Raw genomic sequence first — 65,577 nt, 5'->3', positions numbered from 1 at the left:
GGGGAATCAGTTATTTATTGCATTTTTGGAGCTTTGCAATTATCTATTAATTATTACCTATTATCTAATAGATAATGGTTGCGATTTATATATAATTGTTGCTCACGCTAGTAATGGAGCACTATTACTTTACTGCCTGCGCTTTTCTGCTTCGTGTGCACAAAGGTACCTGCATTTCGCTGCTACTTTACTTCTGTCTTTCCAGGGCTCACCCTCTACCTCACTGTCTACTGCACCAGTCATGATGGCTTGGTTGTGATTCTGTAATGAGCCTAGCTTTTGAATACACTTTTTCTGGGCGTCACTTTGTGATAGCAAGTTAATTTGTGAGGGCTTATCACCTATGACCTGCTTCTCAGTAGGTACACGTTTGGCCTCTGTTAAGCAGAGAGTCAATCACAGCTTAAGATTTTGTCCAAGATGCCATTCACGAAACTGAGTTTAACCTTGACAGAACTGAGTTTAACCTTTAAACCTGAAGCTCCGTTAAAGAATAAAGCAGCACCCAAGCCAGGAAATAGAAGTTAATCGTCACTTTACCCTGAAACGCACGTAAAGCCGGTGAGCTATTCTGTGCTGGCAGGATTGCTGCCGGGATGGCCGACGAGGCGGCGGGCACAGGGGGCCACAGGACCTGCTCCCCGGGGCCACAGGTCCTGTCACAGGGGGCTGCCGGGGGTCTCCAGGCGCCGGGAACAGCGGCAACAGCGGGGACAGAGGGGACAGCAGCGACAGCAGCCGCCACCTCAGCCGAGGCCGTCTCCACAACTGCCACAACGGCCTCGGAACGCCGCCCAACTCGGAGCTCCAGCGTGACGCCTTTTCAACCTGGCCGCGGTGCTCACGGCTAAAAGCAGAGCGTTTCCTCCGGCGTGTCTTTACTGTCGGTGCCGGACCGGCCCTCACCCCGAGCTCTCCCTGCCGGGAGGGCTTTGCGGTTGGGGTTTCCCTCCCGCCGCCGCCGCGGGCAGGCCCCGCGCGCAAGCTGTCCGCGCTGGGGAGCGGCATGTCGCCCGCGGCGAGAGCCCGAGGGCGCGACACGAAAAAGCCCCGACACGAAAAAGCCCCGACGTGCGGGCGAGGCGGCGGGGAGACGGCTCTGAGGGAGCGGCCGCTTCGCCCCGCCGTCCTCCTCCCCTCCCGGGCCGCCCCGCCGAGCCCCGTGCGCCTCAGGTGCTGCCCTGAGAGGGCGCTCGGGCACTGGGACAGCTGCCCAGGGCAGTGGTCGTGGCACCGAGCCTGACGGGGGTCCAGAAGTGTTTGAACAATGCTCTCAGACATAGGCTCTGCTTTTGGGGTGGTCCTGTGTGGAGCCAGGAGTTGGACTCGCTCATTATTGTGAGCCCTTTCCACCTTGGGATGTTCTCTGATTCTAGGTCAGCAATCCATTATCTGATGAGAGGTGTGGAGTCATTCGAAGGGAAGAGAGACCAAAACACTTCTGGTTTCCAGAAGCGGGTATTTGGTAACCAAACCGATGATTCCTTTTCTTCTAGAGCGAGTAGCAGCAGGGATCCGCTTTACAATATGCTGGCAACAAGGAAACGAAGAATTGCAAACAAGACGTAGGACTTGAGCAGCAGCTTGTATACATGCATCAGCTTATAAATGAGCACACAGCTGAGCGATAATGCAAAAATTGGACAAACTAAGTGAAGACGTTAACTGTAAATTTTATAGGTATACACTTTACTATGACGTAAGAACTGGGCAAGACCTTTCAGGGAAAAGAGCTGTTGGCATGTAATTTGAAGTAAGCTTCAAATCCCAGAGGATGATTTTGTTGGAACTTTATTCAGCTGAAAACGTGGAAGCCTTGTTTCTGCTTGTGTTAGTTACAGCTCCAGTTTACTTTGGTTGGGAGGGAAGGCATTCCAGGCTAATGTGCTGTACCTGTTCCTTCAGCTCGTTGTCCATAAACGGAGGAGCAAATGAAATTCTTTGAATCTCCATTAAATGCAGCACTACAAAGCGGAGTAGAGGGCGATTTGGCACTTAATTTTTCTGTAAGCAGAAAACCCAACAGAATCTCCACAACAGTTTTCAAATCTTGTCCTGCAGTAAATGACCAGCTGAGTGAAGCTTGCATTTAGAGTATGTGCTCCTACGTTAGAGGGAAATAGCTTTTCCTCTTCAGAAGTGCAACTGAGTGGTGAACTGGCAGCTACGTAGGGAACTAGTTGTACCAAAGGGTTTGTGTTGAAGGCACAGAAAAATATGCAGGTCCCAACAGTAAAGGATTGTCTGTAGGCATCACACTGAGTACAGATGTTGTCCGCGAGTTCGTGCCCAGTGCACCGCGCCAATAAGCACCCAGAGTCGGAATGCACACCAAGGTCTTTTAATTACATAATTAATTACAGAACTCTGCAGAGTCAGGTACTTGGCTATCTTTCGCAAAGCAAGCACACCTCTGACTCGAATCACCGTCATTCATACACAGGAAACTTGTGAAAACTCTCTCTTTGGCTCCTTTTGATTGGTTATTACAGCTCACCTAACTTTTCTCTACTGAGCTTGCGCATTACAGAGGAACACCGGGGGGGGGGGGGGGGGGGGGGGGTACAGGAGGAGGGGGACACACACCGAATCCCACATTAGCAAGGATTATCATTTTGACAGGTGTGATTTCTAATGTGTTAATGACCCTTAATGAGCAAAAGGTTACTACAGGCCAGTCTGGAGCTGGTTTTCTCCTTCTTGTTTTTTCCCTTTTATCCCTTCTCTTCCTTGCTTCTGCTAGCTCAAGGCTACCTGTCTCTCTCCTTCCTTATTTTCTCAGCTAAAAGACTACACAAGCTACAGGCCTCCCTATTTTCTTCAAGGTTTCCTTGCTTTTCTCCCAGCTTTGGGACTACACAGGTGTGCTTTGATATTTGCCAGTATAGCTAAAACTCATGCCAGTCTGCTCACGCACAATAAGCAGTAAGAGTTAAGGACTGGTTTCATCTGCTTTTTACATAGTAACATCCTCCTTATGTTTTAGATACGCTGTAGTTAAAGCTTAAAGTAGTTCAAGTAGTTAAGTTAAAGGAGTAAAGTTACTCCTTGTGGAGTAATTGCCTTAAGTGACTAGGCATTATAAGCACCCCTCCATCCCAAAAGCTACCCGCCTCCAAGGGGCAACCACCCCTCACTGAGCACATCCTCTGAATTTCTCGGAGCCTGTACCTTTAAACGCAAGCGAGGTAATTTCTACCAATCACAACCAAGATACGCATGACTGGAGTCACTCAAGCTCCACCTAAAAGATAGAAAATAATATAAATTGGCTTAAGAGAAAGGGAATGTTGGGGAAGATACTGTCACGAAGAATACCTTCTGACATCAGTCGACAGGCTGAGCCTCTCACCCCTCCCCCCCCCCGCCCACTGGGATGCTGCGAGGTAAGATCTGAACGCTTGGTTATACCAGGCGTCTCCACGGAAACTTAGAAATCTCTAGCGTCTTTATGCTTTTTAACATCTTAATACCTAGGCCGTGTACCTGTGCATTTCATGCATGCTAGCTTGCTTTTGCAGACAGTGAATTTATCACTGGCAATCCAAAGGACCTGTGTATCTGTTGCCGTAATAAACTGCACTTAATTGCATTGTTCCTGGCCGTGACAGTTCTCCTTGAACGCGACTAGAGCGAGGGCGTGCTGCGTTGTTGGTGGATCCGTGGCCGTGATAGTTCAGTACCCTGAAGCCGACCGGACCCGTAACGGTCAATCGGCTACACCCCTTAATGCGACACTACTAAAGGAAGAAGACGACAGGGCTTGCATTAGGCACGAGTTGCATTAGGCTTTGCATGTGAAAACATCCCCAAATAATTTCACATGGATTTAACGTTTTTAAAGGGAAAAAAACAGGAAGGTGTAGTCTTTCTGTAAGCTACAGCCCTAGATAGTTAAGGCATCAGCATTCATTCCTTTGCTTGACAACAAACTATGAACATACAGAAGAGTTAAATATTTTCATTGCATTCTTAAAGGCGATTTTTCAGACTTGTGCTTCAGTTGTTGGAGTTGAAGAAATCGGTAGACGCCCTTACTTTTACGTTAAGACCAAAATCTTTATCTAAGATTGTGTTATCTAACACAACTAAACTCCCACCCCCACATGTCTTTTTGGAACTTCTGAAAGATCTTTCTGCAGTCCCACTCTGATGGTCTTTCAGTTGTTGAACCTGAGCTGTGCCTACCGCACCAACGAATGCTTTCATGACACAGTATTTTGTCAAAGCAGTTTTGCTTCTTGGAGCTACAGAAGCAGCTCTGGCTACATGATAGGGAACTGTGCTGCACTGGCAAAAGCAGACTTACTTACAGACTTAACACCACTTGCTAACTTGATCTATTTCAAATCTCATTTTAACTTTAAAGAGCAATCAGTTTTGCGGTTCCTGTCTTACTAAGTTGCCTTGTTTTGCATGGAAGGTCAGCCTGTGAATGTTTTGCTTTATTGCATGCTTCAAAAAAAGGCTGAGAGGAAGAGACTGGAGGAACCTTTTCTATTCTATAGACTTTCCCCCACGAATGTGGAATTGCAGGCTACTTGGATGAATGTTCGAATGTAAGGGAGCAAGCCTCAGCCAAAGGAGGTAGAATCCTTGCTTAAGAGGAAGTAGCAGTGTGGGGACATCTTTGCTTAATGGGAGCCGTTTAAACTCTTCATAGAAACTCAATAAGCTCTACATCTTATGTTTGGAAAGCAGTATGGTTACGCAGCTGCTAACCTAATGACTTGAGTCTTCTGCTCTGCAACCACGTTTTGTTTTCAAGCAGTGCATACATCAGTTTAGGCTTTGGACAAGGAGATTTGTAATGCAAATAGTGATAAACCAGAATCAGTGCTACTGACGAGTGTAATGGTGAAATGCAGCAAATCAAGTGTTCCTGGAGAACTGTGAGATTACAAAACCAATAAGCCATGAAGCACTTTTTTTTTTTTTTTTTAATCAATTCTTATATGCTGAAATAACACCTTCAAGAAAATCTGTTTATCCAGCCAGGCGACGGTGTCTACCTGTAAGCACAAAGGAAACGCCTTGAGAGTTCGTTTGCTGTATTTGAAGTTCTTATACCCTGCAGAAATAATTATTTAGAGTAACATGTAACTGAGGAGATCGTAGCAGGAAGTATATTATTTCTAGCATTAAATTGCTGCCCCGTTGCCAGTGCAATCTAGGGAGAGAACTGTATATAATAGTTAAACTCCCCTGGACTGACTTAAATTTTAAAATATTCTGACAAAGTAAGCTCTAAATCACTTGACATTTTGAACAGTTTTAAACGGGTACAAAACCGAAGCTTTATAAACCAAGCAGCATTTATAATGCTTCATATACAAAAACAATGCCTATTTTTAAGATTTGTTACATATCTATGTAGATACGCTTGCTGGAAAAGCCAGGTCTGTTGTAGACCAAATGCTGCAGATTAAGACTTGTGGCTTACCAGTTCCATTTCTGTATTTTCTTGGAAAATGTTTCGAGTTAGAGTTTAAATATAAAATGTAAATACTGTACAGATATATATTGAAATAAGTATTTCTTGGTGTACACAGGTGATTTGCATGACAAATACTCTGTATCGATCATTGTTAAAAACGCAATGTTCTGTGTAAATCCGCTGCGTATTAATCTTTTCATTTATCATCAAGAGCTGTTACTTAAGCCTGGACATTCTCAAAAATAAAGTGTGAAACTATATACCATTGTGTAGCTCCTCCTTTATCAAGAGTACATGCAAGATAATTGCTCCTTTTTTTTTTCTTTCTAGAGGATGATTCAATTTTATAGCATGGATTATAACCGCTCTTGCAAGTGACCTTCTTTTAAGCACAACAGTTTAAATGATCAGGTTACAGAGAAAACCCTTTCACTGCAAAATAGATTCAATAAAGACTTGTGGCTTACCAGTTTCATTTCAAAACCCAAGGTGTTGGGTTTGATGGAAAAATGGTTGGTTTGGATGGTAAAAAGGTCGTCCGTTTTGATGGTAGGTTTAGTCTGAGTATTGAAGGCTTCCATCAGTAAGCTCTGCATCTGAAAGACAAAGGGAAGAAATGTCATTCCCTGTTGTGATACTCAACATGGAACTGTCTGGCTCAGTGGTTTTCTTTCTAAAGAGAGAAGTCACAAGCCTGCACACAGCTTGATCTGCTCTCTGACTACAGGGCTGAACTGACTGGAGAAGGCAGCTTCCAAAGCCCTCCCATTAAACTGACTGCATTTCAGTTCCATGCTAAAATTGGTCAACTGTACAGAATATTAGGACAAAGCTACCTGTTTTGATAGCAAACGGTAGACCTTAGGTAAGTTGCATTCATTTGAAGGTTTGACTGGACGGCATCCTTGTTTTACTAGTGATCTTGTGGTCAAGCTGACCAAATCCTAGCCACAGAACAGAAGCGTTCAGAAACTGGCTAGAGAGAGCACTTATTAGAGAGAGCAGGAATTTAACTGCTTTAACGCTGCTCTTTCTCTCACGTATCTGGAATTTCCTTAAATCACAAATTATCACTAGCTATCCTTGTTAATTTATTCAAAGTAACATGAGTCCAGGTGAAAAGGCACACTCTAACAAGTCCTCAGTTGTTCCTAGTCTGCTCCTAGCTTACTTGAGAGGTTCAATACAGTAAGAAATAAATAAATAAATAAATAACCTGCTGAAGTGGCCTTTTTTCAGATTAGATTCCACCATTCAGAAAATCCTGCTTAAGAGATGTTTTTTCTTTTCTTTGAAAGACTGACCTTCCCCCACATGAAACTAATTAGTATCTTTAGGCTTGATGAAATACATGAATTCCTCAATTTACCAAAATTGCTTTGCACAGCCCTCCCATCCTGCTTATGTTGCAAGCAGCGTATCTAAGTGGGGTACTGTTGGGGTACATCTCTTTCACTCATGTAGCCCAGTGATCCCAATGCCCTGGACTTGTGTAATGCGTGCAAGACATTTACTTTCTCCCTATACTTTTGACTGGTTTAGAATAAGCGAGTTCGCCATCTGCTGGCCAGAGAATTCACCGAAGCCCAAAGAGCATTAGAGCAGACGCATTTTCTTCTGTGCTATTCCTGATTTATCAGCTAGAAGAGACACAGTTTAGTACAATCAGGATTCTTTTGACATTAGTAGCATAAAAAGTCTATTTTTGCAACACTGGTATTTGAAAGACCTCCGTTCAGTCCCTAATTTTGTTCTTGATAATGGGACAGATTGTATTAATGTTTGCAAGAATGTGTGAACAACCAGCCTCCCCTCCATGTCGTATTTTAAGATTAAAACTTGTGGTCGTCCCTGTCTCAAAACACAGTCATGCTTTGCAACAATCGCACTCCCTCTTTAGCTTGAAGGAACTTGTCAGTGCCAGAATCTACTGACTATGGCAATTTACTTCATCATCCAAACCGGGCAGAATTTTTGAAAACCTCTTGCAAGATTTCACTTCTCCAAACATTATGTAGAAGACATTCAGCTGTAAAGCAAGAAGATGAAGTCCTTTGTTTCCTATGCCAGAATGACATTTTCAACACTGAACAGGATTGTCACCGACCGTTAACTGGTTGTTAAGTTGTGGCTAGGTATAAAATGTAGAAAATGTTTAAAAATAAAACTTGCCTTTGGATAGTGAACTGTCTTCTTCGGGGATTACTTCAGTTACCTGTAAGAGGAAAACAGATGATTTGGGGGGGTTGTTTGTTTTTAAGAACGGGTGCAGTCTTGCCAGTAATTTAGCTGGTATTTTTCAAAGTGACCTCTTAGAAACTTTACAGCACTGTTGAATCAACATGTCTCTAACCCTACAATTAAATAATGCTAAAAGATGCAGCAATTTATCTTCCTGCAAGTGCTTATTAAGATATCTGAGTAACTGCGACCGTGGCTTCATCACAGATATATATATATATATATTTAATACTACACACTTCTGCTCAGAAAGAAAATCACGGAAAATGTAAAATTTCATTTGAGATGCTGAATTTGTTGCAGTGTGAGATCTTCTTCATCACATGATTCTATTCGTAATTAAACCATATTATCTACTGAGAGACCAAGATTACGACAAGAACAGCACAGAGTTCAGCATGAAGCCGATCAGGAGCTCAAGTTTGTACTTATTTTTTTGTAAGGAGATGTACCAAGCTGGCTTTTTTATTGTTTCATCAGCACATTTCTAAGCCTATACGAGCAGGGGAAAAAAAAAAAAAAACAAAAAAAACCCAAGTAGAACAATTGCAGGGCTCCTCAGTTTACAGCATGAGGTCGCTTTTTCCAGGTGAAAAGCGGAGCCATAAGTGGCAGTACACTAAAGCCCTGGCACGTGGAGATCCGAGAGGAGAGCTGTTTGGCCCTCCTTTTCACTCCTGGGAACCACATACCTCAAAACCCACAGACTATGGGATATATCTCAGAGAAATCTTGGGAAAGGAGAGCATGAAGAGCATGTTTGTAAATTTATTTCTCCCTGGGCTTCTTCTGCTTCTCCAAGAAATACTTGTTTGAATATAACTTTGGCAGCAGTACTTATGCTGTTTTGCACCTACCACATTTAAAACTCCTACAAAAAACTGAAAAGTTAGACTGAAAAGCATCTCTTTCCGTTCTACTTTGTAAAGCTGCATGTTTTCCTCATGCAAAACAACAGGGGAATGGAAGCTAGAAAAGGAAATGCTGAATGTAAAACAAAACAAAACAAACCTCAGCCCTCCAGGACAAAAGCCGATAACTAAGTGCTTTCTAACATGCTGATTAGGTTTCAAGAGGATACCGCTTTAAATAAGTGTAATTGTCTGTCCATAGGCAGAAGCTGAATAATGGCAGGATGAATATCTATACTTAATTTTTTGTTACTGTCTTCCTGTAGCACACAGGGACTTGTTACGTTTAGGGAAAATGCTAACCTAATGGAGGGTTTAAACCATAAGCTTGTTTGTTATACCAAAATGACTGAGAGAACAAAGCATAAAGTGTTTTCAGATTTCTAGTACACCTTGATTGCTATCCATTAAACTTAAGACAGGTTAAACAAAGCACAGGAAATAAGAGAACTCCTAGTCCCACAACTGGCAAATTGTGCGCACACTTTCCATTCCTGAGAAAATAATACACAAACCTGAAAAATGCATTTAACTGAGAAAACGAAGACATCCTTGTCCTATTGGAAGACTAAGGTGACAGCTCTTGGGCTCAGTGATTTTCAGATAAGCTCCAGTCTTCAACTTGCAGACACCAGTGACAGCTCCTTTTTTTGCATTGAAAGGGAAAATGTTTCAACAACACATTGAAAACATACTTAAGGGACAAGAAACAAAATCAAGACTGCAGTGAGAAGGAAAACAGAAAAACAATACTGGGAAAAAAAAAAAAAAAGAGAAAAGAGAAAAGACCTTGGTCTTTGTATCGACCAACGAGATAAGCCTTACACATTTTTAAGTTTATTTTTGACGATTGATTGATGCGTTACCAGATATTAAGTACTAATCAAGAGCAAATATTAACACTAGTAAGAATAAATCCGATCCACCAGCCCTTATTCAAAATACATCAATTTCTAATTTGGAGACAACGTCTCTCTGACAAGGAAGTAGAAAAGCTGTAAATACCGATATAGTTTCCTCTCCCGATGTTCCATATACATACCGACGCTGTTCCTACACCTACACTCTGAGCATAAATTTATGTTGACATGAGTATCGGGTGTTATTTCTCTCTCTGTTTGCCTTGAGAGACTCTCCTCCTGTCCACTGAAAAGTAAACTCAAGATTCCAGATCAGTTAAGACAGTTGCTAGCCCCCCATTCAGAGTTCTGCAGCAGCACTGTTCAGATTTTTCAGCAGTCTCTTTACAAAATGACCACTTATAAGTGTACAAAAACACTTATCACCTAGCTTCTCAGTAGGTACACGTTTGGCCTCTCTTAAGCAGAGAGTCAATCACAGCTTAAGATTTTATACAAGATCCCATTTTCAAGTTTGGGGTTATTTCAGAAAATCTTTTTGCCTAGAAACAGTACTACTAGTAACACTTGAACTGGTTTGCCAGCACAACCTTTTACCCTGTTAGAAATGATGTTGACTTCTACCTTCATGTAGCATACATAGTGTCCTGTGCGACAGTTGATTCCATGATGCACCAGCACCGCATATAAGGCGTAGAGGAGTGGTTCTCCACTTGACTGAGACATGTAGGCTCAGAGGTCCAAATACTCAGGATATTTTACCTCCTAAAGAGAGACCAAGAAGATAGAAAAATTATATCAGAGTACTTCGCGGACTAGCCAGAGAAAAACACTTCCAAAAAACAGAGACTGGAATTATATGAATATATTTCTTGATTCACTAAAAATAAGTCTTCCCATAAGCAATGTTTAATACTAGAAGTTGCAGACAACTGTTTCCTGATGAATTAGCCTTCTCAGAGGAAAGTATATGCTTCTTGTCAAGCAGGGACTTTACTGATATTAAGAGAAAAATGAAAAAAAGAGAAAATGAAAATAAAAGCAGACCATTTCTCTATATTCTTAAGGTATATTCTTAATATACCTTGTTGATCTTTCCACCTGTGAAATCTGCAAATCTTTTCAGTGATATTGTGAGAACGTTGGAAGAACGGTGTATGGTAAATCTCTTGGATGCAGGAACCATCTTTTTACACCTTAAAAACAAGCAGAGACAAGTGTTTGAAAGCATCTTCTTTTTCGCCCCCAAAACAAACTCCTTTTAATGTCTCACGCATGCTTATGCTATTTGAATGATATTTACTTGCATCATGTGTTTGGTTTTTTCTTTTCATAAACCCATGCACTGCATGTCACGTTTGTTAATACAGAGAAGAAGGTAAGTTTTACCAACAACTCAGAGCACAGCGGGAACAGGAATCTCTCACGAAAGCATATTACCAGGGAGTTATAAAATATAAACAAAAAATAGTAAAAATGAGTTATATATAAGACTAATAACAGTTATCAGCAATGGAAAAAGTACCGTACATGTGCAAGGCCTTTCCTTTTAAGCTCACAAAAAGACAGAAAATTCTGGCTTTAAGTGTGACTGAACCGATCACACCTCAAAGAGCACGTTAAGGAAGGACCATGCAATTCAGATGTGAGGTGCTATTACAGTTCTTTCTCTTCCTCAGACATCACTTATGAGAATCCTGAATACGCTGCATGTTGCTTTCTAGGATCCGCAGGCTAAGACGAACCTGGGATTAAATTGCTTTAATAACCTATTGGACGCTCTTGATTCGACACCTTAATTTCCTTAGTATCCAACAACAAGAAGTGGATACTGCATTTTTCATTTAGAGGGGTCAGGCATGAATCCTACAGAACTGAGCCGGGCACTCTGTGCTTTTCTGAGGGGATGTTTGACTAACAGCTTGTTTTGCCAAACCATCTTATGCAAATGTTCAATTGTTTCTCACATACGTAGAAACATCTTACATATTGATCAGCACAGAGAGCGCCTGGACTCAACAGGCTTTCCCTGTGCACGGGTTAGGCTTAAGGGAGCTCATTTCGGACATTAGTCCACATCGACAGGTTTCACAGTTCAAGAGCTGTGCAAGACGCTGTTTAGTGAGCCAGCACAGGCTGCTAACATTCATTACCACAGAGCCAGCTCACATTCCCTGACACTCAATCTAACTTTGTTTCACAGTGAACGCTAGGACCTGCAGCAACCTGCTGCTGCCTTCCACTCCAAATCATTCTCCACAGCTCCTTGCTTCAGCTCACCACTACTTACTGGGCATGTCTTTTCACTTCTGCCAATATGAATATTTCAGCATGCAGCTACACGCCTAGGAAGCTTGACAAGCCATGGTGCAGACAATGCTACGAGAAAAGTCCAATATCAGCTAATAGCCACTCTTCTTAGATTTCCAAAACAGATGTAACGTTTTCAAGTTTGGGATTATTTCCGTGCACCAGTTGCTTAAACAAAATGAAGCAACAACAACAACAACGAAGCTGCGTCTCCTTATTTCTAAATGAAGTTAAAGGATAACTTATGCTCTAAGTCATGCAATACATAAAACTAATATCTAGCATTAAGACATAATTAGTTAATAATCTCACTCGCTACATTTGTAGCAATTCTCTCCATCCAGCTCTTCAGGTTTCACAAATAGTTCTAGAGCTCTGGTAACAGATGAAACCGCCTAGAGGAGCGAGAGAGAAGAGCGTAAAGTCACTGTAAATTCAAAATTCCAGAGACGCACTAGGAGTTTATAAGAGAACCTGACTAATACATACTTAAGCGATCTACTATGAGCACTGTCAAGAAGGAGGCAGAAAGAGCATGCTCAGCGTTTACCTCACCTGGAAGTCATTTTACTTTGAAACAAATCATTTTCCAGTAACGCAGACAGCATCTATAGTGTGCTTTGTCATCAATACTGGCAACAAATCCAGCAGTCTAACAATTAGATGTATATTGAGGTAGAACAACAAAGAAGTTTTGACAGTATCATAATTTGTGCAGACATAAAATTCTTTCCGCTTAAACCCAATGCAAATTTGGAGACTCTTTACATGGCTTCCATCAGCGCATTCCTCTATATTCTTAAACCTATAATAGCAGGGAAAAAAAGAAAAAGACAAAAAAAAAAAAACAAAAAGGAGAAAAAAAGCAGGATTTTTACATAGTACATATTTTTACATATTACATAGTTTACATATCCCTCCACATGCTGTTCTGAATAATAGCCAAAATATTCATAGCCACTGTATTTGTTCTCCCCACACAGCTGAAAAAACAACATTTGAAACATATTTTTCAAAACATATTTTAATATCCAGCAGACTGTTCAGTCATCAAGCATTTAAAGACTGTTTTAGATAATCTCTAGATTAATCTAAAAGGAATCCCATAAACATGCTGCAGCCGCTTACCTTTAATATACTCGCTGGATGCGATGTTTCTTCCTTTCACCTGCACTGGAAGGCTTCCCTTCCTTGTGAGGTTGTTTACTGCCCTCACTTCTGCATTGCTCTCATAAAGAGCCATCTGGAGGATGGGATTCTTCCTTCTTCTCCCGGGTTTTCTTCTGGAAACGAGGATCTAAGTGTTCCAAGAAGCCTTTCACTTTCCTGATGTTTCTCCTTTTTCTTCTTTTTGTTACGCTTGCGATTGGCATTGTCAAAGTGGAGCGCAGAGAAATACAAATCATAAAGTCTGAAAGAAACATGCAAGTTAAAAAGAGAAAAAAAGATGTGGCACTTGTTGCATACAGGAAACTTTATTTATTTTACCACAGGCGATGATTTGCCGCATGTCAGCTATTTTGTGGTACTTTGTGCACATGTAACTTCCTTTAGATGCAGCAAACTTAAGCCCTCAGATTGAAGGACCATAGGTCCTGGTTGGTACACAGATCATTAACAATGGTTAGCTCTGGAATATGTGCAAGTAAAAAAAAAAAAATATTTTAACCTAATCCAGAATGGTGTGCAGATGTGATTCGAACTACGTGGTCCAAAGCTAGTGCTCTGACACAATTCAGCAATACCTTTCCTGTCTTCACTGATCAACCTAATGATCCCCAGTCATGATCCCCAGCCAGATTATGCTATCTAAATAACTCAGAAACTATGAAAAAAAAAAAACAAAACATGAGAAGCACCCAGAAAAGAATTAGGAAAAAAAATGCTGATTAGGCTGGAATCCCTGCTTACTTGGAATCCTTCTCTCCCTGTTTATCTTCAGACTTCTTTTTCTTCTAGAACTTCTTATATTTTTTCATGTTTTCACCACCTAAAACCTCCTTTTCTACCTTTCTGCGTTGCCTTTCTATTTCACTTTCACTACCTTCTGCACGAGTATATTGTCTTTTTCTGTTTCCTTCTTTTGCCTTTTTCTGGCGACAGTTCTCCAAATGAGCTGACACAGGTGGAAGTGCATGTCTCTCACGCGAATGTTTTCCAGAATGTTGCTGAGCTACTGAGCAACGATGTGAGTCTGCTCTGGGTGTGCTAAAGTGATGTACATCTTCCTCTCGCAAGAGGGAACCTTGAGGCCATCTGCTTTTGTAATGATAACGCTTATGTGACCTGCTGGAGTAAGTCTGAGTCAATTTGTCAAAGTCTTTATCACCGTGAGAGAACTTTCTCTCTCTACTGTCTCCTGCTGCATGAGGTGAATAGTAATCCTTGTAATAGCTACATTTTTCCCATTTCCGTGGTTCATCTTGATAGTATCTTTCTCTGCTCCAACTTCTTTCCCCTTTGGAATGGTAATATCTAGCGCTATCTTGTTCTGATCTTCCTCTGCTTCGAGATCTGTACTTTGAATATTTTACTGGTCTTCTGCCATTATCAGGGCTGTTCCTTTCACTATGGGAAGATCTGTACCTGCTTCCCTCCCAATACTCCTGCTTGTGACGCTTTTGCTTAACAACTTCCACACTCCGAGAGCACCTTCTCTTGCTGGAATGACCATCTTTTTGACTCTCCTTCTCTTCAGTAGGAGAATGTTCCCTCTTTCTCTGGTAACGCTCTTTGTCAGATTTTTTAGTCTCGTCCTTTGTATCTTGGCATCTATCTGTAACAGCTAAGGAGGAAAGGTTTTTAGAACTACATTCACTGTCAGACTTTAGAGGGGAAGTTTGCCGCAATTTCTCACCAGTCTCAGAAGACTCTTTGATGTAGAAAACATTTTCTTCTGAAATCAGTTCATGTTCTTTTGATCTTCTTGGTTTCTCCTTGTCTCCACGGTCATCACATTGGTACTGTTCAAGGTATTCATCATTCTCAGTAGATTTCGGAGGTCCCGGGACACTGCACAAAATAAAAACACGTTTCCGTCTCCCTCCACCTGCTGCTCTGAGAAAAAAGGGGTGGGGGCGACGGGGGAACAGCCAATGTTTCTCCAGATAATGGAGAAAAATGGAAAAACATTCTATGAAGAAACACAAGTTCTCCGCGAGGCACCAGCCTGCATCAGAGTGCTATGCACAGTGTCGATCATTAGTTCTGTTCGCAACACTGGCCATACAGTACGGAATTCTACTGATTTAAATCCTTCCATTAAATAGTATTAGTAGACAGATAAAACCGCAATGAACTTCCATAAAATCTTGTCTTAATCAGACTGTGCTCATTTTACCTTCTTTCCTCTGACAAGCTGTTCAGCTGGCTGGCCGTGAGGGATTCCATGATGACTTCTCGAGGGACTGGAGGCATAGCTCCAGGCATCTGCAACTAAAACGCACAAGTCAGCAGACAGAAAAAATACCATTTGTGCTGAGGACTAGTCTTCTCAGAATTTCTACATTAAATGCTAAGCAAGATCGCTTTGTGTTGTATGCATTATCTACACTTCAAAGATAACGCCAACTCACCTCCCAAAATCTACTTTATGAAACTTAAGAATTTTTATCTCAGCTCAGCTTAAGCTGACAAGTTCTAATGTCAGCTCAGCTCTGCAAATTCTAATGGCATAATATCACAAAGGGTTACGATCAAATTTGTGCTGTGTTTTCTCAGCATTTCGCCTGAATTAGGAACATGATAAACACTCCCGAATACATCGTGGGTGAGAAATTCTCGATGGAGCAAACTACTATGTTTCAAGCAATCCGTTTGTTTTAGAAAAGAACATCTCACAAGGTTTAACAGGTTCAACTTGGCAAGTGGAATCATCAAGTTTCAGTCCGTTTTCTTTAGATTCATGAACTAAACTAATAGCACCATTCAGTGAATCAGTGTTTGGCAGCTCATGCTGGGATCTTCCTTCATCAGCATTCTGACAGGAAGAATGGGAATTCTGCGATGTACGGACTACCTTTCCAACCAAAATTCCACATTGCATTGCAATTCCTTTTAAATAAGCCCTTTGACTCCTCCTCAGATTTTCCTGAAGATTCTGCACCGTAAGGGACTGTGTTATCAGAGCTGAGTTTAGGATTTCCATTCACCTTTGGCTCCACAAAAATTTCAGCAGAAACTCTTTTTTTTTTTTTTTGTATTTGTATTTGCTTCATTTGCTTTACCGAATTTGTGATTGTGGATGAAGGAACAGCCTTGTAGAGATCTTCATCCTCCACAGCACTGCTAAGACAGTCAGGCTGTGACACAGTCTGACGAGCAGGCAATTTATTGTGAATACTGATGGTGATCTTCTGGTTTTTTGACGTATCAGTAATTGAAGGCCTGGTAATCGCCTGTTCTTGAACACAGGCCATTGGTGGTGCTGAAGATGGCCTTTTTAGGGTGACACCAGTGGTATTTGCATCCTCTTTTATGGATCCATTTCCATTTAAACGACTTGAATTCTGTATTTAAAAAGAAGAAATTGCAAGACGGGTTAATGCAAACACTCCATTTAACATTTTTAAACATGTCATTCTCCTACTAAGTATTTCTACAAATGGTCTTAACACCTAAAAAGCAAAAAACACTGCCCTTAAAAGATAAATGCAAGTCCCATAAGTGTATTTAATTCCTGCTTTTGGTTTACTGCATATTGATATCAAATTAACATCATTTTTGAAAACCATCCAAACAACTTAACATTGCCTAAAGCTATTCCCAAATATATTTAGTTTCCCCTTTAAACATACCCCAAAAAGCCTGGAATAATTGTTCTGGTGCTCAGGAATAAGACAATTTGGTTTCCCTGTCTTAGCTAAAGTGACGTCGATAGGAAAAACAAGTCCTCTTTTAAATGATTCGAGGATTAGTACACTCTACTTAAATTGTCAAAGAGCGTAGCTCTCTGTGCTTTACAAAGCTGTCTAGGAGGTATAAACAATGGAGTCGCATGGCTGCGCAATTCAGCAGTAACCACTGTTTGAATGACTCTGGCTGTAGCATGAGGGCTGTGAAGACAGCTGCAGCGTGGGAAGGAAAACAAAACAAAGATGCCAAAAACCAAACAAAAAACCCCACACCAAACCCCAAACCCACTGTCCGTTTGGTGCCATTATCTGCCCTCCCGCTTCCCTAAATTACCTTAATCATATGAGGAGGAAGTCGTGGTCCCAGAAATCCAGCCTGCTTACTGTTAGCCCCCCGCTGACCAGGGGGGAATGAACAGGGATAAGACGGTGCTGCTAAGTAAAAAGCACGTTCTCCGAGCATCAAATCATAGCGCCTTCAGAAAAGAGCAGTGATCTCAGTTTAGTTTTTCTTTCGGCCTACTCTTGGATTAAATCCCATCCTATAATTTTATAGGAACAGTTCATACGATATGGAAGCCTTCTCTACAGAAGACTTAGCCAAGACTACAAACTGAAAAGTAGGTAACAGTCTTCCTACTATGACTATCACTTTCAGAGCAATAATTCATTCTTACACCACAGATGGCCTTCATTTCTCTCCTTCTCTAAATTAGCCAGCTACAGATAACACATATACAGCAATTTACACAAGTGCTGCAGTTTAAGGCCAAGCAACAAAAGATAATAAATGACAGAGAATTTCAGGTTAGACAGAACTGAATTAGAGAAATAATCATCTTTTCCTGGGAGAGAAAGAAAAACACTTGCAAAAAGAAAAGTATCAATAACAGGAGAGTAAATCTCTTCTGAACACATTTGAATACTTGTTATTACCTGATATAAAAAAGTAAGTAAGCTTGCTGACCAAGAACTCTTTTAATGTCAGTACGGACTACTTTTGCATCATTCATCTGATACCAAAGTCCATTACCAGCCTGCAAATAAAGACAACGATATCTTTAGATGAATTGCATGTTTTCCAAATGAAATCACAGATAGCAATAAAATACACACGTGTCAAATAAACATATAATGAAATCTTTTTCCCTAGAAACAGTACTACTAGTAACACTTGAACTGGTTTGCCAGCACAACCTTTACCCTGTTAGAAATGATGTCGACTTCTACCTTTATGTAGCATACATAGTGTCCTGAGCGACAGTTGATACCATGATGCACCAGCACCGCATATAAGGCATAGATGAGTGGTTCTCCACTTGATTGAGACATGTAGGCTCGGAGGTCCAAATACTCAGGATATTTTACTTCCTAAAGAGAGACCAAGAAGATAGAAAAATTATATCAGAGTACTTCGCGGACTAGCCAGAGAAAAACACTTCCAAAAAACAGAGACTGGAATTATATGAATATATCTCTTGATTCACTAAAAATAAGTCTTCCCATAAGCAACGTTTAATACTAGAAGTTGCAGACAACTGTTTTCTGATGAATTAGCCTTCTCAGAGGAAAGTATATGCTTCTTGTCAAGCAGGAACTTTACTGATATTAAGAGAAAGAATAAGCCGTAGTCGTTAGTCTACAATTATTGTCTGAAAATATTAACAACTTTCAGCTTTGGGGGATGTCCCATTACATGATGACAAAGTTGCATTACAGCGGGAAATATACCTTGTTGATCTTTCCACCTGTGAAATCTGCAAATCTTTTCAGTGATATTGTGAGAACGTTGGAAGAACGGTGTATGGTAAATCTCTTGGATGCAGGAACCATCTTTTTACACCTTAAAAACAAGCAGAGACAAGTGTTTGAAAGCATCATCTTTTTTGCCCCCAAAACAAACTCGTTTTAATGTCTCATGCATGCTTATGCTATTTGAATGATATTTACTTGCATCATATGTTTGGTTTTTTCTTTTCATAAACCCATGCACTGCATGTCACGTTTGTTAATACAGAGAAGAAGGTAAGTTTTACCAACAACTCAGAGCATAGCGGGAACAGGAATCTCTCACGAAAGCGTATTACCAGGGAGTTATAAAATATAAACAAAAAATAGTAAAAATGAGTTATATATAAGACTAATAACAGTTATCAGCAATGGAAAAAGTACTGTACATGTGCAAGGCCTTTCCTTTTAAGCTCACAAAAAGACGGAAAATTCTGGCTTTAAGTGTGACTGAACCGATCACACCTCAAAGAGCACATTAAGGAAGGACCATGCAATTCAGATGTGAGGTGCTATTACAGTTCTTTCTCTTCCTCAGACATCACTTATGAGAATCCTGAATACGCTGCATGTTGCTTTCTAGGATCCGCAGGCCAAGACGAACCTGGGATTAAATTGCTTTAATAACCTATTGGACGCTCTTGATTCGACACCCTAATTTCCTTAGTATCCAACAACAAGAAGTGGATACTGCATTTTTCATTTAGAGGGGTCAGGCATGAATTCTACAGAACTGAGCCGGGCACTCTGTGCTTTTCTGAGGGGATGTTTGACTAACAGCTTGTTTTGCCAAACCATCTTATGCAAATGTTCAATTGTTTCTCACATACGTAGAAACATCTTACATATTGATCAGCACAGAGAGCGCCTGAACTCAACAGGCTTTCCCTGTGCACGGGTTAGGCTTAAGGGAGCTCATTTCGGACATTAGTCCACATCGACAGGTTTCACAGTTCAAGAGCTGTGCAAGACGCTGTTTAGTGAGCCAGCACAGGCTGCTAACATTCATTACCACAGAGCCAGCTCACATGCCCTGACACTCAATCTAACTTTGTTTCACAGTGAACGCTAGGACCTGTAGGAACCTGCTGCTGCCTTCCACTCCAAATCATTCTCCATAGCTCCTTGCTTCAGCTCACCACTACTAGAAAATGAAGCAACAACAACAACAACAACAAAGCTGCGTCTCCTTATTTCTAAATGAAGTTAAAGGATAACTTACGCTCTAAGTCATGTAATATATAAAACTAATATCTAGTATTAAGACATAATTAGTAATAATCTTACTCGCTACATTTATAGCAATTCTCTCCATACAGCTCTTCAGGTTTCACAAATAGTTCTAGAGCTCTGGTAACAGATGAAACCGCCTAGAGGAGCGAGAGAGAAGAGCGTAAAGTCACTGTAAATTCAAAATTCCAGAGACGCACTAGGAGTTTATAAGAGAACCTGACTAACACATACTTAAGCGATCTACTATGAGCACTGTCAAGAAGGAGGCAGAAAGAGCATGCTCAGCGTTTACCTCACCTGGAAGTCATTCTACTTTGAAACAAATCATTTTCCAGTAACGCAGACAGCATCTATAGTGTGCTTTGTCATCAATACTGGCAACAAATCCAACAGTCTAACAATTAGACGTATATTGAGGTAGAACAACAAAGAAGTGTGACAGTATTATACTTTGCGCAGCAATAAAATTCTTTCCCCTTAAACCCAATGCAGACGTGGAGACTATTTACAGGGGTTCCACAGAAGGACAAAGTCCAATCCACTTTCTAACCACCACCAAGCTCTTATATTTTAACATTGTACGTGGTTTGGTTTTTTAAGTTAAACAAGTTTAATTTAGAAAGTTATACATGTACTTAAACATCATGAATTATATTTACAAAACCTCCTACCTTTACATCCAAAGTGATATCAAGAAATGCCTCATACGTATCCGAAACTGCTTTGCAATTCAAGCACTTCACTGGAAGCAAAATATAAATGCTTAACAACACGTGAAGGAGACTAACTGTCCACATTCAAGTTGTCGATAGATACTACTTCAGACAAACTACAGACTGCTTTACTACCGACAAAAGACACAGATCAGTTCTAAGGACAGGAATATTTTTAAAAGTACCTCTTGATCTTAGAAATCCTCCAAATATTTGATGAATGATGGTGGTAGCTTGAGAAGATCTGTCCAATCTGGAAATAAATTATAATCAGACCTCAGAAGATTTAAGGCACACAGTTAACTCTTCAAAGAGTTTTATGAAAACCAAGGATGACCTAGACTTTCAGTTTTGATAGTAAATAAAGGCCTAAAAGGTGCTAGAGAACGTATAAAAGTGAATTTGTTTATGCTTACTTGGTGCTTCCATTCAAGCACGCTTCCTGCATAGCATCAACAGTATAGCGCAAGAACTCGTGTGCGTCTTCTTGACTGCCAAAACGGAAATGTTGTCCTATTCCTAAATAAGAAGATGATAGTATTCACCTCATTTAAAAATGAAGTAATTCTCCTGTTTCTAAAATCTCTCTTCTTTACAGTGTTAAAACCATTTATACACATCAAATAATTATTTGAAGATTACAAGATGCTGAAAAAGAAACACATCTGAAGCCACTTACGACTGAGATTATTGATAACACGCGTAGGCTCGATGGCATCAACAGTGCAACGCAGGGCCTGGTTAATGTGAGTCTCCATCGTGCACATCATGCAAAAATCTTGTTCACGACCTGAAGAGTGAAAGAAGAAAGCATCCCAGTCTAGCGAAACAGACATAACTACAAACAAACATATAAGTAACATTTAAACTATAGATACAATATCCACTCTCCTTGTCCCAACAGTCTCCTAACATTTCATTTCACACAACTTTATAGAATAAAAATATCCATTAAGCCTGTATTCAAGTGCATTTTGTGATGAGAAATCTAAAAGACTACTGCAAAGTCACGTTTGTAAAGGCTGACAGGAATGTGAACTCCACAGGTTGCAAAATGTATGAGGAAAGAATATTTGACCTTGATGATACAGCATTAAGAGAACGTGGGTTATTTTCAGCACAGTGCTGTCAGGTGAGCTTCATGATACAGAGCTACGAGTCCTTTGGGAAAAAGGAAAAATTACAGTAATGTATGTAATAGTACTTCTGCCCTCCTTTTTTCAACAGGATTCTCAACTGAAACGATTTCTATATACAGGAAGAAAACAGTTAAATTTCTAGGTATCGATACAAAGATACCAGCCTAAAAAGCATACAGGTTTAGTACAACATTTACTTTATAGTACAACATTTTATTTAGGACAAAATCAGTCTAGATTTTAATACAGTCCCACAAAAAAATCTAGTCGTGTTCATAACAGCTCATATTGCTTTCTAGGTTTTTTTTTTTTTTTTTTTTTTTTAATTGGTTCAACAACGAACAGACCATTTATTGTAGTGCATTATGGAACCTCGGCTGTGCAGACTAAAGACCTATGATGCCAACATCCTAAATTTTATTGCCTTTCTAGCAGCAGGAAGCCCAAATAGCCCAAATGCCAAATGTTCATTAAATGCATTACTGTCCAATGCACTTCATTATTCCCATGAAGCAAGAAAAGATCCTTTTAAAAAAACAAACAAACAAACAAACAAAAAAAACACATGGTGCATTAAACGCACTCCATATGCTATTCCGAGCCCACTGCTAATACAATGCTCAAAGCCAGCGTCTACAGGTAAAATCAGGCAAGTAAGTTTGTCTCACAGAATCACTGCTGTTCTTTCACCTTCACAGCTATCCAACAGATTTAAAATACTGTTAGAAAGTACTCACATGACTGGCTGTGCTCAAGAGAAAGCATGTAATTGGCAAGTGGGGGGGTGTAGGTCAAACACTGTAGAGTAGCATTAAGAAAACACGTGTTGCCAAGATTGTACAGGCCAACTCCAACACTTTGTGTTTCTTGCCAATCCATACGTATCTTCTCAGGTGGAAAAAGAATCCTTTGTGGCGGAGCAATTCCATCATTAACAACTGCAAGAAAGTTATATTTAAAAAGAGATTTTGTTTGTTTGTTTCTAAGAAAGGTATTAAGTATATATAGGTATAGTGAATATATAAAGTATATATAGGCATAGTAAAAATACTATTCTGCGGGAGCACCTAGAGGAACTAGCTACAATCCAAAACAGAAAAACTTATTGCAGACACCTTTAATACCGCCATCTTCAAATTGGCTGGTCAACACAACGTTTTGGGAAAAAAAAGTTTAGTCAACCATTTTAATTTCTTCCTTATTATATGCTTTTTTCCTTATTATAACTTCAACCACAAACTTAGACTTGAAATTATATGGTAATAAATGCAAGGACAATGTAAAAACAAATAACTAGGAATGACGGTACCCCTACAAATATCAGATCTTTTCCTGAGCAATCTTAACATTCAAAAACCTGTGAATAATGGAACCTGTGAATAGCAACAATCAAACACTTTTCTTTGCAAAACAGAAAAGATATGGATGAATCAGTGCATTACAAAATGCTCCCCACATTTCTCTGTCGACTGTAAATATATCAAAATTAATTTCTGTAACGTCAGTCACTTCAGTTGCCTTAGGAGAATCGCTTTGGAAGTCTTTATTCACAGTAGTCCCGTTCTCTATCAGTGCAACAAGCAAGAACTACCACTTTCTACTTTTGTTTTGAAGAAAACGGAGGCAGGATAAAGCGCACACTTACTTAGATCTCTTTGGGCAAAAGGCTTAGATTTTTCAGAGGATCTACAATAAATAGCACCTCCACATCCTTGGGCCACAGAGACTTGGCTTGAATCTTCTGCAGGTGGTATCCGGCCCCAGTTTGCGGTGCGTGACATCAGTTTTTTAGTACTCGGTTTCTTGGATTTGCCAGACCGCCTTGAAGATGGCTTTTTAGACTTTGAAGATTTGGGCTTGTTAACTATGGTCATTGTTCTCATCTGCGACAGAGACAAATGTTCTGGCTGACGTAAGAATACCAAGAAGCATTCCAAGAAGAAAAGAGTAGTAGAAGTCCTGTCACTTAATCTCAAAGAAACGGCCTTGAAGAACTAACTTGCTGGTATGAATGATTTAAAAGGAATCCCCAAACTAAACACACAAAGGAAAAATTTCCATCAAAACTCTATCAGTATTACTTTTAGCTTCTGCAGAACTAGTGGCTGATGCCATTTCTTTCACTTTCGTAGGATTTTAATCCATTACAACTCTGGAGTCTTTTTAATATAAAAATGCAAATGACATTCTCTGAGGGGAATCAGTTATTTATTGCATTTTTGGAGCTTTGCAATTATCTATTAATTATTACCTATTATCTAATAGATAATGGTTGCGATTTATATATAATTGTTGCTCACGCTAGTAATGGAGCACTATTACTTTACTGCCTGCGCTTTTCTGCTTCGTGTGCACAAAGGTACCTGCATTTCGCTGCTACTTTACTTCTGTCTTTCCAGGGCTCACCCTCTACCTCACTGTCTACTGCACCAGTCATGATGGCTTGGTTGTGATTCTGTAATGAGCCTAGCTTTTGAATACACTTTTTCTGGGCGTCACTTTGTGATAGCAAGTTAATTTGTGAGGGCTTATCACCTATGACCTGCTTCTCAGTAGGTACACGTTTGGCCTCTGTTAAGCAGAGAGTCAATCACAGCTTAAGATTTTGTCCAAGATGCCATTCACGAAACTGAGTTTAACCTTGACAGAACTGAGTTTAACCTTTAAACCTGAAGCTCCGTTAAAGAATAAAGCAGCACCCAAGCCAGGAAATAGAAGTTAATCGTCACTTTACCCTGAAACGCACGTAAAGCCGGTGAGCTATTCTGTGCTGGCAGGATTGCTGCCGGGATGGCCGACGAGGCGGCGGGCACAGGGGGCCACAGGACCTGCTCCCCGGGGCCACAGGTCCTGTCACAGGGGGCTGCCGGGGGTCTCCAGGCGCCGGGAACAGCGGCAACAGCGGGGACAGAGGGGACAGCAGCGACAGCAGCCGCCACCTCAGCCGAGGCCGTCTCCACAACTGCCACAACGGCCTCGGAACGCCGCCCAACTCGGAGCTCCAGCGTGACGCCTTTTCAACCTGGCCGCGGTGCTCACGGCTAAAAGCAGAGCGTTTCCTCCGGCGTGTCTTTACTGTCGGTGCCGGACCGGCCCTCACCCCGAGCTCTCCCTGCCGGGAGGGCTTTGCGGTTGGGGTTTCCCTCCCGCCGCCGCCGCGGGCAGGCCCCGCGCGCAAGCTGTCCGCGCTGGGGAGCGGCATGTCGCCCGCGGCGAGAGCCCGAGGGCGCGACACGAAAAAGCCCCGACACGAAAAAGCCCCGACGTGCGGGCGAGGCGGCGGGGAGACGGCTCTGAGGGAGCGGCCGCTTCGCCCCGCCGTCCTCCTCCCCTCCCGGGCCGCCCCGCCGAGCCCCGTGCGCCTCAGGTGCTGCCCTGAGAGGGCGCTCGGGCACTGGGACAGCTGCCCAGGGCAGTGGTCGTGGCACCGAGCCTGACGGGGGTCCAGAAGTGTTTGAACAATGCTCTCAGACATAGGCTCTGCTTTTGGGGTGGTCCTGTGTGGAGCCAGGAGTTGGACTCGCTCATTATTGTGAGCCCTTTCCACCTTGGGATGTTCTCTGATTCTAGGTCAGCAATCCATTATCTGATGAGAGGTGTGGAGTCATTCGAAGGGAAGAGAGACCAAAACACTTCTGGTTTCCAGAAGCGGGTATTTGGTAACCAAACCGATGATTCCTTTTCTTCTAGAGCGAGTAGCAGCAGGGATCCGCTTTACAATATGCTGGCAACAAGGAAACGAAGAATTGCAAACAAGACGTAGGACTTGAGCAGCAGCTTGTATACATGCATCAGCTTATAAATGAGCACACAGCTGAGCGATAATGCAAAAATTGGACAAACTAAGTGAAGACGTTAACTGTAAATTTTATAGGTATACACTTTACTATGACGTAAGAACTGGGCAAGACCTTTCAGGGAAAAGAGCTGTTGGCATGTAATTTGAAGTAAGCTTCAAATCCCAGAGGATGATTTTGTTGGAACTTTATTCAGCTGAAAACGTGGAAGCCTTGTTTCTGCTTGTGTTAGTTACAGCTCCAGTTTACTTTGGTTGGGAGGGAAGGCATTCCAGGCTAATGTGCTGTACCTGTTCCTTCAGCTCGTTGTCCATAAACGGAGGAGCAAATGAAATTCTTTGAATCTCCATTAAATGCAGCACTACAAAGCGGAGTAGAGGGCGATTTGGCACTTAATTTTTCTGTAAGCAGAAAACCCAACAGAATCTCCACAACAGTTTTCAAATCTTGTCCTGCAGTAAATGACCAGCTGAGTGAAGCTTGCATTTAGAGTATGTGCTCCTACGTTAGAGGGAAATAGCTTTTCCTCTTCAGAAGTGCAACTGAGTGGTGAACTGGCAGCTACGTAGGGAACTAGTTGTACCAAAGGGTTTGTGTTGAAGGCACAGAAAAATATGCAGGTCCCAACAGTAAAGGATTGTCTGTAGGCATCACACTGAGTACAGATGTTGTCCGCGAGTTCGTGCCCAGTGCACCGCGCCAATAAGCACCCAGAGTCGGAATGCACACCAAGGTCTTTTAATTACATAATTAATTACAGAACTCTGCAGAGTCAGGTACTTGGCTATCTTTCGCAAAGCAAGCACACCTCTGACTCGAATCACCGTCATTCATACACAGGAAACTTGTGAAAACTCTCTCTTTGGCTCCTTTTGATTGGTTATTACAGCTCACCTAACTTTTCTCTACTGAGCTTGCGCATTACAGAGGAACACCGGGGGGGGGGGGGGGGGGGGGGGGGTACAGGAGGAGGGGGACACACACCGAATCCCACATTAGCAAGGATTATCATTTTGACAGGTGTGATTTCTAATGTGTTAATGACCCTTAATGAGCAAAAGGTTACTACAGGCCAGTCTGGAGCTGGTTTTCTCCTTCTTGTTTTTTCCCTTTTATCCCTTCTCTTCCTTGCTTCTGCTAGCTCAAGGCTACCTGTCTCTCTCCTTCCTTATTTTCTCAGCTAAAAGACTACACAAGCTACAGGCCTCCCTATTTTCTTCAAGGTTTCCTTGCTTTTCTCCCAGCTTTGGGACTACACAGGTGTGCTTTGATATTTGCCAGTATAGCTAAAACTCATGCCAGTCTGCTCACGCACAATAAGCAGTAAGAGTTAAGGACTGGTTTCATCTGCTTTTTACATAGTAACATCCTCCTTATGTTTTAGATACGCTGTAGTTAAAGCTTAAAGTAGTTCAAGTAGTTAAGTTAAAGGAGTAAAGTTACTCCTTGTGGAGTAATTGCCTTAAGTGACTAGGCATTATAAGCACCCCTCCATCCCAAAAGCTACCCGCCTCCAAGGGGCAACCACCCCTCACTGAGCACATCCTCTGAATTTCTCGGAGCCTGTACCTTTAAACGCAAGCGAGGTAATTTCTACCAATCACAACCAAGATACGCATGACTGGAGTCACTCAAGCTCCACCTAAAAGATAGAAAATAATATAAATTGGCTTAAGAGAAAGGGAATGTTGGGGAAGATACTGTCACGAAGAATACCTTCTGACATCAGTCGACAGGCTGAGCCTCTCACCCCTCCCCCCCCCCGCCCACTGGGATGCTGCGAGGTAAGATCTGAACGCTTGGTTATACCAGGCGTCTCCACGGAAACTTAGAAATCTCTAGCGTCTTTATGCTTTTTAACATCTTAATACCTAGGCCGTGTACCTGTGCATTTCATGCATGCTAGCTTGCTTTTGCAGACAGTGAATTTATCACTGGCAATCCAAAGGACCTGTGTATCTGTTGCCGTAATAAACTGCACTTAATTGCATTGTTCCTGGCCGTGACAGTTCTCCTTGAACGCGACTAGAGCGAGGGCGTGCTGCGTTGTTGGTGGATCCGTGGCCGTGATAGTTCAGTACCCTGAAGCCGACCGGACCCGTAACGGTCAATCGGCTACACCCCTTAATGCGACACTACTAAAGGAAGAAGACGACAGGGCTTGCATTAGGCACGAGTTGCATTAGGCTTTGCATGTGAAAACATCCCCAAATAATTTCACATGGATTTAACGTTTTTAAAGGGAAAAAAACAGGAAGGTGTAGTCTTTCTGTAAGCTACAGCCCTAGATAGTTAAGGCATCAGCATTCATTCCTTTGCTTGACAACAAACTATGAACATACAGAAGAGTTAAATATTTTCATTGCATTCTTAAAGGCGATTTTTCAGACTTGTGCTTCAGTTGTTGGAGTTGAAGAAATCGGTAGACGCCCTTACTTTTACGTTAAGACCAAAATCTTTATCTAAGATTGTGTTATCTAACACAACTAAACTCCCACCCCCACATGTCTTTTTGGAACTTCTGAAAGATCTTTCTGCAGTCCCACTCTGATGGTCTTTCAGTTGTTGAACCTGAGCTGTGCCTACCGCACCAACGAATGCTTTCATGACACAGTATTTTGTCAAAGCAGTTTTGCTTCTTGGAGCTACAGAAGCAGCTCTGGCTACATGATAGGGAACTGTGCTGCACTGGCAAAAGCAGACTTACTTACAGACTTAACACCACTTGCTAACTTGATCTATTTCAAATCTCATTTTAACTTTAAAGAGCAATCAGTTTTGCGGTTCCTGTCTTACTAAGTTGCCTTGTTTTGCATGGAAGGTCAGCCTGTGAATGTTTTGCTTTATTGCATGCTTCAAAAAAAGGCTGAGAGGAAGAGACTGGAGGAACCTTTTCTATTCTATAGACTTTCCCCCACGAATGTGGAATTGCAGGCTACTTGGATGAATGTTCGAATGTAAGGGAGCAAGCCTCAGCCAAAGGAGGTAGAATCCTTGCTTAAGAGGAAGTAGCAGTGTGGGGACATCTTTGCTTAATGGGAGCCGTTTAAACTCTTCATAGAAACTCAATAAGCTCTACATCTTATGTTTGGAAAGCAGTATGGTTACGCAGCTGCTAACCTAATGACTTGAGTCTTCTGCTCTGCAACCACGTTTTGTTTTCAAGCAGTGCATACATCAGTTTAGGCTTTGGACAAGGAGATTTGTAATGCAAATAGTGATAAACCAGAATCAGTGCTACTGACGAGTGTAATGGTGAAATGCAGCAAATCAAGTGTTCCTGGAGAACTGTGAGATTACAAAACCAATAAGCCATGAAGCACTTTTTTTTTTTTTTTTTAATCAATTCTTATATGCTGAAATAACACCTTCAAGAAAATCTGTTTATCCAGCCAGGCGACGGTGTCTACCTGTAAGCACAAAGGAAACGCCTTGAGAGTTCGTTTGCTGTATTTGAAGTTCTTATACCCTGCAGAAATAATTATTTAGAGTAACATGTAACTGAGGAGATCGTAGCAGGAAGTATATTATTTCTAGCATTAAATTGCTGCCCCGTTGCCAGTGCAATCTAGGGAGAGAACTGTATATAATAGTTAAACTCCCCTGGACTGACTTAAATTTTAAAATATTCTGACAAAGTAAGCTCTAAATCACTTGACATTTTGAACAGTTTTAAACGGGTACAAAACCGAAGCTTTATAAACCAAGCAGCATTTATAATGCTTCATATACAAAAACAATGCCTATTTTTAAGATTTGTTACATATCTATGTAGATACGCTTGCTGGAAAAGCCAGGTCTGTTGTAGACCAAATGCTGCAGATTAAGACTTGTGGCTTACCAGTTCCATTTCTGTATTTTCTTGGAAAATGTTTCGAGTTAGAGTTTAAATATAAAATGTAAATACTGTACAGATATATATTGAAATAAGTATTTCTTGGTGTACACAGGTGATTTGCATGACAAATACTCTGTATCGATCATTGTTAAAAACGCAATGTTCTGTGTAAATCCACTGCGTATTAATCTTTTCATTTATCATCAAGAGCTGTTACTTAAGCCTGGACATTCTCAAAAATAAAGCGTGAAACTATATACCATTGTGTAGCTCCTCCTTTATCAAGAGTACATGCAAGATAATTGCTCCTTTTTTTTTTCTTTCTAGAGGATGATTCAATTTTATAGCATGGATTATAACCGCTCTTGCAAGTGACCTTCTTTTAAGCACAACAGTTTAAATGATCAGGTTACAGAGAAAACCCTTTCACTGCAAAATAGATTCAATAAAGACTTGTGGCTTACCAGTTTCATTTCAAAACCCAAGGTGTTGGGTTTGATGGAAAAATGGTTGGTTTGGATGGTAAAAAGGTCGTCCGTTTTGATGGTAGGTTTAGTCTGAGTATTGAAGGCTTCCATCAGTAAGCTCTGCATCTGAAAGACAAAGGGAAGAAATGTCATTCCCTGTTGTGATACTCAACATGGAACTGTCTGGCTCAGTGGTTTTCTTTCTAAAGAGAGAAGTCACAAGCCTGCACACAGCTTGATCTGCTCTCTGACTACAGGGCTGAACTGACTGGAGAAGGCAGCTTCCAAAGCCCTCCCATTAAACTGACTGCATTTCAGTTCCATGCTAAAATTGGTCAACTGTACAGAATATTAGGACAAAGCTACCTGTTTTGATAGCAAACGGTAGACCTTAGGTAAGTTGCATTCATTTGAAGGTTTGACTGGACGGCATCCTTGTTTTACTAGTGATCTTGTGGTCAAGCTGACCAAATCCTAGCCACAGAACAGAAGCGTTCAGAAACTGGCTAGAGAGAGCACTTATTAGAGAGAGCAGGAATTTAACTGCTTTAACGCTGCTCTTTCTCTCACGTATCTGGAATTTCCTTAAATCACAAATTATCACTAGCTATCCTTGTTAATTTATTCAAAGTAACATGAGTCCAGGTGAAAAGGCACACTCTAACAAGTCCTCAGTTGTTCCTAGTCTGCTCCTAGCTTACTTGAGAGGTTCAATACAGTAAGAAATAAATAAATAAATAAATAACCTGCTGAAGTGGCCTTTTTTCAGATTAGATTCCACCATTCAGAAAATCCTGCTTAAGAGATGTTTTTTCTTTTCTTTGAAAGACTGACCTTCCCCCACATGAAACTAATTAGTATCTTTAGGCTTGATGAAATACATGAATTCCTCAATTTACCAAAATTGCTTTGCACAGCCCTCCCATCCTGCTTATGTTGCAAGCAGCGTATCTAAGTGGGGTACTGTTGGGGTACATCTCTTTCACTCATGTAGCCCAGTGATCCCAATGCCCTGGACTTGTGTAATGCGTGCAAGACATTTACTTTCTCCCTATACTTTTGACTGGTTTAGAATAAGCGAGTTCGCCATCTGCTGGCCAGAGAATTCACCGAAGCCCAAAGAGCATTAGAGCAGACGCATTTTCTTCTGTGCTATTCCTGATTTATCAGCTAGAAGAGACACAGTTTAGTACAATCAGGATTCTTTTGACATTAGTAGCATAAAAAGTCTATTTTTGCAACACTGGTATTTGAAAGACCTCCGTTCAGTCCCTAATTTTGTTCTTGATAATGGGACAGATTGTATTAATGTTTGCAAGAATGTGTGAACAACCAGCCTCCCCTCCATGTCGTATTTTAAGATTAAAACTTGTGGTCGTCCCTGTCTCAAAACACAGTCATGCTTTGCAACAATCGCACTCCCTCTTTAGCTTGAAGGAACTTGTCAGTGCCAGAATCTACTGACTATGGCAATTTACTTCATCATCCAAACCGGGCAGAATTTTTGAAAACCTCTTGCAAGATTTCACTTCTCCAAACATTATGTAGAAGACATTCAGCTGTAAAGCAAGAAGATGAAGTCCTTTGTTTCCTATGCCAGAATGACATTTTCAACACTGAACAGGATTGTCACCGACCGTTAACTGGTTGTTAAGTTGTGGCTAGGTATAAAATGTAGAAAATGTTTAAAAATAAAACTTGCCTTTGGATAGTGAACTGTCTTCTTCGGGGATTACTTCAGTTACCTGTAAGAGGAAAACAGATGATTTGGGGGGGTTGTTTGTTTTTAAGAACGGGTGCAGTCTTGCCAGTAATTTAGCTGGTATTTTTCAAAGTGACCTCTTAGAAACTTTACAGCACTGTTGAATCAACATGTCTCTAACCCTACAATTAAATAATGCTAAAAGATGCAGCAATTTATCTTCCTGCAAGTGCTTATTAAGATATCTGAGTAACTGCGACCGTGGCTTCATCACAGATATATATATATATATATTTAATACTACACACTTCTGCTCAGAAAGAAAATCACGGAAAATGTAAAATTTCATTTGAGATGCTGAATTTGTTGCAGTGTGAGATCTTCTTCATCACATGATTCTATTCGTAATTAAACCATATTATCTACTGAGAGACCAAGATTACGACAAGAACAGCACAGAGTTCAGCATGAAGCCGATCAGGAGCTCAAGTTTGTACTTATTTTTTTGTAAGGAGATGTACCAAGCTGGCTTTTTTATTGTTTCATCAGCACATTTCTAAGCCTATACGAGCAGGGGAAAAAAAAAAAAAAACAAAAAAAACCCAAGTAGAACAATTGCAGGGCTCCTCAGTTTACAGCATGAGGTCGCTTTTTCCAGGTGAAAAGCGGAGCCATAAGTGGCAGTACACTAAAGCCCTGGCACGTGGAGATCCGAGAGGAGAGCTGTTTGGCCCTCCTTTTCACTCCTGGGAACCACATACCTCAAAACCCACAGACTATGGGATATATCTCAGAGAAATCTTGGGAAAGGAGAGCATGAAGAGCATGTTTGTAAATTTATTTCTCCCTGGGCTTCTTCTGCTTCTCCAAGAAATACTTGTTTGAATATAACTTTGGCAGCAGTACTTATGCTGTTTTGCACCTACCACATTTAAAACTCCTACAAAAAACTGAAAAGTTAGACTGAAAAGCATCTCTTTCCGTTCTACTTTGTAAAGCTGCATGTTTTCCTCATGCAAAACAACAGGGGAATGGAAGCTAGAAAAGGAAATGCTGAATGTAAAACAAAACAAAACAAACCTCAGCCCTCCAGGACAAAAGCCGATAACTAAGTGCTTTCTAACATGCTGATTAGGTTTCAAGAGGATACCGCTTTAAATAAGTGTAATTGTCTGTCCATAGGCAGAAGCTGAATAATGGCAGGATGAATATCTATACTTAATTTTTTGTTACTGTCTTCCTGTAGCACACAGGGACTTGTTACGTTTAGGGAAAATGCTAACCTAATGGAGGGTTTAAACCATAAGCTTGTTTGTTATACCAAAATGACTGAGAGAACAAAGCATAAAGTGTTTTCAGATTTCTAGTACACCTTGATTGCTATCCATTAAACTTAAGACAGGTTAAACAAAGCACAGGAAATAAGAGAACTCCTAGTCCCACAACTGGCAAATTGTGCGCACACTTTCCATTCCTGAGAAAATAATACACAAACCTGAAAAATGCATTTAACTGAGAAAACGAAGACATCCTTGTCCTATTGGAAGACTAAGGTGACAGCTCTTGGGCTCAGTGATTTTCAGATAAGCTCCAGTCTTCAACTTGCAGACACCAGTGACAGCTCCTTTTTTTGCATTGAAAGGGAAAATGTTTCAACAACACATTGAAAACATACTTAAGGGACAAGAAACAAAATCAAGACTGCAGTGAGAAGGAAAACAGAAAAACAATACTGGGAAAAAAAAAAAAAAAGAGAAAAGAGAAAAGACCTTGGTCTTTGTATCGACCAACGAGATAAGCCTTACACATTTTTAAGTTTATTTTTGACGATTGATTGATGCGTTACCAGATATTAAGTACTAATCAAGAGCAAATATTAACACTAGTAAGAATAAATCCGATCCACCAGCCCTTATTCAAAATACATCAATTTCTAATTTGGAGACAACGTCTCTCTGACAAGGAAGTAGAAAAGCTGTAAATACCGATATAGTTTCCTCTCCCGATGTTCCATATACATACCGACGCTGTTCCTACACCTACACTCTGAGCATAAATTTATGTTGACATGAGTATCGGGTGTTATTTCTCTCTCTGTTTGCCTTGAGAGACTCTCCTCCTGTCCACTGAAAAGTAAACTCAAGATTCCAGATCAGTTAAGACAGTTGCTAGCCCCCCATTCAGAGTTCTGCAGCAGCACTGTTCAGATTTTTCAGCAGTCTCTTTACAAAATGACCACTTATAAGTGTACAAAAACACTTATCACCTAGCTTCTCAGTAGGTACACGTTTGGCCTCTCTTAAGCAGAGAGTCAATCACAGCTTAAGATTTTATACAAGATCCCATTTTCAAGTTTGGGGTTATTTCAGAAAATCTTTTTGCCTAGAAACAGTACTACTAGTAACACTTGAACTGGTTTGCCAGCACAACCTTTTACCCTGTTAGAAATGATGTTGACTTCTACCTTCATGTAGCATACATAGTGTCCTGTGCGACAGTTGATTCCATGATGCACCAGCACCGCATATAAGGCGTAGAGGAGTGGTTCTCCACTTGACTGAGACATGTAGGCTCAGAGGTCCAAATACTCAGGATATTTTACCTCCTAAAGAGAGACCAAGAAGATAGAAAAATTATATCAGAGTACTTCGCGGACTAGCCAGAGAAAAACACTTCCAAAAAACAGAGACTGGAATTATATGAATATATTTCTTGATTCACTAAAAATAAGTCTTCCCATAAGCAATGTTTAATACTAGAAGTTGCAGACAACTGTTTCCTGATGAATTAGCCTTCTCAGAGGAAAGTATATGCTTCTTGTCAAGCAGGGACTTTACTGATATTAAGAGAAAAATGAAAAAAAGAGAAAATGAAAATAAAAGCAGACCATTTCTCTATATTCTTAAGGTATATTCTTAATATACCTTGTTGATCTTTCCACCTGTGAAATCTGCAAATCTTTTCAGTGATATTGTGAGAACGTTGGAAGAACGGTGTATGGTAAATCTCTTGGATGCAGGAACCATCTTTTTACACCTTAAAAACAAGCAGAGACAAGTGTTTGAAAGCATCTTCTTTTTCGCCCCCAAAACAAACTCCTTTTAATGTCTCACGCATGCTTATGCTATTTGAATGATATTTACTTGCATCATGTGTTTGGTTTTTTCTTTTCATAAACCCATGCACTGCATGTCACGTTTGTTAATACAGAGAAGAAGGTAAGTTTTACCAACAACTCAGAGCACAGCGGGAACAGGAATCTCTCACGAAAGCATATTACCAGGGAGTTATAAAATATAAACAAAAAATAGTAAAAATGAGTTATATATAAGACTAATAACAGTTATCAGCAATGGAAAAAGTACCGTACATGTGCAAGGCCTTTCCTTTTAAGCTCACAAAAAGACAGAAAATTCTGGCTTTAAGTGTGACTGAACCGATCACACCTCAAAGAGCACGTTAAGGAAGGACCATGCAATTCAGATGTGAGGTGCTATTACAGTTCTTTCTCTTCCTCAGACATCACTTATGAGAATCCTGAATACGCTGCATGTTGCTTTCTAGGATCCGCAGGCTAAGACGAACCTGGGATTAAATTGCTTTAATAACCTATTGGACGCTCTTGATTCGACACCTTAATTTCCTTAGTATCCAACAACAAGAAGTGGATACTGCATTTTTCATTTAGAGGGGTCAGGCATGAATCCTACAGAACTGAGCCGGGCACTCTGTGCTTTTCTGAGGGGATGTTTGACTAACAGCTTGTTTTGCCAAACCATCTTATGCAAATGTTCAATTGTTTCTCACATACGTAGAAACATCTTACATATTGATCAGCACAGAGAGCGCCTGGACTCAACAGGCTTTCCCTGTGCACGGGTTAGGCTTAAGGGAGCTCATTTCGGACATTAGTCCACATCGACAGGTTTCACAGTTCAAGAGCTGTGCAAGACGCTGTTTAGTGAGCCAGCACAGGCTGCTAACATTCATTACCACAGAGCCAGCTCACATTCCCTGACACTCAATCTAACTTTGTTTCACAGTGAACGCTAGGACCTGCAGCAACCTGCTGCTGCCTTCCACTCCAAATCATTCTCCACAGCTCCTTGCTTCAGCTCACCACTACTTACTGGGCATGTCTTTTCACTTCTGCCAATATGAATATTTCAGCATGCAGCTACACGCCTAGGAAGCTTGACAAGCCATGGTGCAGACAATGCTACGAGAAAAGTCCAATATCAGCTAATAGCCACTCTTCTTAGATTTCCAAAACAGATGTAACGTTTTCAAGTTTGGGATTATTTCCGTGCACCAGTTGCTTAAACAAAATGAAGCAACAACAACAACAACGAAGCTGCGTCTCCTTATTTCTAAATGAAGTTAAAGGATAACTTATGCTCTAAGTCATGCAATACATAAAACTAATATCTAGCATTAAGACATAATTAGTTAATAATCTCACTCGCTACATTTGTAGCAATTCTCTCCATCCAGCTCTTCAGGTTTCACAAATAGTTCTAGAGCTCTGGTAACAGATGAAACCGCCTAGAGGAGCGAGAGAGAAGAGCGTAAAGTCACTGTAAATTCAAAATTCCAGAGACGCACTAGGAGTTTATAAGAGAACCTGACTAATACATACTTAAGCGATCTACTATGAGCACTGTCAAGAAGGAGGCAGAAAGAGCATGCTCAGCGTTTACCTCACCTGGAAGTCATTTTACTTTGAAACAAATCATTTTCCAGTAACGCAGACAGCATCTATAGTGTGCTTTGTCATCAATACTGGCAACAAATCCAGCAGTCTAACAATTAGATGTATATTGAGGTAGAACAACAAAGAAGTTTTGACAGTATCATAATTTGTGCAGACATAAAATTCTTTCCGCTTAAACCCAATGCAAATTTGGAGACTCTTTACATGGCTTCCATCAGCGCATTCCTCTATATTCTTAAACCTATAATAGCAGGGAAAAAAAGAAAAAGACAAAAAAAAAAAACAAAAAGGAGAAAAAAAGCAGGATTTTTACATAGTACATATTTTTACATATTACATAGTTTACATATCCCTCCACATGCTGTTCTGAATAATAGCCAAAATATTCATAGCCACTGTATTTGTTCTCCCCACACAGCTGAAAAAACAACATTTGAAACATATTTTTCAAAACATATTTTAATATCCAGCAGACTGTTCAGTCATCAAGCATTTAAAGACTGTTTTAGATAATCTCTAGATTAATCTAAAAGGAATCCCATAAACATGCTGCAGCCGCTTACCTTTAATATACTCGCTGGATGCGATGTTTCTTCCTTTCACCTGCACTGGAAGGCTTCCCTTCCTTGTGAGGTTGTTTACTGCCCTCACTTCTGCATTGCTCTCATAAAGAGCCATCTGGAGGATGGGATTCTTCCTTCTTCTCCCGGGTTTTCTTCTGGAAACGAGGATCTAAGTGTTCCAAGAAGCCTTTCACTTTCCTGATGTTTCTCCTTTTTCTTCTTTTTGTTACGCTTGCGATTGGCATTGTCAAAGTGGAGCGCAGAGAAATACAAATCATAAAGTCTGAAAGAAACATGCAAGTTAAAAAGAGAAAAAAAGATGTGGCACTTGTTGCATACAGGAAACTTTATTTATTTTACCACAGGCGATGATTTGCCGCATGTCAGCTATTTTGTGGTACTTTGTGCACATGTAACTTCCTTTAGATGCAGCAAACTTAAGCCCTCAGATTGAAGGACCATAGGTCCTGGTTGGTACACAGATCATTAACAATGGTTAGCTCTGGAATATGTGCAAGTAAAAAAAAAAAAATATTTTAACCTAATCCAGAATGGTGTGCAGATGTGATTCGAACTACGTGGTCCAAAGCTAGTGCTCTGACACAATTCAGCAATACCTTTCCTGTCTTCACTGATCAACCTAATGATCCCCAGTCATGATCCCCAGCCAGATTATGCTATCTAAATAACTCAGAAACTATGAAAAAAAAAAAACAAAACATGAGAAGCACCCAGAAAAGAATTAGGAAAAAAAATGCTGATTAGGCTGGAATCCCTGCTTACTTGGAATCCTTCTCTCCCTGTTTATCTTCAGACTTCTTTTTCTTCTAGAACTTCTTATATTTTTTCATGTTTTCACCACCTAAAACCTCCTTTTCTACCTTTCTGCGTTGCCTTTCTATTTCACTTTCACTACCTTCTGCACGAGTATATTGTCTTTTTCTGTTTCCTTCTTTTGCCTTTTTCTGGCGACAGTTCTCCAAATGAGCTGACACAGGTGGAAGTGCATGTCTCTCACGCGAATGTTTTCCAGAATGTTGCTGAGCTACTGAGCAACGATGTGAGTCTGCTCTGGGTGTGCTAAAGTGATGTACATCTTCCTCTTGCAAGAGGGAACCTTGAGGCCATCTGCTTTTGTAATGATAACGCTTATGTGACCTGCTGGAGTAAGTCTGAGTCAATTTGTCAAAGTCTTTATCACCGTGAGAGAACTTTCTCTCTCTACTGTCTCCTGCTGCATGAGGTGAATAGTAATCCTTGTAATAGCTACATTTTTCCCATTTCCGTGGTTCATCTTGATAGTATCTTTCTCTGCTCCAACTTCTTTCCCCTTTGGAATGGTAATATCTAGCGCTATCTTGTTCTGATCTTCCTCTGCTTCGAGATCTGTACTTTGAATATTTTACTGGTCTTCTGCCATTATCAGGGCTGTTCCTTTCACTATGGGAAGATCTGTACCTGCTTCCCTCCCAATACTCCTGCTTGTGACGCTTTTGCTTAACAACTTCCACACTCCGAGAGCACCTTCTCTTGCTGGAATGACCATCTTTTTGACTCTCCTTCTCTTCAGTAGGAGAATGTTCCCTCTTTCTCTGGTAACGCTCTTTGTCAGATTTTTTAGTCTCGTCCTTTGTATCTTGGCATCTATCTGTAACAGCTAAGGAGGAAAGGTTTTTAGAACTACATTCACTGTCAGACTTTAGAGGGGAAGTTTGCCGCAATTTCTCACCAGTCTCAGAAGACTCTTTGATGTAGAAAACATTTTCTTCTGAAATCAGTTCATGTTCTTTTGATCTTCTTGGTTTCTCCTTGTCTCCACGGTCATCACATTGGTACTGTTCAAGGTATTCATCATTCTCAGTAGATTTCGGAGGTCCCGGGACACTGCACAAAATAAAAACACGTTTCCGTCTCCCTCCACCTGCTGCTCTGAGAAAAAAGGGGTGGGGGCGACGGGGGAACAGCCAATGTTTCTCCAGATAATGGAGAAAAATGGAAAAACATTCTATGAAGAAACACAAGTTCTCCGCGAGGCACCAGCCTGCATCAGAGTGCTATGCACAGTGTCGATCATTAGTTCTGTTTGCAACACTGGCCATACAGTACGGAATTCTACTGATTTAAATCCTTCCATTAAATAGTATTAGTAGACAGATAAAACCGCAATGAACTTCCATAAAATCTTGTCTTAATCAGACTGTGCTCATTTTACCTTCTTTCCTCTGACAAGCTGTTCAGCTGGCTGGCCGTGAGGGATTCCATGATGACTTCTCGAGGGACTGGAGGCATAGCTCCAGGCATCTGCAACTAAAACGCACAAGTCAGCAGACAGAAAAAATACCATTTGTGCTGAGGACTAGTCTTCTCAGAATTTCTACATTAAATGCTAAGCAAGATCGCTTTGTGTTGTATGCATTATCTACACTTCAAAGATAACGCCAACTCACCTCCCAAAATCTACTTTATGAAACTTAAGAATTTTTATCTCAGCTCAGCTTAAGCTGACAAGTTCTAATGTCAGCTCAGCTCTGCAAATTCTAATGGCATAATATCACAAAGGGTTACGATCAAATTTGTGCTGTGTTTTCTCAGCATTTCGCCTGAATTAGGAACATGATAAACACTCCCGAATACATCGTGGGTGAGAAATTCTCGATGGAGCAAACTACTATGTTTCAAGCAATCCGTTTGTTTTAGAAAAGAACATCTCACAAGGTTTAACAGGTTCAACTTGGCAAGTGGAATCATCAAGTTTCAGTCCGTTTTCTTTAGATTCATGAACTAAACTAATAGCACCATTCAGTGAATCAGTGTTTGGCAGCTCATGCTGGGATCTTCCTTCATCAGCATTCTGACAGGAAGAATGGGAATTCTGCGATGTACGGACTACCTTTCCAACCAAAATTCCACATTGCATTGCAATTCCTTTTAAATAAGCCCTTTGACTCCTCCTCAGATTTTCCTGAAGATTCTGCACCGTAAGGGACTGTGTTATCAGAGCTGAGTTTAGGATTTCCATTCACCTTTGGCTCCACAAAAATTTCAGCAGAAACTCTTTTTTTTTTTTTTTTGTATTTGTATTTGCTTCATTTGCTTTACCGAATTTGTGATTGTGGATGAAGGAACAGCCTTGTAGAGATCTTCATCCTCCACAGCACTGCTAAGACAGTCAGGCTGTGACACAGTCTGACGAGCAGGCAATTTATTGTGAATACTGATGGTGATCTTCTGGTTTTTTGACGTATCAGTAATTGAAGGCCTGGTAATCGCCTGTTCTTGAACACAGGCCATTGGTGGTGCTGAAGATGGCCTTTTTAGGGTGACACCAGTGGTATTTGCATCCTCTTTTATGGATCCATTTCCATTTAAACGACTTGAATTCTGTATTTAAAAAGAAGAAATTGCAAGACGGGTTAATGCAAACACTCCATTTAACATTTTTAAACATGTCATTCTCCTACTAAGTATTTCTACAAATGGTCTTAACACCTAAAAAGCAAAAAACACTGCCCTTAAAAGATAAATGCAAGTCCCATAAGTGTATTTAATTCCTGCTTTTGGTTTACTGCATATTGATATCAAATTAACATCATTTTTGAAAACCATCCAAACAACTTAACATTGCCTAAAGCTATTCCCAAATATATTTAGTTTCCCCTTTAAACATACCCCAAAAAGCCTGGAATAATTGTTCTGGTGCTCAGGAATAAGACAATTTGGTTTCCCTGTCTTAGCTAAAGTGACGTCGATAGGAAAAACAAGTCCTCTTTTAAATGATTCGAGGATTAGTACACTCTACTTAAATTGTCAAAGAGCGTAGCTCTCTGTGCTTTACAAAGCTGTCTAGGAGGTATAAACAATGGAGTCGCATGGCTGCGCAATTCAGCAGTAACCACTGTTTGAATGACTCTGGCTGTAGCATGAGGGCTGTGAAGACAGCTGCAGCGTGGGAAGGAAAACAAAACAAAGATGCCAAAAACCAAACAAAAAACCCCACACCAAACCCCAAACCCACTGTCCGTTTGGTGCCATTATCTGCCCTCCCGCTTCCCTAAATTACCTTAATCATATGAGGAGGAAGTCGTGGTCCCAGAAATCCAGCCTGCTTACTGTTAGCCCCCCGCTGACCAGGGGGGAATGAACAGGGATAAGACGGTGCTGCTAAGTAAAAAGCACGTTCTCCGAGCATCAAATCATAGCGCCTTCAGAAAAGAGCAGTGATCTCAGTTTAGTTTTTCTTTCGGCCTACTCTTGGATTAAATCCCATCCTATAATTTTATAGGAACAGTTCATACGATATGGAAGCCTTCTCTACAGAAGACTTAGCCAAGACTACAAACTGAAAAGTAGGTAACAGTCTTCCTACTATGACTATCACTTTCAGAGCAATAATTCATTCTTACACCACAGATGGCCTTCATTTCTCTCCTTCTCTAAATTAGCCAGCTACAGATAACACATATACAGCAATTTACACAAGTGCTGCAGTTTAAGGCCAAGCAACAAAAGATAATAAATGACAGAGAATTTCAGGTTAGACAGAACTGAATTAGAGAAATAATCATCTTTTCCTGGGAGAGAAAGAAAAACACTTGCAAAAAGAAAAGTATCAATAACAGGAGAGTAAATCTCTTCTGAACACATTTGAATACTTGTTATTACCTGATATAAAAAAGTAAGTAAGCTTGCTGACCAAGAACTCTTTTAATGTCAGTACGGACTACTTTTGCATCATTCATCTGATACCAAAGTCCATTACCAGCCTGCAAATAAAGACAACGATATCTTTAGATGAATTGCATGTTTTCCAAATGAAATCACAGATAGCAATAAAATACACACGTGTCAAATAAACATATAATGAAATCTTTTTCCCTAGAAACAGTACTACTAGTAACACTTGAACTGGTTTGCCAGCACAACCTTTACCCTGTTAGAAATGATGTCGACTTCTACCTTTATGTAGCATACATAGTGTCCTGAGCGACAGTTGATACCATGATGCACCAGCACCGCATATAAGGCATAGAGGAGTGGTTCTCCACTTGATTGAGACATGTAGGCTCGGAGGTCCAAATACTCAGGATATTTTACTTCCTAAAGAGAGACCAAGAAGATAGAAAAATTATATCAGAGTACTTCGCGGACTAGCCAGAGAAAAACACTTCCAAAAAACAGAGACTGGAATTATATGAATATATCTCTTGATTCACTAAAAATAAGTCTTCCCATAAGCGACGTTTAATACTAGAAGTTGCAGACAACTGTTTTCTGATGAATTAGCCTTCTCAGAGGAAAGTATATGCTTCTTGTCAAGCAGGAACTTTACTGATATTAAGAGAAAGAATAAGCCGTAGTCGTTAGTCTACAATTATTGTCTGAAAATATTAACAACTTTCAGCTTTGGGGGATGTCCCATTACATGATGACAAAGTTGCATTACAGCGGGAAATATACCTTGTTGATCTTTCCACCTGTGAAATCTGCAAATCTTTTCAGTGATATTGTGAGAACGTTGGAAGAACGGTGTATGGTAAATCTCTTGGATGCAGGAACCATCTTTTTACACCTTAAAAACAAGCAGAGACAAGTGTTTGAAAGCATCATCTTTTTTGCCCCCAAAACAAACTCGTTTTAATGTCTCATGCATGCTTATGCTATTTGAATGATATTTACTTGCATCATATGTTTGGTTTTTTCTTTTCATAAACCCATGCACTGCATGTCACGTTTGTTAATACAGAGAAGAAGGTAAGTTTTACCAACAACTCAGAGCATAGCGGGAACAGGAATCTCTCACGAAAGCGTATTACCAGGGAGTTATAAAATATAAACAAAAAATAGTAAAAATGAGTTATATATAAGACTAATAACAGTTATCAGCAATGGAAAAAGTACTGTACATGTGCAAGGCCTTTCCTTTTAAGCTCACAAAAAGACGGAAAATTCTGGCTTTAAGTGTGACTGAACCGATCACACCTCAAAGAGCACATTAAGGAAGGACCATGCAATTCAGATGTGAGGTGCTATTACAGTTCTTTCTCTTCCTCAGACATCACTTATGAGAATCCTGAATACGCTGCATGTTGCTTTCTAGGATCCGCAGGCCAAGACGAACCTGGGATTAAATTGCTTTAATAACCTATTGGACGCTCTTGATTCGACACCCTAATTTCCTTAGTATCCAACAACAAGAAGTGGATACTGCATTTTTCATTTAGAGGGGTCAGGCATGAATTCTACAGAACTGAGCCGGGCACTCTGTGCTTTTCTGAGGGGATGTTTGACTAACAGCTTGTTTTGCCAAACCATCTTATGCAAATGTTCAATTGTTTCTCACATACGTAGAAACATCTTACATATTGATCAGCACAGAGAGCGCCTGAACTCAACAGGCTTTCCCTGTGCACGGGTTAGGCTTAAGGGAGCTCATTTCGGACATTAGTCCACATCGACAGGTTTCACAGTTCAAGAGCTGTGCAAGACGCTGTTTAGTGAGCCAGCACAGGCTGCTAACATTCATTACCACAGAGCCAGCTCACATGCCCTGACACTCAATCTAACTTTGTTTCACAGTGAACGCTAGGACCTGTAGGAACCTGCTGCTGCCTTCCACTCCAAATCATTCTCCATAGCTCCTTGCTCCAGCTCACCACTACTAGAAAATGAAGCAACAACAACAACAACAAAGCTGCGTCTCCTTATTTCTAAATGAAGTTAAAGGATAACTTACGCTCTAAGTCATGTAATATATAAAACTAATATCTAGTATTAAGACATAATTAGTAATAATCTTACTCGCTACATTTATAGCAATTCTCTCCATCCAGCTCTTCAGGTTTCACAAATAGTTCTAGAGCTCTGGTAACAGATGAAACCGCCTAGAGGAGCGAGAGAGAAGAGCGTAAAGTCACTGTAAATTCAAAATTCCAGAGACGCACTAGGAGTTTATAAGAGAACCTGACTAACACATACTTAAGCGATCTACTATGAGCACTGTCAAGAAGGAGGCAGAAAGAGCATGCTCAGCGTTTACCTCACCTGGAAGTCATTCTACTTTGAAACAAATCATTTTCCAGTAACGCAGACAGCATCTATAGTGTGCTTTGTCATCAATACTGGCAACAAATCCAACAGTCTAACAATTAGACGTATATTGAGGTAGAACAACAAAGAAGTGTGACAGTATTACACTTTGCGCAGCAATAAAATTCTTTCCCCTTAAACCCAATGCAGACGTGGAGACTATTTACAGGGGTTCCACAGAAGGACAAAGTCCAATCCACTTTCTAACCACCACCAAGCTCTTATATTTTAACATTGTACGTGGTTTGGTTTTTTAAGTTAAACAAGTTTAATTTAGAAAGTTATACATGTACTTAAACATCATGAATTATATTTACAAAACCTCCTACCTTTACATCCAAAGTGATATCAAGAAATGCCTCATACGTATCCGAAACTGCTTTGCAATTCAAGCACTTCACTGGAAGCAAAATATAAATGCTTAACAACACGTGAAGGAGACTAACTGTCCACATTCAAGTTGTCGATAGATACTACTTCAGACAAACTACAGACTGCTTTACTACCGACAAAAGACACAGATCAGTTCTAAGGACAGGAATATTTTTAAAAGTACCTCTTGATCTTAGAAATCCTCCAAATATTTGATGAATGATGGTGGTAGCTTGAGAAGATCTGTCCAATCTGGAAATAAATTATAATCAGACCTCAGAAGATTTAAGGCACACAGTTAACTCTTCAAAGAGTTTTATGAAAACCAAGGATGACCTAGACTTTCAGTTTTGATAGTAAATAAAGGCCTAAAAGGTGCTAGAGAACGTATAAAAGTGAATTTGTTTATGCTTACTTGGTGCTTCCATTCAAGCACGCTTCCTGCATAGCATCAACAGTATAGCGCAAGAACTCGTGTGCGTCTTCTTGACTGCCAAAACGGAAATGTTGTCCTATTCCTAAATAAGAAGATGATAGTATTCACCTCATTTAAAAATGAAGTAATTCTCCTGTTTCTAAAATCTCTCTTCTTTACAGTGTTAAAACCATTTATACACATCAAATAATTATTTGAAGATTACAAGATGCTGAAAAAGAAACACATCTGAAGCCACTTACGACTGAGATTATTGATAACACGCGTAGGCTCGATGGCATCAACAGTGCAACGCAGGGCCTGGTTAATGTGAGTCTCCATCGTGCACATCATGCAAAAATCTTGTTCACGACCTGAAGAGTGAAAGAAGAAAGCATCCCAGTCTAGCGAAACAGACATAACTACAAACAAACATATAAGTAACATTTAAACTATAGATACAATATCCACTCTCCTTGTCCCAACAGTCTCCTAACATTTCATTTCACACAACTTTATAGAATAAAAATATCCATTAAGCCTGTATTCAAGTGCATTTTGTGATGAGAAATCTAAAAGACTACTGCAAAGTCACGTTTGTAAAGGCTGACAGGAATGTGAACTCCACAGGTTGCAAAATGTATGAGGAAAGAATATTTGACCTTGATGATACAGCATTAAGAGAACGTGGGTTATTTTCAGCACAGTGCTGTCAGGTGAGCTTCATGATACAGAGCTACGAGTCCTTTGGGAGAAAGGAAAAATTACAGTAATGTATGTAATAGTACTTCTGCCCTCCTTTTTTCAACAGGATTCTCAACTGAAACGATTTCTATATACAGGAAGAAAACAGTTAAATTTCTAGGTATCGATACAAAGATACCAGCCTAAAAAGCATACAGGTTTAGTACAACATTTACTTTATAGTACAACATTTTATTTAGGACAAAATCAGTCTAGATTTTAATACAGTCCCACAAAAAAATCTAGTCGTGTTCATAACAGCTCATATTGCTTTCTAGGTTTTTTTTTTTTTTTTTTTTTTTTAATTGGTTCAACAACGAACAGACCATTTATTGTAGTGCATTATGGAACCTCGGCTGTGCAGACTAAAGACCTATGATGCCAACATCCTAAATTTTATTGCCTTTCTAGCAGCAGGAAGCCCAAATAGCCCAAATGCCAAATGTTCATTAAATGCATTACTGTCCAATGCACTTCATTATTCCCATGAAGCAAGAAAAGATCCTTTTAAAAAAACAAACAAACAAACAAACAAAAAAAACACATGGTGCATTAAACGCACTCCATATGCTATTCCGAGCCCACTGCTAATACAATGCTCAAAGCCAGCGTCTACAGGTAAAATCAGGCAAGTAAGTTTGTCTCACAGAATCACTGCTGTTCTTTCACCTTCACAGCTATCCAACAGATTTAAAATACTGTTAGAAAGTACTCACATGACTGGCTGTGCTCAAGAGAAAGCATGTAATTGGCAAGTGGGGGGGTGTAGGTCAAACACTGTAGAGTAGCATTAAGAAAACACGTGTTGCCAAGATTGTACAGGCCAACTCCAACACTTTGTGTTTCTTGCCAATCCATACGTATCTTCTCAGGTGGAAAAAGAATCCTTTGTGGCGGAGCAATTCCATCATTAACAACTGCAAGAAAGTTATATTTAAAAAGAGATTTTGTTTGTTTGTTTCTAAGAAAGGTATTAAGTATATATAGGTATAGTGAATATATAAAGTATATATAGGCATAGTAAAAATACTATTCTGCGGGAGCACCTAGAGGAACTAGCTACAATCCAAAACAGAAAAACTTATTGCAGACACCTTTAATACCGCCATCTTCAAATTGGCTGGTCAACACAACGTTTTGGGAAAAAAAAGTTTAGTCAACCATTTTAATTTCTTCCTTATTATATGCTTTTTTCCTTATTATAACTTCAACCACAAACTTAGACTTGAAATTATATGGTAATAAATGCAAGGACAATGTAAAAACAAATAACTAGGAATGACGGTACCCCTACAAATATCAGATCTTTTCCTGAGCAATCTTAACATTCAAAAACCTGTGAATAATGGAACCTGTGAATAGCAACAATCAAACACTTTTCTTTGCAAAACAGAAAAGATATGGATGAATCAGTGCATTACAAAATGCTCCCCACATTTCTCTGTCGACTGTAAATATATCAAAATTAATTTCTGTAACGTCAGTCACTTCAGTTGCCTTAGGAGAATCGCTTTGGAAGTCTTTATTCACAGTAGTCCCGTTCTCTATCAGTGCAACAAGCAAGAACTACCACTTTCTACTTTTGTTTTGAAGAAAACGGAGGCAGGATAAAGCGCACACTTACTTAGATCTCTTTGGGCAAAAGGCTTAGATTTTTCAGAGGATCTACAATAAATAGCACCTCCACATCCTTGGGCCACAGAGACTTGGCTTGAATCTTCTGCAGGTGGTATCCGGCCCCAGTTTGCGGTGCGTGACATCAGTTTTTTAGTACTCGGTTTCTTGGATTTGCCAGACCGCCTTGAAGATGGCTTTTTAGACTTTGAAGATTTGGGCTTGTTAACTATGGTCATTGTTCTCATCTGCGACAGAGACAAATGTTCTGGCTGACGTAAGAATACCAAGAAGCATTCCAAGAAGAAAAGAGTAGTAGAAGTCCTGTCACTTAATCTCAAAGAAACGGCCTTGAAGAACTAACTTGCTGGTATGAATGATTTAAAAGGAATCCCCAAACTAAACACACAAAGGAAAAATTTCCATCAAAACTCTATCAGTATTACTTTTAGCTTCTGCAGAACTAGTGGCTGATGCCATTTCTTTCACTTTCGTAGGATTTTAATCCATTACAACTCTGGAGTCTTTTTAATATAAAAATGCAAATGACATTCTCTGAGGGGAATCAGTTATTTATTGCATTTTTGGAGCTTTGCAATTATCTATTAATTATTACCTATTATCTAATAGATAATGGTTGCGATTTATATATAATTGTTGCTCACGCTAGTAATGGAGCACTATTACTTTACTGCCTGCGCTTTTCTGCTTCGTGTGCACAAAGGTACCTGCATTTCGCTGCTACTTTACTTCTGTCTTTCCAGGGCTCACCCTCTACCTCACTGTCTACTGCACCAGTCATGATGGCTTGGTTGTGATTCTATAATGAGCCTAGCTTTTGAATACACTTTTTCTGGGCGTCACTTTGTGATAGCAAGTTAATTTGTGAGGGCTTATCACCTATGACCTGCTTCTCAGTAGGTACACGTTTGGCCTCTGTTAAGCAGAGAGTCAATCACAGCTTAAGATTTTGTCCAAGATGCCATTCACGAAACTGAGTTTAACCTTGACAGAACTGAGTTTAACCTTTAAACCTGAAGCTCCGTTAAAGAATAAAGCAGCACCCAAGCCAGGAAATAGAAGTTAATCGTCACTTTACCCTGAAACGCACGTAAAGCCGGTGAGCTATTCTGTGCTGGCAGGATTGCTGCCGGGATGGCCGACGAGGCGGCGGGCACAGGGGGCCACAGGACCTGCTCCCCGGGGCCACAGGTCCTGTCACAGGGGGCTGCCGGGGGTCTCCAGGCGCCGGGAACAGCGGCAACAGCGGGGACAGAGGGGACAGCAGCGACAGCAGCCGCCACCTCAGCCGAGGCCGTCTCCACAACTGCCACAACGGCCTCGGAACGCCGCCCAACTCGGAGCTCCAGCGTGACGCCTTTTCAACCTGGCCGCGGTGCTCACGGCTAAAAGCAGAGCGTTTCCTCCGGCGTGTCTTTACTGTCGGTGCCGGACCGGCCCTCACCCCGAGCTCTCCCTGCCGGGAGGGCTTTGCGGTTGGGGTTTCCCTCCCGCCGCCGCCGCGGGCAGGCCCCGCGCGCAAGCTGTCCGCGCTGGGGAGCGGCATGTCGCCCGCGGCGAGAGCCCGAGGGCGCGACACGAAAAAGCCCCGACACGAAAAAGCCCCGACGTGCGGGCGAGGCGGCGGGGAGACGGCTCTGAGGGAGCGGCCGCTTCGCCCCGCCGTCCTCCTCCCCTCCCGGGCCGCCCCGCCGAGCCCCGTGCGCCTCAGGTGCTGCCCTGAGAGGGCGCTCGGGCACTGGGACAGCTGCCCAGGGCAGTGGTCGTGGCACCGAGCCTGACGGGGGTCCAGAAGTGTTTGAACAATGCTCTCAGACATAGGCTCTGCTTTTGGGGTGGTCCTGTGTGGAGCCAGGAGTTGGACTCGCTCATTATTGTGAGCCCTTTCCACCTTGGGATGTTCTCTGATTCTAGGTCAGCAATCCATTATCTGATGAGAGGTGTGGAGTCATTCGAAGGGAAGAGAGACCAAAACACTTCTGGTTTCCAGAAGCGGGTATTTGGTAACCAAACCGATGATTCCTTTTCTTCTAGAGCGAGTAGCAGCAGGGATCCGCTTTACAATATGCTGGCAACAAGGAAACGAAGAATTGCAAACAAGACGTAGGACTTGAGCAGCAGCTTGTATACATGCATCAGCTTATGAATGAGCACACAGCTGAGCGATAATGCAAAAATTGGACAAACTAAGAGAAGACGTTAACTGTAAATTTTATAGGTATACACTTTACTATGACGTAAGAACTGGGCAAGACCTTTCAGGGAAAAGAGCTGTTGGCATGTAATTTGAAGTAAGCTTCAAATCCCAGAGGATGATTTTGTTGGAACTTTATTCAGCTGAAAACGTGGAAGCCTTGTTTCTGCTTGTGTTAGTTACAGCTCCAGTTTACTTTGGTTGGGAGGGAAGGCATTCCAGGCTAATGTGCTGTACCTGTTCCTTCAGCTCGTTGTCCATAAACGGAGGAGCAAATGAAATTCTTTGAATCTCCATTAAATGCAGCACTACAAAGCGGAGTAGAGGGCGATTTGGCACTTAATTTTTCTGTAAGCAGAAAACCCAACAGAATCTCCACAACAGTTTTCAAATCTTGTCCTGCAGTAAATGACCAGCTGAGTGAAGCTTGCATTTAGAGTATGTGCTCCTACGTTAGAGGGAAATAGCTTTTCCTCTTCAGAAGTGCAACTGAGTGGTGAACTGGCAGCTACGTAGGGAACTAGTTGTACCAAAGGGTTTGTGTTGAAGGCACAGAAAAATATGCAGGTCCCAACAGTAAAGGATTGTCTGTAGGCATCACACTGAGTACAGATGTTGTCCGCGAGTTCGTGCCCAGTGCACCGCGCCAATAAGCACCCAGAGTCGGAATGCACACCAAGGTCTTTTAATTACATAATTAATTACAGAACTCTGCAGAGTCAGGTACTTGGCTATCTTTCGCAAAGCAAGCACACCTCTGACTCGAATCACCGTCATTCATACACAGGAAACTTGTGAAAACTCTCTCTTTGGCTCCTTTTGATTGGTTATTACAGCTCACCTAACTTTTCTCTACTGAGCTTGCGCATTACAGAGGAACACCGGGGGGGGGGGGGGGGGGGGTACAGGAGGAGGGGGACACACACCGAATCCCACATTAGCAAGGATTATCATTTTGACAGGTGTGATTTCTAATGTGTTAATGACCCTTAATGAGCAAAAGGTTACTACAGGCCAGTCTGGAGCTGGTTTTCTCCTTCTTGTTTTTTCCCTTTTATCCCTTCTCTTCCTTGCTTCTGCTAGCTCAAGGCTACCTGTCTCTCTCCTTCCTTATTTTCTCAGCTAAAAGACTACACAAGCTACAGGCCTCCCTATTTTCTTCAAGGTTTCCTTGCTTTTCTCCCAGCTTTGGGACTACACAGGTGTGCTTTGATATTTGCCAGTATAGCTAAAACTCATGCCAGTCTGCTCACGCACAATAAGCAGTAAGAGTTAAGGACTGGTTTCATCTGCTTTTTACATAGTAACATCCTCCTTATGTTTTAGATATGCTGTAGTTAAAGCTTAAAGTAGTTCAAGTAGTTAAGTTAAAGGAGTAAAGTTACTCCTTGTGGAGTAATTGCCTTAAGTGACTAGGCATTATAAGCACCCCTCCATCCCAAAAGCTACCCGCCTCCAAGGGGCAACCACCCCTCACTGAGCACATCCTCTGAATTTCTCGGAGCCTGTACCTTTAAACGCAAGCGAGGTAATTTCTACCAATCACAACCAAGATACGCATGACTGGAGTCACTCAAGCTCCACCTAAAAGATAGAAAATAATATAAATTGGCTTAAGAGAAAGGGAATGTTGGGGAAGATACTGTCACGAAGAATACCTTCTGACATCAGTCGACAGGCTGAGCCTCTCACCCCTCCCCCCCCCCGCCCACTGGGATGCTGCGAGGTAAGATCTGAACGCTTGGTTATACCAGGCGTCTCCACGGAAACTTAGAAATCTCTAGCGTCTTTATGCTTTTTAACATCTTAATACCTAGGCCGTGTACCTGTGCATTTCATGCATGCTAGCTTGCTTTTGCAGACAGTGAATTTATCACTGGCAATCCAAAGGACCTGTGTATCTGTTGCCGTAATAAACTGCACTTAATTGCATTGTTCCTGGCCGTGACAGTTCTCCTTGAACGCGACTAGAGCGAGGGCGTGCTGCGTTGTTGGTGGATCCGTGGCCGTGATAGTTCAGTACCCTGAAGCCGACCGGACCCGTAACGGTCAATCGGCTACACCCCTTAATGCGACACTACTAAAGGAAGAAGATGACAGGGCTTGCATTAGGCACGAGTTGCATTAGGCTTTGCATGTGAAAACATCCCCAAATAATTTCACATGGATTTAACGTTTTTAAAGGGAAAAAAACAGGAAGGTGTAGTCTTTCTGTAAGCTACAGCCCTAGATAGTTAAGGCATCAGCATTCATTCCTTTGCTTGACAACAAACTATGAACATACAGAAGAGTTAAATATTTTCATTGCATTCTTAAAGGCGATTTTTCAGACTTGTGCTTCAGTTGTTGGAGTTGAAGAAATCGGTAGACGCCCTTACTTTTACGTTAAGACCAAAATCTTTATCTAAGATTGTGTTATCTAACACAACTAAACTCCCACCCCCACATGTCTTTTTGGAACTTCTGAAAGATCTTTCTGCAGTCCCACTCTGATGGTCTTTCAGTTGTTGAACCTGAGCTGTGCCTACCGCACCAACGAATGCTTTCATGACACAGTATTTTGTCAAAGCAGTTTTGCTTCTTGGAGCTACAGAAGCAGCTCTGGCTACATGATAGGGAACTGTGCTGCACTGGCAAAAACAGACTTACTTACAGACTTAACACCACTTGCTAACTTGATCTATTTCAAATCTCATTTTAACTTTAAAGAGCAATCAGTTTTGCGGTTCCTGTCTTACTAAGTTGCCTTGTTTTGCATGGAAGGTCAGCCTGTGAATGTTTTGCTTTATTGCATGCTTCAAAAAAAGGCTGAGAGGAAGAGACTGGAGGAACCTTTTCTATTCTATAGACTTTCCCCCACGAATGTGGAATTGCAGGCTACTTGGATGAATGTTCGAATGTAAGGGAGCAAGCCTCAGCCAAAGGAGGTAGAATCCTTGCTTAAGAGGAAGTAGCAGTGTGGGGACATCTTTGCTTAATGGGAGCCGTTTAAACTCTTCATAGAAACTCAATAAGCTCTACATCTTATGTTTGGAAAGCAGTATGGTTACGCAGCTGCTAACCTAATGACTTGAGTCTTCTGCTCTGCAACCACGTTTTGTTTTCAAGCAGTGCATACATCAGTTTAGGCTTTGGACAAGGAGATTTGTAATGCAAATAGTGATAAACCAGAATCAGTGCTACTGACGAGTGTAATGGTGAAATGCAGCAAATCAAGTGTTCCTGGAGAACTGTGAGATTACAAAACCAATAAGCCATGAAGCACTTTTTTTTTTTTTTTTTAATCAATTCTTATATGCTGAAATAACACCTTCAAGAAAATCTGTTTATCCAGCCAGGCGACGGTGTCTACCTGTAAGCACAAAGGAAACGCCTTGAGAGTTCGTTTGCTGTATTTGAAGTTCTTATACCCTGCAGAAATAATTATTTAGAGTAACATGTAACTGAGGAGATCGTAGCAGGAAGTATATTATTTCTAGCATTAAATTGCTGCCCCGTTGCCAGTGCAATCTAGGGAGAGAACTGTATATAATAGTTAAACTCCCCTGGACTGACTTAAATTTTAAAATATTCTGACAAAGTAAGCTCTAAATCACTTGACATTTTGAACAGTTTTAAACGGGTACAAAACCGAAGCTTTATAAACCAAGCAGCATTTATAATGCTTCATATATAAAAACAATGCCTATTTTTAAGATTTGTTACATATCTATGTAGATACGCTTGCTGGAAAAGCCAGGTCTGTTGTAGACCAAATGCTGCAGATTAAGACTTGTGGCTTACCAGTTCCATTTCTGTATTTTCTTGGAAAATGTTTCGAGTTAGAGTTTAAATATAAAATGTAAATACTGTACAGATATATATTGAAATAAGTATTTCTTGGTGTACACAGGTGATTTGCATGACAAATACTCTGTATCGATCATTGTTAAAAACGCAATGTTCTGTGTAAATCCGCTGCGTATTAATCTTTTCATTTATCATCAAGAGCTGTTACTTAAGCCTGGACATTCTCAAAAATAAAGCGTGAAACTATATACCATTGTGTAGCTCCTCCTTTATCAAGAGTACATGCAAGATAATTGCTCCTTTTTTTTTTCTTTCTAGAGGATGATTCAATTTTATAGCATGGATTATAACCGCTCTTGCAAGTGACCTTCTTTTAAGCACAACAGTTTAAATGATCAGGTTACAGAGAAAACCCTTTCACTGCAAAATAGATTCAATAAAGACTTGTGGCTTACCAGTTTCATTTCAAAACCCAAGGTGTTGGGTTTGATGGAAAAATGGTTGGTTTGGATGGTAAAAAGGTCGTCCGTTTTGATGGTAGGTTTAGTCTGAGTATTGAAGGCTTCCATCAGTAAGCTCTGCATCTGAAAGACAAAGGGAAGAAATGTCATTCCCTGTTGTGATACTCAACATGGAACTGTCTGGCTCAGTGGTTTTCTTTCTAAAGAGAGAAGTCACAAGCCTGCACACAGCTTGATCTGCTCTCTGACTACAGGGCTGAACTGACTGGAGAAGGCAGCTTCCAAAGCCCTCCCATTAAACTGACTGCATTTCAGTTCCATGCTAAAATTGGTCAACTGTACAGAATATTAGGACAAAGCTACCTGTTTTGATAGCAAACGGTAGACCTTAGGTAAGTTGCATTCATTTGAAGGTTTGACTGGACGGCATCCTTGTTTTACTAGTGATCTTGTGGTCAAGCTGACCAAATCCTAGCCACAGAACAGAAGCGTTCAGAAACTGGCTAGAGAGAGCACTTATTAGAGAGAGCAGGAATTTAACTGCTTTAACGCTGCTCTTTCTCTCACGTATCTGGAATTTCCTTAAATCACAAATTATCACTAGCTATCCTTGTTAATTTATTCAAAGTAACATGAGTCCAGGTGAAAAGGCACACTCTAACAAGTCCTCAGTTGTTCCTAGTCTGCTCCTAGCTTACTTGAGAGGTTCAATACAGTAAGAAATAAATAAATAAATAAATAACCTGCTATAAATAAATAACCTGCTGAAGTGGCCTTTTTTCAGATTAGATTCCACCATTCAGAAAATCCTGCTTAAGAGATGTTTTTTCTTTTCTTTGAAAGACTGACCTTCCCCCACATGAAACTAATTAGTATCTTTAGGCTTGATGAAATACATGAATTCCTCAATTTACCAAAATTGCTTTGCACAGCCCTCCCATCCTGCTTATGTTGCAAGCAGCGTATCTAAGTGGGGTACTGTTGGGGTACATCTCTTTCACTCATGTAGCCCAGTGATCCCAATGCCCTGGACTTGTGTAATGTGTGCAAGACATTTACTTTCTCCCTATACTTTTGACTGGTTTAGAATAAGCGAGTTCGCCATCTGCTGGCCAGAGAATTCACCGAAGCCCAAAGAGCATTAGAGCAGACGCATTTTCTTCTGTGCTATTCCTGATTTATCAGCTAGAAGAGACACAGTTTAGTACAATCAGGATTCTTTTGACATTAGTAGCATAAAAAGTCTATTTTTGCAACACTGGTATTTGAAAGACCTCCGTTCAGTCCCTAATTTTGTTCTTGATAATGGGACAGATTGTATTAATGTTTGCAAGAATGTGTGAACAACCAGCCTCCCCTCCATGTCGTATTTTAAGATTAAAACTTGTGGTCGTCCCTGTCTCAAAACACAGTCATGCTTTGCAACAATCGCACTCCCTCTTTAGCTTGAAGGAACTTGTCAGTGCCAGAATCTACTGACTATGGCAATTTACTTCATCATCCAAACCGGGCAGAATTTTTGAAAACCTCTTGCAAGATTTCACTTCTCCAAACATTATGTAGAAGACATTCAGCTGTAAAGCAAGAAGATGAAGTCCTTTGTTTCCTATGCCAGAATGACATTTTCAACACTGAACAGGATTGTCACCGACCGTTAACTGGTTGTTAAGTTGTGGCTAGGTATAAAATGTAGAAAATGTTTAAAAATAAAACTTGCCTTTGGATAGTGAACTGTCTTCTTCGGGGATTACTTCAGTTACCTGTAAGAGGAAAACAGATGATTTGGGGGGGTTGTTTGTTTTTAAGAACGGGTGCAGTCTTGCCAGTAATTTAGCTGGTATTTTTCAAAGTGACCTCTTAGAAACTTTACAGCACTGTTGAATCAACATGTCTCTAACCCTACAATTAAATAATGCTAAAAGATGCAGCAATTTATCTTCCTGCAAGTGCTTATTAAGATATCTGAGTAACTGCGACCGTGGCTTCATCACAGATATATATATATATATATTTAATACTACACACTTCTGCTCAGAAAGAAAATCACGGAAAATGTAAAATTTCATTTGAGATGCTGAATTTGTTGCAGTGTGAGATCTTCTTCATCACATGATTCTATTCGTAATTAAACCATATTATCTACTGAGAGACCAAGATTACGACAAGAACAGCACAGAGTTCAGCATGAAGCCGATCAGGAGCTCAAGTTTGTACTTATTTTTTTGTAAGGAGATGTACCAAGCTGGCTTTTTTATTGTTTCATCAGCACATTTCTAAGCCTATATGAGCAGGGGAAAAAAAAAAAAAAACAAAAAAAACCCAAGTAGAACAATTGCAGGGCTCCTCAGTTTACAGCATGAGGTCGCTTTTTCCAGGTGAAAAGCGGAGCCATAAGTGGCAGTACACTAAAGCCCTGGCACGTGGAGATCCGAGAGGAGAGCTGTTTGGCCCTCCTTTTCACTCCTGGGAACCACATACCTCAAAACCCACAGACTATGGGATATATCTCAGAGAAATCTTGGGAAAGGAGAGCATGAAGAGCATGTTTGTAAATTTATTTCTCCCTGGGCTTCTTCTGCTTCTCCAAGAAATACTTGTTTGAATATAACTTTGGCAGCAGTACTTATGCTGTTTTGCACCTACCACATTTAAAACTCCTACAAAAAACTGAAAAGTTAGACTGAAAAGCATCTCTTTCCGTTCTACTTTGTAAAGCTGCATGTTTTCCTCATGCAAAACAACAGGGGAATGGAAGCTAGAAAAGGAAATGCTGAATGTAAAACAAAACAAAACAAACCTCAGCCCTCCAGGACAAAAGCCGATAACTAAGTGCTTTCTAACATGCTGATTAGGTTTCAAGAGGATACCGCTTTAAATAAGTGTAATTGTCTGTCCATAGGCAGAAGCTGAATAATGGCAGGATGAATATCTATACTTAATTTTTTGTTACTGTCTTCCTGTAGCACACAGGGACTTGTTACGTTTAGGGAAAATGCTAACCTAATGGAGGGTTTAAACCATAAGCTTGTTTGTTATACCAAAATGACTGAGAGAACAAAGCATAAAGTGTTTTCAGATTTCTAGTACACCTTGATTGCTATCCATTAAACTTAAGACAGGTTAAACAAAGCACAGGAAATAAGAGAACTCCTAGTCCCACAACTGGCAAATTGTGCGCACACTTTCCATTCCTGAGAAAATAATACACAAACCTGAAAAATGCATTTAACTGAGAAAACGAAGACATCCTTGTCCTATTGGAAGACTAAGGTGACAGCTCTTGGGCTCAGTGATTTTCAGATAAGCTCCAGTCTTCAACTTGCAGACACCAGTGACAGCTCCTTTTTTTGCATTGAAAGGGAAAATGTTTCAACAACACATTGAAAACATACTTAAGGGACAAGAAACAAAATGAAGACTGCAGTGAGAAGGAAAACAGAAAAACAATACTGGGAAAAAAAAAAAAAAGAGAAAAGAGAAAAGACCTTGGTCTTTGTATCGACCAACGAGATAAGCCTTACACATTTTTAAGTTTATTTTTGACGATTGATTGATGCGTTACCAGATATTAAGTACTAATCAAGAGCAAATATTAACACTAGTAAGAATAAATCCGATCCACCAGCCCTTATTCAAAATACATCAATTTCTAATTTGGAGACAACGTCTCTCTGACAAGGAAGTAGAAAAGCTGTAAATACCGATATAGTTTCCTCTCCCGATGTTCCATATACATACCGACGCTGTTCCTACACCTACACTCTGAGCATAAATTTATGTTGACATGAGTATCGGGTGTTATTTCTCTCTCTGTTTGCCTTGAGAGACTCTCCTCCTGTCCACTGAAAAGTAAACTCAAGATTCCAGATCAGTTAAGACAGTTGCTAGCCCCCCATTCAGAGTTCTGCAGCAGCACTGTTCAGATTTTTCAGCAGTCTCTTTACAAAATGACCACTTATAAGTGTACAAAAACACTTATCACCTAGCTTCTCAGTAGGTACACGTTTGGCCTCTCTTAAGCAGAGAGTCAATCACAGCTTAAGATTTTATACAAGATCCCATTTTCAAGTTTGGGGTTATTTCAGAAAATCTTTTTGCCTAGAAACAGTACTACTAGTAACACTTGAACTGGTTTGCCAGCACAACCTTTTACCCTGTTAGAAATGATGTTGACTTCTACCTTCATGTAGCATACATAGTGTCCTGTGCGACAGTTGATTCCATGATGCACCAGCACCGCATATAAGGCGTAGAGGAGTGGTTCTCCACTTGACTGAGACATGTAGGCTCGGAGGTCCAAATACTCAGGATATTTTACCTCCTAAAGAGAGACCAAGAAGATAGAAAAATTATATCAGAGTACTTCGCGGACTAGCCAGAGAAAAACACTTCCAAAAAACAGAGACTGGAATTATATGAATATATTTCTTGATTCACTAAAAATAAGTCTTCCCATAAGCAATGTTTAATACTAGAAGTTGCAGACAACTGTTTCCTGATGAATTAGCCTTCTCAGAGGAAAGTATATGCTTCTTGTCAAGCAGGAACTTTACTGATATTAAGAGAAAAATGAAAAAAAGAGAAAATGAAAATAAAAGCAGACCATTTCTCTATATTCTTAAGGTATATTCTTAATATACCTTGTTGATCTTTCCACCTGTGAAATCTGCAAATCTTTTCAGTGATATTGTGAGAACGTTGGAAGAACGGTGTATGGTAAATCTCTTGGATGCAGGAACCATCTTTTTACACCTTAAAAACAAGCAGAGACAAGTGTTTGAAAGCATCTTCTTTTTCGCCCCCAAAACAAACTCCTTTTAATGTCTCACGCATGCTTATGCTATTTGAATGATATTTACTTGCATCATGTGTTTGGTTTTTTCTTTTCATAAACCCATGCACTGCATGTCACGTTTGTTAATACAGAGAAGAAGGTAAGTTTTACCAACAACTCAGAGCACAGCGGGAACAGGAATCTCTCACGAAAGCATATTACCAGGGAGTTATAAAATATAAACAAAAAATAGTAAAAATGAGTTATATATAAGACTAATAACAGTTATCAGCAATGGAAAAAGTACCGTACATGTGCAAGGCCTTTCCTTTTAAGCTCACAAAAAGACAGAAAATTCTGGCTTTAAGTGTGACTGAACCGATCACACCTCAAAGAGCACGTTAAGGAAGGACCATGCAATTCAGATGTGAGGTGCTATTACAGTTCTTTCTCTTCCTCAGACATCACTTATGAGAATCCTGAATACGCTGCATGTTGCTTTCTAGGATCCGCAGGCTAAGACGAACCTGGGATTAAATTGCTTTAATAACCTATTGGACGCTCTTGATTCGACACCTTAATTTCCTTAGTATCCAACAACAAGAAGTGGATACTGCATTTTTCATTTAGAGGGGTCAGGCATGAATCCTACAGAACTGAGCCGGGCACTCTGTGCTTTTCTGAGGGGATGTTTGACTAACAGCTTGTTTTGCCAAACCATCTTATGCAAATGTTCAATTGTTTCTCACATACGTAGAAACATCTTACATATTGATCAGCACAGAGAGCGCCTGGACTCAACAGGCTTTCCCTGTGCACGGGTTAGGCTTAAGGGAGCTCATTTCGGACATTAGTCCACATCGACAGGTTTCACAGTTCAAGAGCTGTGCAAGACGCTGTTTAGTGAGCCAGCACAGGCTGCTAACATTCATTACCACAGAGCCAGCTCACATTCCCTGACACTCAATCTAACTTTGTTTCACAGTGAACGCTAGGACCTGCAGCAACCTGCTGCTGCCTTCCACTCCAAATCATTCTCCACAGCTCCTTGCTTCAGCTCACCACTACTTACTGGGCATGTCTTTTCACTTCTGCCAATATGAATATTTCAGCATGCAGCTACACGCCTAGGAAGCTTGACAAGCCATGGTGCAGACAATGCTACGAGAAAAGTCCAATATCAGCTAATAGCCACTCTTCTTAGATTTCCAAAACAGATGTAACGTTTTCAAGTTTGGGATTATTTCCGTGCACCAGTTGTTTAAACAAAATAAAGCAACAACAACAACAACGAAGCTGCGTCTCCTTATTTCTAAATGAAGTTAAAAGATAACTTATGCTCTAAGTCATGCAATACATAAAACTAATATCTAGCATTAAGACATAATTAGTTAATAATCTCACTCGCTACATTTGTAGCAATTCTCTCCATCCAGCTCTTCAGGTTTCACAAATAGTTCTAGAGCTCTGGTAACAGATGAAACCGCCTAGAGGAGCGAGAGAGAAGAGCGTAAAGTCACTGTAAATTCAAAATTCCAGAGACGCACTAGGAGTTTATAAGAGAACCTGACTAATACATACTTAAGCGATCTACTATGAGCACTGTCAAGAAGGAGGCAGAAAGAGCATGCTCAGCGTTTACCTCACCTGGAAGTCATTTTACTTTGAAACAAATCATTTTCCAGTAACGCAGACAGCATCTATAGTGTGCTTTGTCATCAATACTGGCAACAAATCCAGCAGTCTAACAATTAGATGTATACTGAGGTAGAACAACAAAGAAGTTTTGACAGTATCATAATTTGTGCAGACATAAAATTCTTTCCGCTTAAACCCAATGCAAATTTGGAGACTCTTTACATGGCTTCCATCAGCGCATTCCTCTATATTCTTAAACCTATAATAGCAGGGAAAAAAAGAAAAAGACAAAAAAAAAAAAACAAAAAGGAGAAAAAAAGCAGGATTTTTACATAGTACATATTTTTACATATTACATAGTTTACATATCCCTCCACATGCTGTTCTGAATAATAGCCAAAATATTCATAGCCACTGTATTTGTTCTCCCCACACAGCTGAAAAAACAACATTTGAAACATATTTTTCAAAACATATTTTAATATCCAGCAGACTGTTCAGTCATCAAGCATTTAAAGACTGTTTTAGATAATCTCTAGATTAATCTAAAAGGAATCCCATAAACATGCTGCAGCCGCTTACCTTTAATATACTCGCTGGATGCGATGTTTCTTCCTTTCACCTGCACTGGAAGGCTTCCCTTCCTTGTGAGGTTGTTTACTGCCCTCACTTCTGCATTGCTCTCATAAAGAGCCATCTGGAGGATGGGATTCTTCCTTCTTCTCCCGGGTTTTCTTCTGGAAACGAGGATCTAAGTGTTCCAAGAAGCCTTTCACTTTCCTGATGTTTCTCCTTTTTCTTCTTTTTGTTACGCTTGCGATTGGCATTGTCAAAGTGGAGCGCAGAGAAATACAAATCATAAAGTCTGAAAGAAACATGCAAGTTAAAAAGAGAAAAAAAGATGTGGCACTTGTTGCATACAGGAAACTTTATTTATTTTACCACAGGCGATGATTTGCCGCATGTCAGCTATTTTGTGGTACTTTGTGCACATGTAACTTCCTTTAGATGCAGCAAACTTAAGCCCTCAGATTGAAGGACCATAGGTCCTGGTTGGTACACAGATCATTAACAATGGTTAGCTCTGGAATATGTGCAAGTAAAAAAAAAAAAATATTTTAACCTAATCCAGAATGGTGTGCAGATGTGATTCGAACTACGTGGTCCAAAGCTAGTGCTCTGACACAATTCAGCAATACCTTTCCTGTCTTCACTGATCAACCTAATGATCCCCAGTCATGATCCCCAGCCAGATTATGCTATCTAAATAACTCAGAAACTATGAAAAAAAAAAAACAAAACATGAGAAGCACCCAGAAAAGAATTAGGAAAAAAAATGCTGATTAGGCTGGAATCCCTGCTTACTTGGAATCCTTCTCTCCCTGTTTATCTTCAGACTTCTTTTTCTTCTAGAACTTCTTATATTTTTTCATGTTTTCACCACCTAAAACCTCCTTTTCTACCTTTCTGCGTTGCCTTTCTATTTCACTTTCACTACCTTCTGCACGAGTATATTGTCTTTTTCTGTTTCCTTCTTTTGCCTTTTTCTGGCGACAGTTCTCCAAATGAGCTGACACAGGTGGAAGTGCATGTCTCTCACGCGAATGTTTTCCAGAATGTTGCTGAGCTACTGAGCAACGATGTGAGTCTGCTCTGGGTGTGCTAAAGTGATGTACATCTTCCTCTCGCAAGAGGGAACCTTGAGGCCATCTGCTTTTGTAATGATAACGCTTATGTGACCTGCTGGAGTAAGTCTGAGTCAATTTGTCAAAGTCTTTATCACCGTGAGAGAACTTTCTCTCTCTACTGTCTCCTGCTGCATGAGGTGAATAGTAATCCTTGTAATAGCTACATTTTTCCCATTTCCGTGGTTCATCTTGATAGTATCTTTCTCTGCTCCAACTTCTTTCCCCTTTGGAATGGTAATATCTAGCGCTATCTTGTTCTGATCTTCCTCTGCTTCGAGATCTGTACTTTGAATATTTTACTGGTCTTCTGCCATTATCAGGGCTGTTCCTTTCACTATGGGAAGATCTGTACCTGCTTCCCTCCCAATACTCCTGCTTGTGACGCTTTTGCTTAACAACTTCCACACTCCGAGAGCACCTTCTCTTGCTGGAATGACCATCTTTTTGACTCTCCTTCTCTTCAGTAGGAGAATGTTCCCTCTTTCTCTGGTAACGCTCTTTGTCAGATTTTTTAGTCTCGTCCTTTGTATCTTGGCATCTATCTGTAACAGCTAAGGAGGAAAGGTTTTTAGAACTACATTCACTGTCAGACTTTAGAGGGGAAGTTTGCCGCAATTTCTCACCAGTCTCAGAAGACTCTTTGATGTAGAAAACATTTTCTTCTGAAATCAGTTCATGTTCTTTTGATCTTCTTGGTTTCTCCTTGTCTCCACGGTCATCACATTGGTACTGTTCAAGGTATTCATCATTCTCAGTAGATTTCGGAGGTCCCGGGACACTGCACAAAATAAAAACACGTTTCCGTCTCCCTCCACCTGCTGCTCTGAGAAAAAAGGGGTGGGGGCGACGGGGGAACAGCCAATGTTTCTCCAGATAATGGAGAAAAATGGAAAAACATTCTATGAAGAAACACAAGTTCTCCGCGAGGCACCAGCCTGCATCAGAGTGCTATGCACAGTGTCGATCATTAGTTCTGTTCGCAACACTGGCCATACAGTACGGAATTCTACTGATTTAAATCCTTCCATTAAATAGTATTAGTAGACAGATAAAACCGCAATGAACTTCCATAAAATCTTGTCTTAATCAGACTGTGCTCATTTTACCTTCTTTCCTCTGACAAGCTGTTCAGCTGGCTGGCCGTGAGGGATTCCATGATGACTTCTCGAGGGACTGGAGGCATAGCTCCAGGCATCTGCAACTAAAACGCACAAGTCAGCAGACAGAAAAAATACCATTTGTGCTGAGGACTAGTCTTCTCAGAATTTCTACATTAAATGCTAAGCAAGATCGCTTTGTGTTGTATGCATTATCTACACTTCAAAGATAACGCCAACTCACCTCCCAAAATCTACTTTATGAAACTTAAGAATTTTTATCTCAGCTCAGCTTAAGCTGACAAGTTCTAATGTCAGCTCAGCTCTGCAAATTCTAATGGCATAATATCACAAAGGGTTACGATCAAATTTGTGCTGTGTTTTCTCAGCATTTCGCCTGAATTAGGAACATGATAAACACTCCCGAATACATCGTGGGTGAGAAATTCTCGATGGAGCAAACTACTATGTTTCAAGCAATCCGTTTGTTTTAGAAACGAACATCTCACAAGGTTTAACAGGTTCAACTTGGCAAGTGGAATCATCAAGTTTCAGTCCGTTTTCTTTAGATTCATGAACTAAACTAATAGCACCATTCAGTGAATCAGTGTTTGGCAGCTCATGCTGGGATCTTCCTTCATCAGCATTCTGACAGGAAGAATGGGAATTCTGTGATGTACGGACTACCTTTCCAACCAAAATTCCACATTGCATTGCAATTCCTTTTAAATAAGCCCTTTGACTCCTCCTCAGATTTTCCTGAAGATTCTGCACCGTAAGGGACTGTGTTATCAGAGCTGAGTTTAGGATTTCCATTCACCTTTGGCTCCACAAAAATTTCAGCAGAAACTCTTTTTTTTTTTTTTTTGTATTTGTATTTGCTTCATTTGCTTTACCGAATTTGTGATTGTGGATGAAGGAACAGCCTTGTAGAGATCTTCATCCTCCACAGCACTGCTAAGACAGTCAGGCTGTGACACAGTCTGACGAGCAGGCAATTTATTGTGAATACTGATGGTGATCTTCTGGTTTTTTGACGTATCAGTAATTGAAGGCCTGGTAATCGCCTGTTCTTGAACACAGGCCATTGGTGGTGCTGAAGATGGCCTTTTTAGGGTGACACCAGTGGTATTTGCATCCTCTTTTATGGATCCATTTCCATTTAAACGACTTGAATTCTGTATTTAAAAAGAAGAAATTGCAAGACGGGTTAATGCAAACACTCCATTTAACATTTTTAAACATGTCATTCTCCTACTAAGTATTTCTACAAATGGTCTTAACACCTAAAAAGCAAAAAACACTGCCCTTAAAAGATAAATGCAAGTCCCATAAGTGTATTTAATTCCTGCTTTTGGTTTACTGCATATTGATATCAAATTAACATCATTTTTGAAAACCATCCAAACAACTTAACATTGCCTAAAGCTATTCCCAAATATATTTAGTTTCCCCTTTAAACATACCCCAAAAAGCCTGGAATAATTGTTCTGGTGCTCAGGAATAAGACAATTTGGTTTCCCTGTCTTAGCTAAAGTGACGTCGATAGGAAAAACAAGTCCTCTTTTAAATGATTCGAGGATTAGTACACTCTACTTAAATTGTCAAAGAGCGTAGCTCTCTGTGCTTTACAAAGCTGTCTAGGAGGTATAAACAATGGAGTCGCATGGCTGCGCAATTCAGCAGTAACCACTGTTTGAATGACTCTGGCTGTAGCATGAGGGCTGTGAAGACAGCTGCAGCGTGGGAAGGAAAACAAAACAAAGATGCCAAAAACCAAACAAAAAACCCCACACCAAACCCCAAACCCACTGTCCGTTTGGTGCCATTATCTGCCCTCCCGCTTCCCTAAATTACCTTAATCATATGAGGAGGAAGTCGTGGTCCCAGAAATCCAGCCTGCTTACTGTTAGCCCCCCGCTGACCAGGGGGGAATGAACAGGGATAAGACGGTGCTGCTAAGTAAAAAGCACGTTCTCCGAGCGTCAAATCATAGCGCCTTCAGAAAAGAGCAGTGATCTCAGTTTAGTTTTTCTTTCGGCCTACTCTTGGATTAAATCCCATCCTATAATTTTATAGGAACAGTTCATACGATATGGAAGCCTTCTCTACAGAAGACTTAGCCAAGACTACAAACTGAAAAGTAGGTAACAGTCTTCCTACTATGACTATCACTTTCAGAGCAATAATTCATTCTTACACCACAGATGGCCTTCATTTCTCTCCTTCTCTAAATTAGCCAGCTACAGATAACACATATACAGCAATTTACACAAGTGCTGCAGTTTAAGGCCAAGCAACAAAAGATAATAAATGACAGAGAATTTCAGGTTAGACAGAACTGAATTAGAGAAATAATCATCTTTTCCTGGGAGAGAAAGAAAAACACTTGCAAAAAGAAAAGTATCAATAACAGGAGAGTAAATCTCTTCTGAACACATTTGAATACTTGTTATTACCTGATATAAAAAAGTAAGTAAGCTTGCTGACCAAGAACTCTTTTAATGTCAGTACGGACTACTTTTGCATCATTCATCTGATACCAAAGTCCATTACCAGCCTGCAAATAAAGACAACGATATCTTTAGATGAATTGCATGTTTTCCAAATGAAATCACAGATAGCAATAAAATACACACGTGTCAAATAAACATATAATGAAATCTTTTTCCCTAGAAACAGTACTACTAGTAACACTTGAACTGGTTTGCCAGCACAACCTTTACCCTGTTAGAAATGATGTCGACTTCTACCTTTATGTAGCATACATAGTGTCCTGAGCGACAGTTGATACCATGATGCACCAGCACCGCATATAAGGCATAGATGAGTGGTTCTCCACTTGATTGAGACATGTAGGCTCGGAGGTCCAAATACTCAGGATATTTTACTTCCTAAAGAGAGACCAAGAAGATAGAAAAATTATATCAGAGTACTTCGCGGACTAGCCAGAGAAAAACACTTCCAAAAAACAGAGACTGGAATTATATGAATATATCTCTTGATTCACTAAAAATAAGTCTTCCCATAAGCAACGTTTAATACTAGAAGTTGCAGACAACTGTTTTCTGATGAATTAGCCTTCTCAGAGGAAAGTATATGCTTCTTGTCAAGCAGG

At 40.6% G+C, this 65,577-nt stretch overlaps 3 pseudogenes across 3 annotated transcripts in view; all 3 read right to left on the bottom strand.

The window, feature by feature from the left end:
* Nucleotides 1–12,971: 12,971 nt before the first annotated feature.
* Nucleotides 12,972–23,359, bottom strand: LOC310904796 (ubiquitin carboxyl-terminal hydrolase 42-like; annotated as a pseudogene). Its single transcript has 15 exons — nucleotides 23,131–23,359; nucleotides 22,223–22,423; nucleotides 21,026–21,136; nucleotides 20,763–20,865; nucleotides 20,532–20,599; nucleotides 20,305–20,375; nucleotides 19,688–19,770; nucleotides 18,344–18,455; nucleotides 17,843–17,983; nucleotides 17,549–17,649; nucleotides 16,947–17,088; nucleotides 15,559–16,267; nucleotides 15,100–15,188; nucleotides 13,671–14,771; nucleotides 12,972–13,170 (listed from the first exon to the last, which is right to left on the bottom strand). The product of its transcript is annotated as a ubiquitin carboxyl-terminal hydrolase 42-like (transcript).
* Nucleotides 23,360–36,650: 13,291 nt separating this feature from the next.
* LOC310904795 (ubiquitin carboxyl-terminal hydrolase 42-like) lies at nucleotides 36,651–47,036 on the bottom strand (annotated as a pseudogene). Its single transcript has 15 exons — nucleotides 46,808–47,036; nucleotides 45,900–46,100; nucleotides 44,703–44,813; nucleotides 44,440–44,542; nucleotides 44,209–44,276; nucleotides 43,982–44,052; nucleotides 43,365–43,447; nucleotides 42,024–42,135; nucleotides 41,523–41,663; nucleotides 41,229–41,329; nucleotides 40,627–40,768; nucleotides 39,238–39,947; nucleotides 38,779–38,867; nucleotides 37,350–38,450; nucleotides 36,651–36,849 (listed from the first exon to the last, which is right to left on the bottom strand). The product of its transcript is annotated as a ubiquitin carboxyl-terminal hydrolase 42-like (transcript).
* Nucleotides 47,037–60,340: 13,304 nt separating this feature from the next.
* The window catches only part of LOC310904794 (ubiquitin carboxyl-terminal hydrolase 42-like), a 10,382-nt pseudogene continuing 5,145 nt past the window's right edge, over nucleotides 60,341–65,577 (bottom strand). Inside the window, exons 9-15 of the transcript in view lie at nucleotides 65,213–65,353; nucleotides 64,919–65,019; nucleotides 64,317–64,458; nucleotides 62,928–63,637; nucleotides 62,469–62,557; nucleotides 61,040–62,140; nucleotides 60,341–60,539 (exon numbers count right to left, since the gene is read on the bottom strand). The product of the transcript in view is annotated as a ubiquitin carboxyl-terminal hydrolase 42-like (transcript). The remainder of the gene's footprint in view (nucleotides 60,540–61,039; nucleotides 62,141–62,468; nucleotides 62,558–62,927; nucleotides 63,638–64,316; nucleotides 64,459–64,918; nucleotides 65,020–65,212; nucleotides 65,354–65,577) is intronic.

The sequence above is a fragment of the Anser anser genome (genome assembly GCF_964211835.1).
Source record: "Anser anser genome assembly, chromosome: 10".
NCBI classification, from domain to species: domain Eukaryota; kingdom Metazoa; phylum Chordata; class Aves; order Anseriformes; family Anatidae; genus Anser; species Anser anser.
Note: the sequence above shows the minus strand (reverse complement) of the source record. Positions and strands in the feature narration are given on the sequence as shown.